This window comes from Neoarius graeffei, chromosome 24, assembly GCF_027579695.1.
Source record: "Neoarius graeffei isolate fNeoGra1 chromosome 24, fNeoGra1.pri, whole genome shotgun sequence".
Lineage (NCBI taxonomy): Eukaryota > Metazoa > Chordata > Actinopteri > Siluriformes > Ariidae > Neoarius > Neoarius graeffei.
Window position 1 is genome coordinate 52,904,444 of NC_083592.1, and position 72,089 is coordinate 52,976,532.

Below are 72,089 nucleotides of genomic sequence, written 5' to 3' on the forward strand. Positions count from 1 at the left end.
AGGATAAAGCGGCTAGAGATAATGAGATAAGATGAGTTCCTTCAGCACACAGTCTACAGGTCACTAATTAGGGCCCGAGCATCAAAGGTGCAAGGGCCTATTGTTTTCCTCAGGATCCCAAGGCCCTATTGTTTTCCTAAGGATTCATATATATATTTTTTTTCTTCAAGACTTGACCATTTTTAAGTGGTTCCCATGAGTGAAAACTCATGAAATTTGGTACACACAAGTCCGGGCCACCGTGACTCAGGGATAGAGGTATGTCTAGGGAACTGCATAGCGCCCCCACATGCCATTGAGACTTTTGCCCGGTATATAGTTTCACCTATCTGTGTCAAATTTGGTAGGTGTATATGGTACCCCAAGATGAACAAAATGGTAATCTCATTATCTCTAGCCGCTTTATCCTGTTCTACAGGGTCACAGGCAAGCTGGAGCCTATCCCAGCTAACTACGGGCGAGAGGCAGGGTACACCCTGGACAAGTCGCCAGGTCATCACAGGGCTGACACATAGACACAGACAACCATTCACATTCACACCTACGGTCAATTTAGAGTCACCAGTTAACCTGACCTGCATGTCTTTGGACTGTGGGGGAAACCGGAGCACCCGGAGGAAACCCACGCGGACACGGGGAGAACATGCAAACTCCGCACAGAAAGACCCTCGCCGGCCACGGGGCTCGAACCCGGACCTTCTTGCTGTGAGGCGACAGCGCTAACCACTACACCACCGTGCCGCCCCCAAAATGGTAATGTACATTGTATTAGCCATACTCAACAGGAAGAGTTATTTTTGGTTTTCTACATTTTGACACATTACATTTTGACATTCTCCTCCTAGGCAGTATGTTAGAGTCATGCCAGATTTGGTATACATGATGTCAAGATATTGCTGATTTTGAATTGCGAAGGGATTTGCAAGATTTTGAAAAGGCAAAACAATAAATGTATATGTTAAGCCATGCAAACAGGAAATGTGTGCCTAAAACCTCATCACTGATGGGGCACACATCAGATACCCAGGCTTTTGTCGCACATTTCAGATGCATGTGCATTATATGATGACCACATGTGATGGGTCACAGAACCGGAGGTGCAAAGGCCTCTCATCACCACTTGCATCTATATTTATTCATTATCTCATCTCATCTCATTATCTCTAGCCGCTTTATCCTGTTCTACAGGGTTGCAGGCAAGCTGGAGCCTATCCCAGCTGACTATGGGCAAGAGACGGGGTACACCCTGGACAAGTCGCCAGGTCATCACAGGGCTGACACATAGAGACAAACAACCATTCACACTTATGGTCAATTTAGAGCCACCAATTAGCCTAACCTGCATGCCTTTCGACTGTGGGGGAAACCGGAGCACCCGGAGGAAACCCACACAGACACGGGGAGAACGTGCAAACTCCGCACAGAAAGGCCCCCCGTCAGCCACTGGGCTTGAACCCAGAACCTGTGAGGTGACAGTGCTAACCACTACACCACCGTGCCGCTATTATTTTTTTTTTTAATTGAAATCTAATCTCATCTCATCTCATTATCTCTAGCCGCTTTATCCTTCTACAGGGTCGCAGGCAAGCTGGAGCCTATCCCAACTGACTACGGGCGAAAGGCGGGGTACACCCTGGACAAGTTGCCAGGTCATCGCAGGGCCGACACATAGACACAGACAACCATTCACACTCACATTCACACCTACGGTCAATTTTTAGAGTCACCAGTTAACCTAACCTGCATGCCTTTCGACTGTGGGGGAAACCGGAGCACCCGGAGGAAACCCACACAGACACGGGGAGAACGTGCAAACTCCGCACAGAAAGGCCCCCCGTCAGCCACTGGGCTTGAACCCAGAACCTGTGAGGTGACAGTGCTAACCACTACACCACCGTGCCGCTATTATTTTTTTTTTAATTGAAATATTTAGCTTAAATCACTAGTTCACGCTGCTATCAATGAGGCACAACAGAATTAATTTAACGTCCTATTTTGTGGCACTGAATAACAGTTATTCAAACTAATCTCTGCATCACAGAGAGACAAAGCATACCACAGGGTCCCATCAGCTTTTAATGCTATCGACTCTGAGGTCACTAATTCAGATTTTATTCCCTGTACACCATGAAAGAGAGACGCATTTAATTTGCTCATTGCTTCATGAAAATCAAAACGGTAAACAAGATGATTTCAGATCATCCGCATTAGTTTGTAATCCGACCCAGCTCTTACAAAACAGCATCCAGTAAACATAAAAACATGCTTGTTTCCAAGGTTTGTGGTTATTGTTTCTTGGGATCAGATCTCACCAAGAGGTGTATCAAACATTTACTTCAGTGTAGCAGTTATCGTTCATCTTTCTCCGAGCCTTGTCTGTAATTGCACTTTCATACCGTATGTGGATAGGACATTAAAATGAGCGAATACTTCATTGCTCCCCGGAGCAGTAGAGAAATAAGCCAGAGCCAAATTTGGATTTAGTCACATCTCTCACAGAAGCGATAATCTCCATAAATGCCAAGATCAGCTCACTTTCTGGTTTACCACCAATTAAGCATCGTCACAGTGACAAGCAAATCGTATTGCAAATGAAGTCGATTTGATTGTCACTCCTTCCATATGCACAGCTGCAAAAGGATGAAATATCAAGTCTACAGGCTCAGTGTGAAGCATGCAACACGAGCTAAACGAAAATACAGAAAAATGTCGCAATTACAGGACTTTTTTGCATATTTTTTTTAGCTCATCTGACTGCAGGCCAGGCCGGATGAGCTTAAGTGCTCACGCATCATTTGTCCATTGTCTGTCATTGTCATCCATCCACAATTTACAAAAATCACTACTCCTCCTTCAGGATTGATCGAATTTTGATCAAACTCATATACAGTGGTCCCCAGGTGGGTGTGCATAAAAGTTGTCAAGATGGTCATGACACCTGTCATGTTTATGATTTTATGGGCATCTAAAATTTTTGGGTGATTTGTCACATTAAACACTACTCTTCATAAACTGCTGGGACGTTTTCACTGAAACTCACCCAAAAGACTCTAAAGACATAGTCCAACAAGAATTGTTCACCAGGTGGCACCATCTGCCATGGATGAGGCTCCACACGGGTCATGTGCAATTTCATGAAAATTGCTACTCCTCCTACAGGAGTGATCAGATTTTGATCAAACTAATATGGAATGTTCCCTAGGTTGGTGTATATAAAAGTTGTCAAGATGGTCATGCCACCTGTCATATTTCGATTTTATGGGCATTTTGAAAATTTTGCATGACTTGTCACACCAAACACTACTGTTCATAAATTGCTGGGACGTTTTCACTGAAACTCACCCAGAAGACTCTAAGGACATATTCCAACAATAATTGTTCACCAGGTGGTGCAACCTGCCATGGATGTAGCTATACAGGGGTTATATGCAATTTCACAAAAATCGCTACTCCTCCTACAGGATTGATCAGATTGCAATCTCACACATAATAGGGGTCAGTATGAGCTACAGCCTCATTGAGGTTTTTTTTTTTTAAATATATTATTACTATATTATTTAGATTTCAGAATTATTATTATTCCAATTTGGTCATTGCCAATTCCCACTTGCTAAGTACCTCTATAGTCTCACATGATAGGTACCAGCCAGGGAAACAGAACCTGTGTAGCCTTCCCTTTTCAAACTGCTGCTCATGCTGCATTACAAGGTGGCATAAAACACTCAGAGGAAAGCTCTTTCAACCCTCTTCTGCATATAGAATATCATAGATTGGCCATGATTAGCTAATCTCCATTTGTTGCTCTGACTAAGTAATGCCATCTCTCCCACCCAGGCAACACGGCTTGTACTTTCCTGGACTCCTAACCATGCTTTGTTGAGAGTTGACCTGATAACCTCCTGACCACAGGGCTAAAGCTTTTCTGAGAGCCACATATTTCAAAGCTGAATGGTAATACCTGCAGATAAATGCAATTACCAACTCAACCATCTCAAAAAAGGTTCTTTGTAGAACTTCTTTAAGAAGAAGAAACCTTTGTCACATGCACACTTCAAGCATAGTGAAATTCATCCTCTGCATTTAACCCATCTGAAGCAGTGAACACACACCCAGAGCAATGGGCAGCCACACTAGAGCACCCGGGGAGCAGTCAGGGGTTCGGTACCTTGCTCAAGGGCACCTCAGCCCAAGGCCGCCCCACGTTAACCTAACTGCATGTCTTTGGACTGTGGGGGAAACCGGAGCACCTGGAGGAAACCCACACAGACACGGGGAGAATATGCAAACTCCACACAGAAAGGCCCTCGCCGGCCACTGGGTTCGAACCCGGAACATTCTTGCTGTGAGGCAACCGTGCTAACCACTACACCAAGAATCCTTTGAACCTTTTTTGGATGGTATGTCATTATTATGAAGCCTTGGTAGCACTTAACTTGTGCTCTGCCTCATATAACTGATGTTAGCATGTCATAAAAATGCCTGACATGAATTGCCAAAATATAAACAAATCATACAATGAAATCATGATCAATGCCAAAATGTTTCATGCCATCTTACATCATGTTAAATTGCCATGTCAGCACTTGATTGCATGGACACCACGCCCTGCAGGCATGGATGCCAAGATGTGGGTTTTCTTGTTTTGACAACAGCTAAACATTGACAACAGATTGACTGCCACATCCATGCCAGAGGCCAACATGATGGCCCTCGATGTCATGTCCAGCCCTGAGGCCAATGCAACAAGCCCTGGTGTCACACCTATGCCAGAGTTTGACATGGTGGCCCCTGATGTCATGCTTATGCATGAGGCCACTGCGATGGCCAGCCTTGCCACACCCTGACCAGAGGACACCCTGACCAGATCTGCAGGGGGTACCTACACTAAATGACATTTTCTTTTTTCGAGCTAAACGTGACAAGAACAGAGCAAGATAACACCCTCTGAGATGTAACCATAACACCTAGCATGACAATCATGTCTATGGATATGTTAAGGGTCTAGAAAGCTAGCTACAGAAAACCATGAGTTGCTGTTTTAGTTATAATGAAGCAAAATAGATATAAAGTCCTTTGTCTTTTCAAATCCATCCATTATCCCGAACCGCTTATCCTGTGCAGGGTCATGGGCAAGCTGGAGCCTATCCCAGCTGACTATGGGTGAGAGGCGGGGTACACCCGGGATAAGTCGCCAGGTCATCACAGGGCTGACACACAGAGACAAACAACCATTCACACCTATGGTCAATTTAGAGTCACCAATTAGCCTAACCTGCATGTCTTTGGACTGTGGGGGAAACCGGAGCACCCAGAGGAAACCCACGTGGACACGGGGAGAACATGCAAACTCCATACAGAAAGGCCCCTGTCAGCCACTGGGCTCGAACCCAGGACCTTCTTGCTGTGAGGTAACAGTGCTAACCACTACACCGCCATACTGCCCTTGTAGTAACTATTGTTTGCAAATTCTTTTTTTCTATTCTGTATAATTGTACTTACCTTGTAGTAAATTTTCTCTCATATTATATATGGTGTGTGAATAAAGTTGAATTGAGCTGTCAAAACAACGTATGACATGTCTATACATTTGTGACAGTGTATGACATCAATGACATGGTTACTGGATGTCTTAAGACACAAGGTCCAGGAAACTGAAGAGAAGTTTTAAAAGGAGACTTTTCCCTTTTTTTTTTTAAAGAAGTTTCAATAAGCAATAAAATGAGACGAAGTTTCATTTTAAAGCCACTGGTTCATTTTTTTCCCTGGTTAAATATGAGAGCTTTGATTGTGCCACTACCTCCAGGACACCCTGTAAAATCAGGTAATAAAATAAAGTCCAGAACAATACTGGACTGTACATCGGTAATAAATACAGAGCTTATAAAAATTACACAGAAGTATATAAACAAATTATTTAAGATGGTCTTCATAAGCAAAGCACTTTTGTGTCATGTAATGGAGATACAAGGCAGATGCAAATGCAGACTGTCCTTTTGTGAAACAAAGGATGAGGAAAACCAACACGTACCAAACTATCACTCTAAGACCAAGAGCAAGACAAAACATGGCATAAGTCTCGACAAAGATACAAACAAAACCAGGAACTTAAATGACACGACTAATGGTGTTCAACAGGTTGCAGGTGTAAGCGATCATGGACACATGACGGTGCAATGGCTGATGGGACATGAAGCTGTAGGAAGTAAATATGAATTGGTTTCACCTCTTGCAGGTTCAGAAGCCAAGAACATCTACTGAAAATGTCTCCAGTATGCTTTACTCTGAAACTTATATCTCTTTGAATAATGTATTTTTCCAAACAATAAAAAAAGTTCCTGTGAATATTGATCTAGACAGGTTTCTGTTATTAATTACCTGTCCTGGATGATTGAAGCTAATTTAGAGCCAAAATTACATTACATGGCATTTAGCAGATGATTTTATCCAGAGCAATGTACAATCAGTGCAAAAGTCAGGTACACGACGTGCTGAACTTCTAGACAAGAAAGTTCTAGTGCCAACTGAACAAGTAATATCAATACTTAACAGCCAAGGAAACAAACCAACCATATAAAATACAACTAAATAGAGAACTCAAAACAGCTAACCCCAGGCTAGATAGTACACAGCCTGGGTTGGTCTAGACCAAAATGCAGTTACACAGTGGGCAGGGAAGCAGGGGTGAGGTGCAGCCTGAAGAGGTGGGGCTTAAGTCTGCACTTGAAGGTGGTCAGAGAGTTGGCAGTTCTGACCTCCATGGTAAGGTCATTCCACTAATGGGGAACCAGGACAGACAGCAGTCTTGAGCAGACTGGGAAGGAGCGTAGAGGAGGAGGGGCCAGGTGACCAGTAGTAGCGGAGTGTAGGGATCTGGCTGGTGTGTAGGTGCGGAACAGACTCTGGAGGTATGCTGGCCCTAACCCCTTGAGAGCCTGGTAAGCTAGCACCAATGTCTTAAATTTGATGTGAGCTGCGATAGGTAGCCAGTGCAGGTCGGCAAGCAGAGGGGTGACATGGGAAGAATGAGGGAGGTTGTTGACCAGGCGAACTGCAGCATTTTTTACTTAATTGAACACCAGGAGCTGGAGACATTCACAGGAATGGTGCTGGACTATATCAAGTTCTGCATTGGGAATGTGACAGTGGATAAAAACATCCGGGTTTTCCCAAACCAGAAACCCTGGATGACCAGCCAGGTCCGCTCACTCCTCAGGGCTCGCGATGCTGCCTTCAGGTCAGGTGACAGAGCTCTGTACAGAGCCGCTCGAGCTGATCTGAAAAGAGGAATAAATAAAGCCAAGGCGGACCATAGGCTGTGTATAGAATACCACCTGTCCAGCAACAACACACAGGAGGTGTGGCAGGGCATACAAGACATCACAAACTTCAGAGACTGTGATGCGTCGACAGGAGTGTGCCGCTGGCAGAGGAGCTAAATTGCTTCTTTGCTCGCTTTGATACATCTCAGCAGCACTCATCTGCTCCAGCCCTGCCCCCACCACCACACAGTTCCTACACCACTCCATTCACTGTACAGGAGCACGATGTCAGACGGGTGCTCCTGGCAGTGAACCCCAAGAAAGCTACCGGCCCAGATGGTGTACCTGGTAAGGTGCTCAGAGCATGCGCCCACCAGCTTGCCCCTACCATCACCAGGATCTTTAACCTCTCCCTGGCTCAGGCAGTCATCCCACCCTGCCTAAAATTTGCAACAATAATCTCAGTGCCAAAGAAGTCTCTTGTCACCAGCCTGAATGATTACCGTCCTGTGGCCCTCACCCCGGTAATCATGAAGTGCTTCAAGAGACTAGTTCTTCAGCACATCAAGGACCACCTCCCCCCAGACTTCGACCCCTACCAGTTCACATATCGTGCGAACAGATCCACAGAGGACGCCATTGCCGTAGCTCTCTACTCTGTGCTGAACCACCTGGAGCAGCAGCAGAGCTACGTCCGCATTGTGGATTACAGTTCAGCTTTTAACACAATAATCCCAGACATCCTTATCAGAAAACTGGACACTCTCAGCCTCCCCCCTCTCACATGTGCCTGGATAAAGGACTTTCTTACCAACCGGCCCCAGACTGTGAGACTTGGCCTTCACTTCTCCTCCACCCGCACACTGAGCACTGGCTCTCCACAGGGCTGTGCGCTGAGCCCTCTCCTGTACTGCCTCTACACCCACGACTGTAGTTTGACCCACAACAACAACAACCTCGTCGTCAAGTTTGCTGACGACACCACAGTGGTTGGACTCATCTCAAAGGGAGACGAGGCAGCCTACAGAGAGGAGGTCCTGAAGTTGGCAGCCTGGTGTTCAGAGAATAACCTCGCTCTGAACACCAAGAAAACCAAAGAGCTCATTGTTGACTTCAGGAAGCACAGCACCGACCTAGCCCCCCTTTACATCAATAACGAGTATGTGGAGAGGGTCCACACCTTTCGGTTTCTCAGCGTCCTCATCTCCGCTGACATCTCCTGGTCAGAGAACATTACAGCAGTCATTAAGAAGGCTCAGCAGCGGCTACACTTCCTGAGAGTCCTCAGAAAGCACAACCTAGACCCCAGCCTGCTGCTGACCTTCTACCGCTCATCCATCGAGAGCCTGCTGACATACTGTATCATAGTATGGTACAGCAGCTGCTCTGCTGTAGACAGAGTGAGGCTCCAGAGAGTAGTAAAGGCAGCACAGAAGATCATCAGCTGCCCTCTCCCCTCCCTGATGGACATTTACACCTCCTGCTGCCTTAGCAGAGCTAAGAATATTATCAAGGACAGCTTCCACCCTGGCTTTGACCTGTTGCCCTCAGGGAGGCGCTACAGGTGCATCAGGACAAAAACAAATAGATTCAAAAACAGCTTCTTTCCAATAGCCATAACCACCCTGAACTTATGCTCTGACTTTATAGTCTAACCCCCCTGTGCAATACTTCATAATGTGGAATACTTTATTTTATAATGTGACTCTCTTCGTGCAATAATTTATAATGTGCAATACTTTATAATATGACTCTCTCTGTGCAATACTTTATAATGTGCAATACCTCACTCCATAATGTGAAACACAACACATACGCCTCAGGACTGTGCACCTTACCCCCCTTACACCCTCACCTTTTTTTTTTTTTTCCATTTTTCTCTACACACTGTTTGCACTGTTATTGGAGTTGCTTTTAATCTCACTGTGCATGGGTATAGTGACAATAAAGGCATTCTATTCTATTCTAGAAAGGCATCTAACACAGCTACTCAGCTATTTTTGAGGCTGGCTTTATTACCCCTGCCAACTTTGTTGGAGGAGGTTATGTTTTCTCTTTGGTTTGTTTGTTTGGTTTGTTGTCTGTTCTAGATGTAACTCAAAAAGTAGCGAACAGATGAATTTTGATTAAATTTGAAGGAATGGTGAGCCATGGACCCAGAAACAATCGATTAGATTTCGATACATGGATATATTCGCAGATCCAGGATTTTTTTTTTTAATCTGTTCCCAATGTAACTCAAAAAGTAGTGAATGGATGTGGATGAAATTTAGTGGACAGCTTTAATATTATTCTTGGTTCAATTTATTTGATTTTGATGTTGATAACATATGGCTCAGCAGAGGAATGCGCTCTATTTTACCGAATATCCTTATTGTTTCATATGTATGAGTTTCCCTTTCAGACCACAAAATTTGTGGAATGGGAAAATAATTTATTATGGTTTACAGTAGTCAATTTACTATCAATTGTGGCAGTATTTACCACTGAAAAAGCATGTATGAACCCATTTTACACTTGGCATGGCGGTAATAGCTACCACTAAAAAGAGGTTATGCCAAAAGCAGAGAACACGTGGTAGAAAGGAGAATTTTCACCACTCTTGAATTGATTTAAAATGCCAAAGGAAGACGGTATGAGGACATATAAATTGCCAGGGCATATTATTTTTATTTTGCCCCGCACCCGTTTGTGACCATATGAGAATTTGCACTGCTATTGGTAGATTATATAGCTTATTATTAAATGAAATGAACAGGCTGAGTCTGTATTTACTAATTTGAACATTGTTACTGTAGGATATCACCTGCAGAACTGACCACTCCCATTGGCGCTTTTTTTTTAATAGCAGTCTCACATTAATTTGCCCTCGTTAGTAAATCTGGGGCGGCACGGTGGTGTAGTGGTTTACACTGTCACCTCACAGCAAGAAGGTTCTGGGTTCAAGTCCAGTGGCTGACGGCAGCCTTTCTGTGTGGAGTTTGCATGTTCTCCCCATGTCTGCATGGGTTTCCTCCAGGTGCTCCGGTTTCCCCCACAGTCCAAAGACATGCAGGTTAGGCTAATTGGTGGCTCTAAATTGTTCATAGGTGTGAATGGTTGTGTGTCTCTATGTGTCAGCCCTGCAATGATGTGGTGACTTGTCCAGGGTGTACCCCGCCTCCCGCCCATAGTCAGCTGGGATAGGCTCCAGCTTGCCCACAACCCTGCACAGGATAAGTGGTTATGGAAGATGGATGGATGGATGGATGGATAGTAAATCTGGCCCTTAATTTCCAACTTCATCCCCCTAGTAGTCAGCAACTTTCTGTGTCATGGAAAATCTTGGAAATCTGCCATGTTGATACTGTATTTCTGAGCAGTAAAAATGTAGGTGGAGTAAAAAGGCCATTGGGGGTGTGTCTATAAGATACACAAAAGTGCAGTACAAACCCATCCAAGTCATCCAGTTTATTCAGGTACTTTTCCCCAGGTGTACATGTTTCATTTACAGTAGCTGTCAAGAAGATAGAATGTGGTGACAAATCCGTTTGATAGCAATTGAGATCCATTAAGGCAGATAACAATAATATTTTTATTATTCTGAACAAGGCCATATATATACTTTTTTTTAGACTAGTCAATACACCAGCATGTAATAAGGCTTTTCATTTAATATAATGTGAGCCATGAATATCCAAACACATTTTACGCCTTAAAATTGATTCACCAATCAGACGGGAATCTGTTGGTTGTTTTTTTTTTCCTAATACAAAACTGGCTCTTTATGTTTTAATTTTATTTTCTCCTTATTGAATTCATAAGTCATTTTTAGTTCTCTCCCCACATGAGTCATTTTATATAATTTGAAGCACAATGCACATGAACATACAACTAAAATATCTCAGCCTGAGACAGCAGAGAGCCACGAAGTCACAAAAAACAGATACTGTTTTGTAAAGTTGCTCAGACGAAAGTTTATTAAATCAGGGTTGCTCTTATTGACTGTAATAGGGATGATATACCGGTATGTGTAACATATACAGTGCTGCAATAAATGAGTCTATATCAAGTGTTAATTGTTGACAGAAAAAGGATACAGTGCTTAATATTTATTATTATTATTACATACAGGACACTTATTCCACTGAATAAAAACATGTGTTCTATTTCCTTCTAGTGGGTTCCATTAATTTGATTTGATAGCATATCGCTTATCCCATGTGTATTATTTCACTCTACCCAGTGGAGAATGAGCGTTTAATATTGTTACAATATTGCACGTCGTCAAGACGACATGACGTCACATGTCTGGATGTAAAACTTCTGCGCTACCGAGCGACTGTGACAATTTGTAAACAAACATGGCCGTGAGGTTTGCTTTATTAAAAACAGAAGATTTTGAGAAAATTTTGGCTGCCAGGTCGGTCCGTTGTGTGTAGTTGTCAATGTTGATTTTAAAAGTAACAAAGTAAATTACACAAGGAAATGAATACTTAAGTCGGAGTGAAAAATACTGTGGCGAGTGTGCATGGAAGAAGAGTCTGGAGACAGAAATCTTAGTTTCTCGGTCGTTAGCCTGTGCTAGTAGCTCTTGGTAGCACTGGCTTGACTGCGCTAGCATTGGCCTTTGCTAATACTAGTGATGAACGCTACACCAGCTGGAAGGTAACTGGACTGCTCGCTAACAGCACCAAGTTGCAGGTAAGCTAGCGTTAGCCTTCGAGAATGCTGATATGAAGAGTGTGTATGTACAATAATATTGGCTGTCTTTTTTTCATGGTCTATCAGATATATTCCATTCAGCTACTCATCTTCGACTCGTTCAGTATCATGCTAGCTGAGTGGAATATATCCGATATACCATTCAGCGGCAGCCAATATTATTTAAGCATTCAACTTAAATAAATTATGGAGAAATGTATTAGATAATCAATTCAATTAAAACAGTTTTTGGCACAAGACAAACTTTGGAATGTGGTGGAATATTTCTCAAGGATTATAACCCTGATGGACACTCCATTGCAGCCAGGTTTATATTCTAATATGTCATCAATTCTGTAGTAACAACTCATTCACAGAGATTTGTACATTGGATGGTCCATATAATCTATGCTTAAGAATAAAGAGATTAAAACATGCTCTGACTTCAAAAGGAAAAATGTATTATGGTGAGATTTTCTGTAAAGAGGCGTTTCTTGAAAATTTGTGGAAGAAGTCTCCAGTGTTAGCACTTTAACAGTCAGGATAGAAAGTTGTGCTCTTTGTTGTTTCTCAGTAACGTGACCTGCTGTATTTTTAAAAAAAATAAATTCATTTCAAGAGAGACAAAAAAAGAGAGGCTGGCGTGTCATTGAATTGACAAAAAATTGTAATCACTGGGAAATAATTGTGGTGTAAGATAAATAAAATACAATAGGACATGCTGTTATTGGAAAATAATCAACTGCTAGGATATGTCTTACTATATCTTACAACTTTTTTCAGAGGACAGAGATACAAATCACTCCATCATGGGGGCTGTTTCACAATCAGGGTACACTTTTCCGGTCCACAGCAGTCCAAAAATCAAACCTCTGATTTTTGTGTTTCTCTGCTGCCAAAAATTACATATATGGCCCTTTTCCACTACCCTTTTTCAGCTCACTTCAGCTCACTTCAGCCCGACACGGCTCGCGTTTCGACTACCTTAGAGCAGCACGACTACCTTAGAGCAGCAGACAGCCCTGCTTAGCACCCAAAACTCGCACGGTTTTGGAGTGGGGCTGAAGCGAGCCAAACCGAGCTGAGTGAGGCTGGGGGCGTGAGCAGACACTCCCCTGTGCACTGATTGGTGAGGAGGAGTATCCTCACATGCCCACACACGCCCCGCGAGCACGCTGGGATCTGTAAACACCGCAAACCCGGAAGAAGAAGAATTACGAATTACGAGAATGTCTGAAGCCTTATGCGCCTCGCCTCATCTATACGCTCTTGCCAGTATCTGTTGGCGTTGTCGGTGACAACAAGCCACAGCACCAAGACCAGCAACACTAACGACTCCATGTCCTCCATGTTTATTGTTTACTATCCGGGTCGTGAGACTACCGCTTAAAAGATCACTGATGTCACTGTTTGCGCCGCTTAACGACATCACGTGACGTCCACCCACTTTCGCTAACTCCACCCAATGTGTCCACCCACTTCCAGCCAGCACGGTTCAGCGCGGTTGTAGTCGAAATGCAACTCCAACAGCCCCGCTCAGCTCGACTCAGCCCAACTCAGCACGGCACGGCTCAGCCCGACTCAGCCGCATTTGTAGTGGAAAAGCGGCATTAGAGATGGAAATGAACTGCAGAATTTCAGAGCTACAGGTCGTATACTGGGTGTGTTACTTGTAGTGAGAAGAGGCGTATACATAGTGTATTTCTAAAACTGACCATCTTTCTTATAGTCCACAAGAGGAAGGAATACAAAGTGAAAAACTGTTGAAATGGATGTGACATATGTTCAGTACAAATTTTCCAGTCCTGTGATGTTTGTACACAGTGGTGACTATAATAACAAAAACCTCGCCCGGCAGTACTTATTTTATACCTATATGGGATAGGCTCCAGCTTGCCTGCGACCCCATAGAACAGGATAAAGTGGCTACAGATAATGAGATGAGGTGAGATGAGATGTTCTCATCTCATTATCTTTAGCCGCTTTATCCTTACCTATATGTTGATAATGGTAATATTTCTCAATCGTCAGCTGTCAGGTTATAGTCCTATGAAAATCCATGACCTTGAGTTTGACCTTTCAAGGTCACTCAAGGTCAGAGGTCATGGTGCCAAATGAAAGCCCATATGGCACTTCCTACAAGTTGATAATGGTAAATATCTGTCTACCATCAGGGCGGCACGGTGGTGTAGTGGTTAGCACTGTCACCTCACAGCAAGGTGGTCCTGGGTTCAAGCCCAGCAGCTGGCGAGGGCCTTTCTGTGTGGAGTTTGCATGTTCTCCCAGTGTCCACATGGGTTTCCTCCGGGTGCTCCGGTTTCCCCCAAAGGCATGCAGATTAGGCTAATTGGTGGCTCTAAATTGAGCGTAGGTGTGAATGTGAGCGTGAATGGTTGTCTGTGTCTATGTGTCAGCCCTGCAATGACCTGGCGACTTGCCCAGGATGTACCCCGCCTCTCGCCCGGAGTCAGCTGGAATAGGCTCCAGCTTGCCTGCGACCCTGTAGAACAGGATAAGTGGCTACAGATAATGGATGGATGGATGTCTACCATCAACCATTTCCAAGTTACAGCCCTCTGAAAATCTGTGACCTTCAGTTTGACCTTTCAAGGTCATGATGCCAAATGAAAGGCCATATGGGAGTTCCTCTATGCTCGTATTAGTAAACATTTGTCTATCGGCAACCGTTTTTGAGTTATAATGGAAAAATGTTATTTTGACCAACAGGTTGACCTTTCTGGTGACCTTGACCTTCACTCTGACCCGATTACCCCCAAAATTTAATCAGGTAATCTATCGACCATTGCCAACCTACCTTGAAAATTTAAAGTCAATCAGTGCAACCATCTAGACACTAGATTGTTAACAGGCGGACACACAAACAAACAAACGGCACTGATTACAATACCTCACCCTGCTTACTCTGTCACGGGCGAGGTAACAAGTGAAGTGGGGATGATCCTTGTGGTTTTCCAGAAAGGGCACTTTTTTTAACGGACTCACATTTCAACCACATGTGAAGCTCTGCTGCAAATCAAATGTGGCTCAAATCTGTTTCAAATCCTGTTTTTTACTGTGCAACAACAAAAGTAGAGTATTCTGCTTCAAAAGAGACAAATATTTTCTTTAAAAAATCCTTTACCAATGTCTCATCATATGGTGAGGGTTTTTTGACGGACAAAGGAGCCTGTCAAAGGAACTTAGTTTAAAAAAAAAAGAAAATTCAACTTAAATATCTTTCTGTTGTGAATGAAAGTACTGTATACGTCCCGAAGTAAAACCTAGTTAGTGCTAAAAAATACAATTCTGAATTTAACCAGTAAAAAAGTGTCTAAATGTAATAATGAAAGTAGAATTAAATGAAATGACCACAAGGTCAAAACTGACCCGCATTTGACTCTTAAACATATTTATAAGAACTTATAAGAGACGTAAGTGCTGTAGGTCGGGCTGCAGGTGTGTCCTTGTAAACTAAGGCAGAAGAAACTCCAGTGTATATAAACTGTACCTAACTGTAGAAGTTAGTTTGCATTATTCAAAAAGACCACCATGATTGTGAAACAGCCCCTGGACGCTCCATAGGGTATGGCTACAAAACAAAGATCTGGAGATAAATGTCACTTTATTTATTTTTTCATGTTCTGTTTAACACACATTAAAAAAGCAACCTAAAAATGATTTCCAAATAAAATATTTACAATTACGACATAGAAACGTGAAACATTTTAAATTGAACATTTGAAAAAACAAACACTCTTCATTTTCATCTTCAATTTTCTCATTCAAAAATTCCAGTGATATTTTTATTCAGCTGTGTCAGAATAAATCCATTTAACAGTTACAGTATTCCACGAAGGGCGGCATGGTGTAGTGGTTAGCGCTGTCGCCTCACAGCAAGCAGGTCCGGGTTCGAGCCCCGTGGCCGGCGAGGGCCTTTCTGTGCGGAGTTTGCATGTTCTCCCCGTGTCCGCGTGGGTTTCCTCCGGGTGCTCCGGTTTCCCCCACAGTCCAAAGACATGCAGGTTAGGTTAACTGGTGACTCTAAATTGACCGTAGGTGTGAATGTGAGTGTGAATGGTTGTCTGTGTCTATGTGTCAGCCCTGTGATGACCTGGCGACTTGTCCAGGGTGTACCCCGCCTTTCGCCCGTAGTCAGCTGGGATAGGCTCCAGCTTGCCTGCGACCCTGTAGAACAGGATAAAGCGGCTAGAGATAATGAGATGAGTATTCCATGAAATTGAGTCGTACATGAGCTGATAGGCACGTAGCACTGAGTTGGCTATAAACCATGTACGACGAGATTGAATGGAATAACTGTTTTGGATTTTGAGAAACACAGCATTTTTATTTTTTGAAAATTCGATAAATAAAAACTTTATACAAAATGTCCAACAAAATCATTTCCGCTAAGAATGTAAACAAACCGGCGAAATGACAGGAGCAATTTGTGAAAAATGTGATAATAATAATAATTCTTGAAAAATAAAAAAAAGAAGTTCTTACCCTGCGATAACCTGGTGACTTGTCCAGGGTGTACCCCGCCTCTCGCCCGCCCATAGTCAGCTGGGACAGGCTCCAGCTTGCCTTCGACCCTGTAGAGCAGGATAAGCGGCTACAGATAATGGATGGATAGGTTCTTACCATCAAATATTTTTATTCCATATTTTGTTGCTTTGTAAAAAATTTTTTAGGATTTTGTTTTCGAGTAGAGTTTTTATTTCATCCTCGGTTGGTTCAGCAACACGCTCCGCCATTTTGTTTTTCTCTACTCACAGTATATGAGCTGATATCCTAGTAGTAGAGTAGCCAATCAGAGTGCGCAATTGCTCATATTCAGTGAATGTGGATAGAATAAAAGAAATTGTATGAACCCTAAATCCATTTCTAACTCTAACCTACTGTAAACCGCCGTAATTTTTGAGTCATGAATCGTGCAAGTTGCGAAGGTATAAACATGATTATGTAACCTTTTTTTTATCTGTCATGTCCTGATATGTCTTCCTCTTAATTTGTCTTCCTTCAAGAGCTGAAAATGGCTGTGTGTGTATAATTTATAATGTTTACTTAAAAATTGATGATGACTTAGTGATGAAAGTATTCTCTTGAGTGATGAATTTATTTTTTCACTTGTTTTGTTGTTACATAAAGCTAAAAAATGAAAGTAAATGTTGAAAATGTCTTCCAGGAGCGTAGATTTGAAAGAGCTTCCTTTCAACACCATCACATCAGAGATTCTCTGCTCTACCCTTTACTGACACACTGAGAATCCTGCATGTCGTGTGTGCGACTCAGCAGGAGAAGAAATAGTGAGATTGTTCCCAGTGAATCCACAGACTCACATTCTGTTCTGTGGTGGAAGAAATAAGAAATGTCTTTCTCATGCATTCATTAAAGAGAGTTGGATCAAAGACAGCCATGAGAATGAATGAATAAGTAAAGGTGGTGCTGCATTCTCCCAGCTCCATCTCTTCTTTTCTACTTGTTTCATTTTCTTGCTTCTTCATCGTGCCGTGATACATAGTGTGGCACATTCCAGATCGGTGAAGAGGTTAAGAGCACAGGGTCGGTTGGCCGGTCTCTCTCTCTCTCCGTGCCATGAGCAGTGCTCATGCTGTCAGTGTTTCCCCAGACTCTGGTTCCTGTTCACATGCCTGTGTTTCCTCTTTGTCTCTGAGGGTGGAGTGAAGCCTCTTACCCTTTTATTATTCCACTGGTTTCTCACACCAGTTCAACCTCAGTGCATCCTCTCTCCCTCTCCCTCTATATCTCTCTTGCTCTTCCCTGTCTCTCTCTCTCTCATCCTGATCTCTCTCTCTCATCTCTCTCTCTCCCTCTATATCTCTCTTGCTCTTCCCAGTCTCTCTCTCTGTCTCCCATATACTGTATAACTCTCTCCCTCTCCCCATATCTCTCTTGCTCCTCCCTGTCTCTCTCTCATCCTGATCTCTCTCTCTCATATCTATCTCTCTCTTCCCCACCTGTATCTCTCTCTCTCTCCCACCTGTATCTCTGTCTTCCCCATTTCTCTCTCTCTCACTCTTCCCCATATCTCTCTCTCCCCATCTCTCTTGCTCTTCCCTGTCTCTCATCCTGATCTCTCTCTCTCATATCTCTCTCCCTCTATATCTCTCTTGCTCTTCCCAGTCTCTCTCTCTCTCTCATCCTGATCTCTCTCTGTCTCCCATATACTGTATATATCTCTCCCTCTCCCACATATCTCTCTTGCTCTTCCCTGTCTCTCTCTCATCCTGATCTCTTTCTCATATCTATGTCTCTCTTCCCCACCTGTATCTCTGTCTTCCCCATCTCTCTCTCCCCATATCTACCGTATCTCTCTCACTCTTCCCCATATCTCTCTTGCTCTTCCCTGTCTCTCTCTCATCCTGATCTCTCTCTCTCATATCTCTCTCTCTCTCTCTCATCCTGATCTCTCTCTGTCTCCCATATACTGTATATCTCTCTCCCTCTCCCACATATCTCTCTTACTCTTCCCTGTCTCTCATCCTGATATCTCTCTCTCTCTCGTATCTATCTCTCTCACTCTTCTTCCCTATATCCATCTCTGTCTTCCCTGTCTCTCTCTCTCTCTCTCTCTCTCTATCTCTCACCCATAGAATATTCTGTAGAGTCCCCTTATGTCAGCAGTGGCTATCCTCAGCCTGGTGATCTCTGATTTTCTCACCATTTGAAATTCTTTCCCTTTGTTTTATTCAAATGCATGTTGCTTTTATCAGTACAATCTGAGCTTTTTAATCTTTTCTGAAAATATTTTCTGAATCTAATTATCTATGTAGCTGTTGAAAAAAACAACGAACAAACAATAAACACATGCATTTACTGATGAAACAGTATTTTTATTGATCATTTTTGCCCCAAATTCTTTTTCTGTATTTATACCGTAGGATTAAATCTACAACCTTTAAGTTGTTGTTGTTTTGAGTTTAAAGATTCTCTCTCGAAGCCTGCAGAAGGTTTCACTTTCACATCCAAGCAGAAGGTGCATTAGGTAAGCGTAGTGATTTTTCCACCAAGATTAGGTCTCTGGTTAGGTGGGTTTGACATTTAAATGATTCATGATTGGACCATATGTTCTAGCTTTCGTGCCCCATGTGAATCAATGAGCTGTCGACACCCATGACCCTGTCGCCAATTCACTGGCCGTTCTTTGGATCCTTGGACCACTTTTGGTAGGTGCTAACCACTGCATACAGGGAACACCCCACAAGATGTGCCATTTTGGAGATGCTCAGACCCAGTCATCTCACCATCACAATTTGGCCCTTGTCAAAGTCGGTCAGATCCTTACGCTTGCCAATTTTTCCTGCTTCCAACACATCAACTTCAAGAACTGACTGTTCTCTTGCTGCCTAATATATCCCACCCCTTAACAGGTGTCACTGTAATTAGATAATCAATGTTATTCACTTCATCTGTCAGTGGTGTTAATTTTATGGCGATCAGTGTATTTAGAACAATATGAAAAATTATTCAGAAAAGTACACCCCATCCACTACCTCTACTTAAAAACACAGATTTACAAATCAAAGGTTTTTGTTTCTATGACCAATGGGTGATAAATAATTGATTTATAATAAAAGTCTTATCATTTTCTGAGGGTTAAAGAATAAGGAGAACTTTGAAAGCCAGTCTGACTCCTGAGGATTGGGATTGACCAACCTTCCAGACAAGACTATAGTTTATAGTTTACTCTCTCTCTCAGGATATTTTTATGTCTAAATGGTAACGTGTAAAGTTACCATTTGAAAAAGCATCATAAAATGTTTTATAACTTCTCAAAACAACATTCCCGCAAGTCAGAAGACTTCCACTAGTGTGCTGTTAGAGCTGTTTCTCCATCTGCATTTCTTAAGAAGATAATAATCCAAAGTAACTGCATAGAGAGGCTCGCAGGACTTAGTTTATGTTTTATTATTGACGTATTTTACAGAGCCACAAGTAGAGTCAATATAATCTCTCTCTTCATTTCTCTATATCTTACTGTGCAAACTCACTGGGACAACACGAGTCCTTTCATCTACTGCACCAGGAGTTTTTATTTCCCTCAGTGTTGTGAGAGAGAAATCATTTTCCTATGTGCATACGTAAAAAAAAACAACTTCAGTCATGTTGGAATGAAGAGATCAAGACATAAATCCTTTCTGCTAGCATAGCTGAATTAGTGACACTCATCTGTAGGTTGGTCTCATCTCATCTCATTATCTCTAGCTGCTTTATCCTGTTCTACAGGGTCGCAGGCAAGCTGGAGCCTATCCCAGCTGACTACGGGCGAAAGGCGGGGTACACCCTGGACAAGTCGCCAGGTCATCACAGGGCTGACACATAGACACAGACAACCATTCACACTCACATTCACACCTACGGTCAATTTAGAGTCACCAGTTAACCTAACCTGCATGTCTTTGGACTGTGGGGGAAACCGGAGCACCCGGAGGAAACCCACGCGGACACGGGGAGAACATGCAAACTCCGCACAGAAAGGCCCTCACCGGCCACGGGGCTCGAACCCGGACCTTCTTGCTGTGAGGCGACAGCGCTAACCACTACACCACCGTGCCACCCCTGTAGGTTGGTGTTTTACATTTTCATTTCATTAACAATTACTGAATACATCAATAAGAAAAAAGGTGAAGGTGAGTGTTAGGGCTTATACACACACACACACACATTATAATATATATATTATAATGTGTGTGTGTGTTTGTATATATATATATATATATATATATATATATATATATATATATATATATATATATATATACACACACACACACACACATTTTATATATATATATATATATATATATATATATATATATATATATACACACACACATACACACACACACATATATGTGTGTGTGTGTGTGTGTATATATATATATATATATATATATATATATATATATACACACACACACAGACTATATATATTCATATTCTAGCCACATTCACTGGATCCAAGCAATCGCATGCTCTGATTGGCTACTCTACTACTTGGCTATCAGCTCCTATACCATGAGTAGAGAAAAACAAAATGGCAGAGCACATCAAGTCAGATATATCACTTTGATATCAAGTATTTAAAAGAAACAGAAATAACTAAAAGAATATAGTTACAACCCCCCATATTTCCTGTTCCACACTCTAGCCCAGTCAGTGGTGCTATTGCAACTTTAAGTTGGTTTGCCAACCGCCAACAAACCCAAAAGAAGAAAAACAAAATGGCGGAGCATGTTGCTAAACCAACCAAGGATGAAATAAAAACACTACTCGAAAACAAAACCCCCCAAAAATACAAAAAAGCAACAAAATATGAAATAAAAGTATTTGATAGAACATATCTTTTTTATTTTTTAAGAATTATTATTACAGTATTTTTCACAAATTGCTCCTGTCATTTCGCCGGTTTGTTTACATTCTAATCAAAAATGATTTTGTCAGACGTTTTGTATAAAGTTTTTTATTTACTGAATTTGCAAAAAAATAAAAATGCTCTGTTTCTCAAAATCCAGTGAATGTAGATAGAATAAAACCATTATTCCACTCAATCTTGTCATATATGCCTTATAGCCAACTCAGTGTTACGCGCCTCATCGGCTATCAGCTCATGTATGGCTCGATTTTATGGAATAATTGTTAATTTGGACTATTTTCTGCATTGTAGAACAATACTGAAGACATCAAAACTATAAAATAACATATGGAACATATATGAACTTATGCAGTCAACAAAGAAGTGTTAAATACTTTTAATTAATAAAAATAAAGAAAAACCATCAAATTAGAAGGTGTGTTATTAGAAAGCGTTTGGATGAGACAGATATAAGAGAGAGTCTTCATCCACCTTTCTGACAGTGGAGCAATGCTATAAAAGGTCAACATTTTCTGTTTTTCTGTCTTGTGGTAGCTGTTTTTCCTGCTTTCTAACTTTGACTTCTGATGCTCAAGGGTTGAGCTGCACCTTAAAAACTGTCCTTTGTTTGTCATCTTCTCTGGTGCGGTAGTCAGGGAGAAAATTACAGTGCAGCAAGGAAAGGCTTGAAGAGCAAAATAGAAATTCGGACTGGAGTCTGGATTTGAAATATTTCTATTTGTGACAGTACCAGTCAAAAGAAACCTACTCATACATACACATATACATATATATATATATATATATATATATATATATATATATATATATATATATTTTTTTTTTTTTTTTTTTTTTTTTTTTTATAAATGAAAGGGCATTTCATGTGTTTTAAAATCTGGATAGACTGTAATAATAATAAAAAAGAAAAAGTTTGGACAGGGAAACCACAGACTGCAAAAGTTGTATAATGTAAAAAAAAAATTGGTTAATTAGCAGCAGGTTCTTCATCGTGCCGTACATGACTGGGTGTAAAAAGAGCATCCCAGAGAGGTGGAGTCTCTCAGAAGTAAAGGGGAGGGGTTCACCGCTCTGTGAAAGACTGCATGGTCAAACAGTGCAACAATTTAAGAATAACGTTCCTCAATGTAAAATTGCAAAGAATTTATGGATCACATCATCTCCGGTCCATAATATCATTAAAAGATTCAGAGAATCTGGAGAAATCTCTGTATGCAAGAGACAAGGCTGAAAACTGACACTGGATGCCTGTGATCTTCAGAACCTCAGGAGACACTGCATTAAAAGCAGACACATGTCTGTAGTGGAAATCACTGTTTGGGTTCAGGAACACTTCAGAAAACCATCGTCTGTGAAAGCACTTCATTACTACATCCAAAAATGCAAGTTAAAACCAGATATAAACAATATCCAGAAACACTGCCACCTTCTCTGGGCCCGAGCTTTTTTACGATGGACCGAGGTGAAGTGGAAAATTGTCCTGAGGTCTGACAAATCAAAAGTAGAAATTATTTTTAGAAATCATGGACACCACGTCCTCCAGGCTAAAGAGGAGAGGGACCATCCGGCTTGTTATCAGTGCACAGTTCAAAACCCAGCATCTGTGATGGTATGAGGGTGCATTAGTGCACATGACATGGGTAGCTTGTACATCTGGGAAGGCACCATTAATGCTGAATGATATATACACGTTTCAGAGCAATATGCTGCCATCCAGACAAAATCTTTTTCAGGGAAGGCCTTCCTTCTTTCAGCAAGACAATGCAAAACCACATTCTATTACAACTGTATGGCTTCATAGTAAAAGAGCCTGGGCGCTAAACTGGCCTGCCTGCAGTCCAGACCTGTCTCCTATTGAAAAGTTTTGGCACAATATTAAGCATAAACTACAGCAAAGGACACTCTGAACTGTTGAGCAAGAGAAATTGTATATCAGGCAAGAATGGGACAACATTTCACTTTCAAAACTACAGCAATTGGTCTCCTCAGTTCCCAAATGTTTACAAAGTGTTGCTAAAAGTAGAGGTAATGCAATGTGGTGATGAACATGACCCTGTCCAAACTTTTTTGAAATGTTTTCCTGGCATCAAATTCAAAATGAATATATACTGTGTATATTTAAAAAAAAACTTTCTCAGTTTCAACCTTTGATATATTGTACTATGTTCAATGAAATACTGTATAGGGTTTCCATAATTTCCAAATCACTGCAGTTTTAGTCATGTTTTACACAGCATCCCAACTTTTTTGGAATTGTGGTTGTATTTAATTTTGACTTGGATTTTATTGACAACAGAAAATATACATTTTATCATGACATCTGGTGGTTACATCAAACAATGGTGCAGGGAATGATTACTGCTCCTCACTCAAACTGATATTGAGCTTAAATTCATGGTTGTAATTGCACAGAAATGAGACTCTTTTCCCCAAACTCCACCTGGGATTTGCAACTCTTGTGTATCTTCTGAATTTAGAAGACTTGTATCTGTAGTTATGTTTGGAGTCTGAATATGGATGTGAGCAATCATAGTAATAAATCCACACTTCACCACCTGACCCCACTCCTTTAGTGGACAGATATCTGTTTTAAATTCTACCTTCCTGTTATTTATTCCTGCATAACATTACATTTATTTTTTGTTTCAAATCAATGCTAAGCAGTTGGATTGAACTGAATAAATTGGATGTTCACCCAACATGCTCCATACAATTCATGTGCACAGAGCCGTGTAATACATATGCATGTAGATAATTAGCATGAAAGTATCAGTCACATTGATCATTTCACTGTAAAGAGCAAATTAAACAGACATATTCACTGAAGTTTAGTTTTGGACATTGCATGTGTTCTGTAGCTCAGATGCACCAAATGGTATCTTTAAAATGTGCATATTCTTAAGACTCTCCTGCAAATTTGATAAGGAACTGTGGCCCTGAAGGTCATTCTCGCTGGAGCTAATTACTCCATAGCCATTAGGCAAGCCTTCATGTTCAGTGCTGAAATAGGATTTTAATTGGCTTGACTTTAATTGTCAGACTTTAATAGAGTCCAATCAAGAGACAGAAAGTAGTGGGTAAGAAGTCTTGATTCTTTGGCAGCTTAAAGCTTTAGGGTGTTTGGCAGAACCACAGGGCAGATTGTCACATTCAATCTGCTGGTGCCAGTAGAAAAGAGAGAGAGAGAGAGAGACTAGCACTGAAATTTCTGATGAAAATAAATACATAAACAGGGTGTCAGGATTGAAAATGTAAACAAATTAGCATCCATTGTTTTTCCTACAATTGTATTTAAAAAAATTCCTCTCTCTTACTGATTAAAATGAATGGCAGTTATCCCCTTTGCAATTAACTTTCAATTATCTACAAATGCTACAGCTAAAAACCTACAGCAGCATTCACATTCATCCACATTCCCAATTACCCACATTCACATTTCCAATCATCTCAATCAATATTCCCAATCATCCACATCACCAATTGTGGTCATCCATTCCCAATTTACAAATCAATATCCATAATCTGAATCATCCACATTCCTAATTACATTACAGGCATTTCGCAGATGCTCTTATCCAAAGTGACATACAACATACCCAGAGCAGCCCAAGGAGCAGTTGGCTTGCTCAAGGGCACTTCAGCTTTTCCTGCTGGTCCAGGAAATCGAACCGGCAACCTTTTGGTCCCAAAGCTGTTTCTCTAACCATTAGGCCATGGCTTCCTAGTCATCCACATGCACAATCCCAATCAGCCACATTCCCAATCATCCACATTTCCAAACACCCACATACACAATCCCAATCATCCACATTCATATTCCCAAACACCCACATTCCTTATCATCCAAATCCACAATCCCAGTCAGCCACACTGGAGGTCATCCACATTCACCTTTTCAATCATCTGCATTCCAAACCATCCACATTCCCAAACATCCACATTCATAATCCCAATCATCCAAATCCACATTCCCAGTCATCCACATTCCTAATCATCCAAATCCATAATCTCAATCATCCACATCGCCAGTCATCCACATTCACCTTTTCAATTATCTGCATTCCCAATCATCCACATTCTCATTCCCAAACACCTAATCATCCAAATCCACATTTTCATCATCTACATTCCCAATCATCCACATCCTCATCCACCCACATCCCCAATGATTAGACTTCCAATCTTCCACATTCCTATGAAGTCATTCTGATTGCAAAGCTAGTATCAGACCACTGTAGAATAAAAGTCACAGCTTAAATGGTGAGAAATACACAGATCTGTTTAAATGGATTTCAGATGATGCTAATCTCACCCAGGGTTGCTAGCTGGTTTCATAACCTTTATTTGCAAGTATCATGCTCCAAGTCTTTTTTTTTTTGATTGATGTCATTCATTCTCTTATGAATGTCAATAAGGCTGCTTTGCTAACTGACAGTTGGACTGACTCATCATCAGTGATCATACTGGTCTCCTCCAAATGAGTATCAGCTCATGTCACATGTCACAGTCCAGTCACCGAACTTGCCTATTTATAACTGACATGAATATGACGTGTAAGAACATTAGGGTACATAAATACCTTTTATTGAGAGATTAATCATCATGTCCTGAGCCTAAAATATCTCGCTAGGTGACTAAACAGCTGAAAAGAGCTATTTATTTGATTTGATTTATTTCTAAATAGCCAGTGCTGAGTGACTGAAGCATTGCATAATGCAGTTAGTGTAGGCAGAGACAGCTGGCTGTGATATTAAATGGGAGTCTAAAATGTAATATCTATTATTAGTTTGAATACGTAAGTGTTGGGCAGTGCATTATATCACGAGATGCAGCACTGGTCTTTTTTCTTTTCTTTCCTTCTTTCTTTTTTTAAAACAAATTCATGATTAGGAAACTATAAAATCCATGCACATGTCCCTTGGCTGTTTGAGTTTTTAATGGAATTGAGTTTTTATTCATAAATGCATAAATGCATAACGTAACATGCAGGCCAGGACATAGACTGAACTCGAACTTGTGCTTGATCTCACAGGAAATGTTTTACAAATGTAAACAAGAAAGGGTCATGTGGTTAGATTTCCATGAAATTCATACAAATGAAGTTGGAAGAAAATTTATGAACAATAACCTTATCAGTAACACTAACCCTGAGCTTAAATCTTTGATACAGGCATGCATTTTTGTTACAAATTGTTTAGACAGAGATCAGCATATATATTCTATCCAAAGGGCAGCACGGCACTCTAGTGGTTAGCACTGTCACCTCACAGCAAGAAGGTTCTGGGTTTGAGCCCAGAACATGTACAACATACCCAGAGCCACCTGGGGAGCAGTTGCGGATTAGGTGCCTTGCTCAAGAGCACTTCAGCCATTCCTGCTGGTCCAGGGAATCGAACCAGCTACGGTGCCTTGAAAAAGTATTCATACCCCTTGAACTTTTTCACATTTTTCCACCTTACAACCACAAACTTAAAAGTTTTTTATTGAGATTTTATGTGATAGACCAACACAGAGTAGCACATAATTGTGAAGTGAAACGAAAATGATAAATGGGCTTCAAAATGTTAAACATATTTGCCCACTGTTCCTTGTAAAAGTGCTCCAAATCTGTCAGATTGCAAGGGCATCTCTTGTGCGCAGCCCTCTTCAGGTCACCCCATAGATTTTCAATTGGATTTAGGTCTGGGCTCTGGCTGGGCCGTTCCAAAACTTTAATTTTCTTCTGGTGAAGCCATTCTTTTGTTGATTTCAATGTATGTTTGGGGTCATTGTTGTGCTGAAAGATGAAATTCCTCTTCATTTTCAGCTTTCTAGCAGACACCTGAAGGTTTTGGGCCAAAATTAACTGGTATTTAGAACTGTTCATAATTACCTCCACCTTGACTAAAGCCCCTGTTCCAACTGAAAAAAACAACAACCCCAAAACATGATGCTGCTACCACCATGATTCACCATAGGTATGGTGTTCTTTTGGTGATGTGCAGTGTTGTTTTTGCACCAAACGTACTTTTTGGAATTGTGGCCAAAAGGTTCACCCTTGGTTTCATCAGACCATAACACCTTTTCCCACATGTTTTTGGGAGAGTTGATGTTTTTTTTTTTTTTTGCAAAATTTAGCCAGGCCTGGATGTTTTTCTTTGTAAGAAAAGGCTTCAGTCTTGCGACCCTACCTCATAGTCCAGACTTCCCGGAAAATACGGGAGATTGTTGTCACATGTAGTACACAACCAGTACTTGCCAGAAATTCCTGCAGCTCCTTCAGTGTTGCTGTAGGCCTCTTGGCAGCCTCCCTGACCAGTTTTCATCTTGCCTTTTCATCAATTTTGGAGGGACGTCCAGTTCTCGGTAATGTCACTGTTGTCCCATATTTTCTCCACTTCTTGATGACTGTCTTCACTGTGCCCCATGGTATATCTAATGCCATGGAAATTTTGTTTTGTACCCTTCTCCTGACTGATACCTTTCAATAATGAGATCCCTTTGATGCTTTGTAAGCTCTTTGTGAACAATGGCTTTTGCTGGAGGATACAACTGAGTAAATGTCAGGAAAATCCTCCTCGGACAACTGAACCGTATTTGGGGTTAATCAGAGTCATTTTAATTGACGGCAGGTGTGAACCCAAAAAGACTGAATGTTGTAATTAAATCAAAAGGTGCTTCAACAAAGTATTAGTTTAAGAGTGTGCACACTTATGCAACCAGCTTATTGTACATTTTATTTCTTCCCCCCGAACAGATTTGTTTGTTTTTCAATTAAATTGTACAGGTTATAGGTCACAGTAAAAGGTGGGAAAAGTCTTGAAATTATTTATCGTGGTCTCATTTTTTTTTCTTTTTACATCAGAAAAAATTTTAACAGGGTGTGTATACTTTTTATATCCACTGTAAGTTGGTTTTGTCCCAATAAGCGCTAAGGAATGCTGGCTTTGATAAGTAACCGTTAATCAGCTCGTTAATATATATTTGTGAATCATTATTACAGTTTTGTCCTTTGTAATGGTCATATCACAGATGGGATGCAAGATAAAAATGAGTCTTCTGTTTAATCACAATCTAATTTAATAGGTGTTATGAGCATCCTGATGCTCCAGATGAGTGTCTCTGCAGTTTCTGCTGATGAATAACACCATTTACACTCTAAAATAAAGGTAGATTAGTTTGGAATGAAAGAAGATAGGTCAATCTTTTAGGTTTATTTGTGAACATCAGAAGTTCACCAGTGATGTTTGAATATCATATATCATATCATATATCATATCATAGTTGCCTTGTGTACTGAATCCCTGAGCCTCGTGAGATGGCTTGGCATCCAGGGAATAATGACTGACTTGATTAAGTTATAATATTCAAAGAGTTTTGTTTACAAGCATGTTTTTTCTCAGAAGCACAGCAGCTACACATGGGTGGGCAGGGTGTGCCAGTACTGCATGTTTAATATGTTACCAGTGTGATTTGAGGATTGAAATAACGTTTTTCATTTACAGAGCATGTGCAAAGCTTGCTCCAGGTTGTTGACTCATAAATGCAAAATTCAATATTTCCTCACATCCCCACACTGAGTGTTCATCAGACGTGAGGAATGAGAAATAATGAAAGTTACAATATACATGGAATGGGATTAATGAGCCAGCTATTTATTATTATTATTATTCAAAAGGCGGCACGGTGGTGTAGTGGTTAGCGCTGTCGCCTCACAGCAAGAAGGTCCTGGGTTCGAGCCCCGGGGCCGGCGAGGGCCTTTCTGTGTGGAGTTTGCATGTTCTCCCCGTGTCCGCGTGGGTTTCCTCCGGGTGCTCCGGTTTCCCCCACAGTCCAAAGACATGCAGGTTAGGTTAACTGGTGACTCTAAATTGAGCGTAGGTGTGAATGTGAGTGTGAATGGTTGTCTGTGTCTATGTGTCAGCCCTGTGATGACCTGGCGACTTGTCCAGGGTGTACCCCGCCTTTCGCCCGTAGTCAGCTGGGATAGGCTCCACCTTGCCTGCGACCCTGTAGAAGGATAAAGCGGCTAGAGATAATGGATGGATGGATTATTCAAAAGAGTAATCATTTTAATTGGATTTTGAGCAAGTTGGCCATGCTGGGTATCAAAGCAAGTCTGACATCAAAAATGATGCATGCTGTTCTGACTGCTTTACTAATGTCAGCCAGATGATTTTTTTTTAAATATTTTTGATGTCAGTAGATGTTTCATGGATTTAGTGAGAAAGCATCAGGAATAGGGTGCAGGGTCTACATGAAAAAACAGCCCGAAAACCAATCAAGTCCAGACAGCCCAATACCAAAACCTCACCATATGATAATTGTTTGACTACGTCTAATATTAAGTTGAGTACAGAAACAGAAGAAACAAGCATCGTGTTTCTGAAGTTACAGTAGGCAGACTCGAGTCCAACTCATGCCCTAACTTTAAGGACTCATGACTTGACTTGGACTTGAGCACTGATGACTTGGACTTGTACATTAACTGCATTCAGACTCATAAATTGGAGACGAGGACTCAGATTTTTTCTTTATTTTTTATAACATGCCATAATAATTTGGCATAAGATATTTATATCTACAGCCCTGTGATGACCTGGCGACTTGTCCAGGGTGTACCCTGCCTTTCGCCCGTAGTCAGCTGGGATAGGCTCCAGCTTGCCTGCGACCCTGTAGAACAGGATAAAGCGGCTACAGATAATGAGATGAGATATTTATATCTACATCAATTTTTATATTAATTTAATGCAAGAGATGCACGTTCACCTCTTCATACGTCATGTTCAGGAACAAACTAACATTAATGGCGCTAAAATGCCTGGAGAGAACGGCGCTAGGCTTGTCCACTTTGCTTATACAGACTTCTCGTGCAGTGGGAAAAAATGCACTGCTACTGTATGTGTTCCATATGTAGAAGAACTATCGAGGAGATGATGGGGTCAACCTCGAACTTCAATCATCATTTGGCAAGATTACATCCAGAGAAGGAAGTGACATGCTATGTTCATTGCTCTGTTGATAGTGGGCGGGGCTTGCTGAGCGATGAACTAGCTAGTGTTAACCCTCTCTCATGTTATTTGCCCTGTTGATAGTGGGCGGGGCTTGCTGAGTGATGAACAAGCTTTTTTATCTGTAGCCTATTAACTAAAATGGGGCAGTCAAGCAGTAACGTTAGTCCAACACAGTAGCAGAGACAGTTTCATGTAAAGGCAGCCACAGCCACCGTCAAATGGTGCAGTTGGAGTCTTGTTCTCGGACTCGACTCGGATCAATAGTGGACTTGACTCGACTCGAAATTTTCTCTAATAATTTGGACTTGATTCAGACTTGAACACTGAGAACTCAAGACTGGACTTGGACTCGAGTTTTAGTGACTCGACTACAACACTGACAATAATCTTCCAAGAAGATTATTAGACTTTAATATTATACATAATTCAGGGTGTCCTAGCATCATAGGAGAAAAAATAAGAGAAAAAACAAAAGCTTTTCCTTTTTTCTCCTTCTTTTTTCCACATAACTTGCTCAATATATTCTCATTTACTTCATTTTCCTATGAGTAGAATTATTTTAATTAAATTTTCCTTGCTCAAATACATCAGTCTGAAAAAATGGACAAAATACTGTATGGCCAAAAGTATATACACAACTGACCATAACCCATATATGTAGTTATTCCCACAAAGTTAGAAGCACACAGTTGTACAGAATGTCTTTGTATGCTGTGGCCTTAAGATTTCCATTCACTAGAACTAAAAGACCCAAATCTGTCCCAGCATGACAAAGCCCCTGTGCACAAAGCAAGCTCCATGAAGACATGTCTTGCCAAGGTTGCAGTGGAAGAACTCCAGTGTCCTGCACAGAGCCCTGACTGAACTCAACCCCACTGAACACCTTTGGGATGAAGTGCACCTCAGGCCTCCTCACTTACCCAACATCAGCGCCTGATCTCACTAATTCTCTTATAGCTAAATGAACAGAAATCCCCACAGCCACACTTCAAAATCTAGTGAAAAGCCTTCCCAGAAGAGTGGAGCTTATTATAACAGGAAAGGGGGTGGGGCAACTTCATATTAATGCCATGCCTTTGGAATGGGATGCTGAATGATATATACACGTTTCAGAGCAATATCCTGCCATCCAGAAAAAATCTTTTTCAGGGAAGGCCTTCCTTCTTTCAGCAAGGCAATGCCAAACTGCTTTCTGCACATATTAAAACTGCATGGCTCCATAATAAAAGAGTCCAGGTGCTAAACTGGCCTGCCTGCAGTCCAGACCTGTCTTCCATTTAAAACATTTGGTGCATTCTGAAGCAATACAGTGGGAAACATGCCTCGTCCCAACTTTTCTGAAGCATGTTGCTGACATCAAATTCAAAATGAGCATATATTTTTAAAAAAACAATAAAATTTCTCACTTTCAACATTTGATATGTTGTCTTCGTACTATTGTCAATGAAATATAGGGTTTCTATGATTTGGAAAAGAATCGCATTCTGTTTTATTTACAGTTTACACAGTGTTCCAACTTTTTTGGAATTGGGGTTGTAATTATCTTGTTTTCTTCTCAGGTTTCCTCCCACCAACTAAAACAATACCAGTAAATGGACTTACTATGCTAATGTCTGAAGTGATCGGCTCCGGATCCACCTCCACCCTGACCAGGATAAAGCTTTTACTGAACAAAAATAAACAAATATCTTTCGGTTAATTTCTCTAGCGAATTAATTAACATTAAATTAAAAATAATTTTGTAAACTTTTTACATTCTGTTCTAAACGTAATATTTCTGAATTCAAGCAGAACTCCTTTTGGTACATCTTTCCTTCCAAAATTCCTCAGGCTGTAGGGTAGCCGCATGTATGTTTTATAAGAGAAACTGTGACTGTGCATCTTGTTAAGATGTCGACTGGAGCATTTCAGGAGAAACTCTGGTTTTATAGATTAGATCACTGCTTGTTTGGTCTGATTGAATCCTATTTGACTCAGGCACCAGTGGGCAATTTATTTTGCTTAAATTTAAACCTTATCAACTGGTGGCTTATGGATTTTATGGAAAACAGTTTGGTGAGTGTAGTCAAGTGCTCTGGCCTTACACACACACACACACACACTCATACTTTTCAGAGATGAGTTTTGAAAAACATATGAGAGAAATATTTACACTAAGTTCCAATTCATCACATTTTAAAATTTATTATTATTATTTACAACCCCGATTCCAAAAAAGTTGGGACAAAGTACAAATTGAAAATAAAAACAGAATGCAATGATGTGGAAGTTTCAAAATTCCATATTTTATTCAGAATAGAACATAGATGACATATCAAATGTTTAAACTGAGAAAATGTATCATTTAAAGAGAAAAATTAGGTGATTTTAAATTTCATGACAACAACACATCTCAAAAAAGTTGGGACAAGGCCATGTTTACCACTGTGAGACATCCCCTTTTCTCTTTACAACAGTCTGTAAACGTCTGGGGACTGAGGAGACAAGTTGCTCAAGTTTAGGGATAGGAATGTTAACCCATTCTTGTCTAATGTAGGATTCTAGTTGCTCAACTGTCTTAGGTCTTTTTTGTCGTATCTTCCGTTTTATGATGCGCCAAATGTTTTGTATGGGTGAAAGATCTGGACTGCAGGCTGGCCAGTTCAGTACCCGGACCCTTCTTCTACGCAGCCATGATGCTGTAATTGATGCAGTATGTGGTTTGGCATTGTCATGTTGGAAAATGCAAGGTCTTCCCTGAAAGAGACGTCATCTGGATGGGAGCATATGTTGCTCTAGAACCTGGATATACCTTTCAGCATTGATGGTGTCTTTCCAGATGTGTAAGCTGCCCATGCCACACGCACTAATGCAACCCCATACCATCAGAAATGCAGGCTTCTGAACTGAGCGCTGATAACAACTTGGGTCATCCTTCTCCTCTTTAGTCCGAATGACACGGCGTCCCTGATTTCCATAAAGAACTTCAAATTTTGATTTGTCTGACCACAGAACAGTTTTCCACTTTGCCACAGTCCATTTTAAATGAGCCTTGGCCCAGAGAAGACGTCTGCGCTTCTGGATCATGTTTAGATACGGCTTCTTCTTTGAACTATAGAGTTTTAGCTGGCAACGGCGGATGGCACAGTGAATTGTGTTCACAGATAATGTTCTCTGGAAATATTCCTGAGCCCATTTTGTGATTTCCAATACAGAAGCATGCCTGTATGTGATGCAGTGCCGTCTAAGGGCCCGAAGATCACGGGCACCCAGTATGGTTTTCCGGCCTTGACCCTTACGCACAGAGATTCTTCCAGATTCTCTGAATCTTTTGATGATATTATGCACTGTAGATGATGATATGTTCAAACTCTTTGTAATTTTACACTGTCGAACTCCTTTCTGATATTGCTCCACTATTTGTCGGCGCAGAATTAGGGGGATTGGTGATCCTCTTCCCATCTTTACTTCTGAGAGCCGCTGACACTCCAAGATGCTCTTTTTATACCCAGTCATGTTAATGACCTATTGCCAATTGACCTAATGAGTTGCAATTTGGTCCTCCAGCTATTCCTTTTTTGTACCTTTAACTTTTCCAGCCTCTTATTGCCCCTGTCCCAACTTTTTTGAGATGTGTTGCTGTCATGAAATTTCAAATGAGCCAATATTTGGCAAGAAATTTCAAAATGTCTCACTTTCGACATTTGATATGTTGTCTATGTTCTATTGTGAATACAATATCAGTTTTTGAGATTTGTAAATTATTGCATTCCGTTTTTATTTACAATTTGTACTTTGTCCCAACTTTTTTGGAATCGGGGTTGTATTGTTCCTCACTGAACAAACATTAAATGTAGCATTAATAAACCAAGGGTAATATTTACAAAGTAAGTTAACACATGTATTAATTGACAGTTCTATATTTTAACTAAACACATGCTTATTGAATCCATGATTAAAATGGATTTTAATCTAATTTTTTGTGGCAGCCATGGCCTGAAGCAGCCTTGGGCCCAAATGGTCACCAGTTCGATTCCCGGGACCGGAGTGAGGAAAGGTACACTACCGTTCAAAAGTTCGGGGTCAGTTTGAAATGTCCTTATTTTTGAAAGAAAAGCACTGTTCTTTTCAATGAAGATCACTTTAAACTAATCAGAAATCCACTCTATACATTGCTAATGTGGTAAATGACTATTCTAGCTGCAAATGTCTGTTTTTTGGTGCAATATCTCCATAGGTGTATAGAGGCCCATTTCCAGCAACTCTCACTCCAGTGTTCTAATGGTACAATGTGTTTGCTCATTGCCTCAGAAGGCTAATGGATGATTAGAAAACCCTTGTACAATCATGTTAGCACAGCTGAAAACAGTTGAGCTCTTTAGAGAAGCTATAAAACTGACCTTCCTTTGAGCAGATTGAGTTTCTGGAGCATCACATTTGTGGGGTCGATTAAATGCTCAAAATGGCCAGAAAAAATGTCTTGACTATATTTTTTATTCATTTTACAACTTATGGTGGTAAATAAAAGTGTGACTTTTCATGGAAAACACAAAATTGTCTGGGTGACCCCAAACTTTAGAACGGTAGTGTAAGTAAATGTGAGGGGAGTTGAGTAAATGAACAGCACTTTCCTCTCTCTCTCTCTCTCTCTGTATCATGGCTGAAGTGCCCTTGAGCAAGGCACGTCGCCCCCAACTGCTCCCTGGGTGCTGTAGCATGGCTGCCCACTGCTCTGGGTATGTGTGTGTGCACTCATTGCTCACTTTTGTGTTCACTGCTTCAGATGGGTTAAATGCAGAGGAGGACTTTCACTGTGCTTGAGTGTCCATGTGAGAAATAAAGGCTTCTTCAAGAAATGTCATATTTAGCAAAATAAATTTAACCTTAATGCAACTTTAGTATAAAACATTACCCGTCATTTTAAGGGCCCGATCCCACAACACCGATAGCTATAATTTTACCTCTAACTATAACTCTGACTGTCCCTCTGCCTGAATTTAGTTCCAGTCTGGAGCAGAAACACCACAACTATAATATCGCTTGGTCCTGACACTCAGGGAAATAAACGCATGCAACTATGGAATAGTCATGAAAGTTTTTTCCAAGTAGTAGCACATTATTCCAGGTCGTACTGTACAGCTTGGATTTCAAAACAACCCATGCACACTGTGGTAACTCACGGGAGACTTTTTTGCTGAACAAGGGTGAAGTTTATTTTGTTACTGACGAACACAGTGCAGTCTCTATCACATCATCTCTAATGGTGCCCAGCGCTTGTTTTTTCTCTTCTTCTTGAGTCACATTCCCAACAGGTAACTCTTCTACTCATTGCCCCCCCCAGTGGACATGTATATATTGCTCTCAGTTTCCACAGTTATTACATCCCTCTCCCCTTTAGCAATTTTATACAGCTCACAGGAACCCTATAACTATCTTTAACTCCGGTTAAGTGCCAACCAACACTATTAACTTTCACTTAGTTCAACTGAAAATCTTTAAGGTAACTGGGCAACTTAGTTTCCCTTTTTGACTTTCTCCTTACTGGAGTTGCATTTGTTACAGTTCTTTGTTCAGTCTCTGAGCTCTCTACAGCTTCAACAGCTGCTGGATCCTCCAACTTGTCACTACTGAGTAGCACTTCCTCAGCTTCCAGCCATGCGTCATTTTTTTTCGTCGACCTGACTTGACTGAATAGAGCCAGCTGGTTGGTTGCTGTTGCATTTTCCTGGTCTCTGGTGGTGAGTGTGAATCTGGTCCACATGTCTCCTCACTACTCTCCCATCACCCAGCATCACTTTGTATGACACTGGTCCAGTCACCAACTCAATAATTCCCGGGATCCACTTGGGTCCTAGACTGAAGTTCTGGGTCAGCACTGAGTCTCCTGTGTTGAACCAGCGTCCTTTTGCCTTCTTGTTGTGATCTTTTATCTGTCTTTCTTGGTTTCCCTTCACTCTCCTGCTTAGATCTGGGTGGATTGAATCCAGGGTGCAACGTAGCTTCCTCCCGAGAAGCAGCTCTGCTGGGGATAGACCTGTTGTAGTGTGAGGAGTTACTCTGTAGCTAAATAACACTCTGGCTACCTTAGCTGTCAGTGTGCCTTCTGGGCATTTTTTCATCATTCTCTTGAATGTTTGTACCCCTCTCTCTGCTAACCCATTACTGGCAGCATAGTAGGGTGCAGAGGTCACATGACGGATACCATTTTTGTTCAAGAAGTCTTTGAACTCGGTGTTGGTGAAACAAGTGCCATTATCAGACACCAACAACTCAGGCAGTCCATGGTTACTGAAACTTGTATGCAGGCACTCGATTGTGGTGGCTGAAGTGGCAGAGTTCACTGGATACACGTCCATCCACTTTGAATGTGCATCAATGAGCACAAAAAACATTTTTTCCATAAACGGTCCGGCATAATCCACATGGATACGGCTCCACGGTTTGTCAGGCCAATCCCAGGGGTGTAATGGAGCTGGTGCAGGAATGTTGCGATGCTCTTGACATGTTGTACAGCCCCTTACAGTATCCTCCACCTCTTTGTCCAACTTTGGCCACCATACATAACTCCTAGCCAGTGCCTTCATTCTGGACACTCCAGGGTGGCACTGATGAAGCTGCCTCATAACATTTTCTTGACCTGGATTTGGCACAATCACTCTCGAGCCCCATAACACACACCCATTCTGGATACTGAGTTCATGTTTCCTCACCTCATAGGGGGCAAACTCCTCCCCTTTCAGTTTTGATGACCAGCCATTTCGTACCATCTCCCACACCCTTGAGAGTATTGGATCTTTGTCTGTCCATGCTTTCACTTGATCAGCTGTCACCAGCGTGATGTCAGAACTCTCCAGCATGAGAACTCTCTCTTCCCGTCTCTCCCCTTCCCCTTTTTCTGGTAAAGGAAGGCAGCTCAGGGCATCCGCATTGCAGTGATACTTCCCTTCCTTATACACTATCGTGTATTCGTAGGCTCTCAAGGTTACTGCCCACCTTTGGATTCTGGGTGAGGCCATCTGTGGTACGGCTCGCATCTCACTGAAAAGTGACAACAAGGCTTGTGGTCTGTCACTATAGTGAATTTTCGTCCATAAATATACTTGTGAAAACGTTTTATTCCAAGCATCACTGCTAGTCCTTCCTTATCCAGTTGTGAATAGTTCTTCTCAGCTGCATTTAATGTTCGTGAGGTGAATCCAATGGGCCTCTCAGCTCCATCTGGCATCCAATGTGACAGCACGGCACCTACTCCATACGGTGATGCATCACATGACAGCACAATGTCCTTCTCTGGGTCGTAATGCACAAGCACTTCAGCAGACTGCATCATTTCTTTTGATTTTTCAAAAGCAACTTGCTGTGCCTCTCCCCACTGCCACCTTGTGTCTTTTTGGAGTAGTTTGTGCACTGGAGCGAGAACAGTTGACAGATTGGGCAGGAACTTGTTGTAATAGTTTAACAGTCCAAGGTATGCCTTCAACTCTGTCACATTTGAAGGTGTGGGTGCCTCTTGGATTGCTTGCACCTTCTCATGGACTGGGTGCAGTCCTGTTGCATCCACCTTATGACCCAGAAACATCACTTCCTCATTCATGAATAAGCATTTGGCTCTTTTAAGTCGGAGACCAGCTTCCTGTAGCCGTTTCAGCACCATGGCCAGAGTCTGCAGGTGCTCTTGGTCATCTTTCCCTGTGAGGAGAATGTCATCGAGGAAGATGGTGACACGAGGGATGCCCTGCAGCAGTCCCTCCATGGTCCGTTGGAATATCGCTGGGCTTGATGAAATGCCAAAAGGTAGCACTCTGTATGTGAACAATCCTTTATGAGTATTTATGGTCACATACTTCTTTGCTTCCTCATCCAGGGGAATCTGGTGATAGGCATGACTCAGATCTAACTTTGTGAACTTCTTTCCACCTGACAGCGTAGCAAACAAGTCCTCAATTCTGGGAATTGGGTACTGTTCCAGTTTGGAGATCTGATTTACAGTCAGTTTGTAATCTCCGCACAGTCTTACTGTGTCATCAGGTTTTAACACAGGGACCACAGGCGCGGCCCACTCAGCATTTTTTACTGGTTCAATAATCTCCTGGGAAAGGAGATGGTTGAGTTCAGCCTCAACTCTTCCTCTCATGGCATATGGGACAGGCCTGGCTTTAAAAAACCTGGGGGCTGCTTCCTTGTCCACATATATTTTCGCTGGGGGGCCTTTAAATCTCCCGAGTTCATCATTGAAAACCTCCCCATACTCCCCCAGTGCCTCCTCCAAGGTCTCTTTTTTTACATGATGGATTTGAGTTTCTGGTCTCCCCTGTACCTCTTCTAAGGTTTCTTTCTGGATGTGATGGACCTGGGGTGCTGATCTCCACTGTAAACCTAGCCTCCTAATCCAGTACCTACCTACCAGACTGGGGCCTGAACCTGCTACAACTACCACAGGCAAGTCTTGCACTCGCCCTTTGTGCTGCACCTTAACCACAGCTGCTCCCAAGACTTTTACTCTAAGCCCTGTATATGTTCTGAGTCTCACCCAACATGGGCGTAGCTTTTGTGCCTCTTTTCCCCCTAAAGTTTTGAACACCGAGTGGTTCATTACTGTTACCCCACAACCTGAGTCCATCTCAAACCGAGTGTCTGTCTCATTAACTGTCAGTGTCTCTATGAATGGCTCTTCTGCTGGTACATCAAGTTCATCAATTTTGTACAGTGTGAACATGACTTCCTCTGTATCAATGCCATCTTTGTCATCCTCCCCCTGACTGATATAATTTGCTCCCTGAGTTCTCCCCTGCTTTCCCGTCTGTACACCACCCCCTCTAGTCTTTGCATTACTAGCTGGGCCTTTGGACCTACACACTTTCTGAATGTGGCCAACTTTACCACATTTGTGACAGGTTTCTTTAATAAACCTACAGTCCCCAGCCCTGTGCCGCTCACCTCCACACCTGTAGCAAGCCTTATATTGATGCTGCTGCCAACTAGGGGTCTGTTTTGTTGACATTTTGTGCACTGCCTGAGGTGTCCTCATGGGTGATGGCGCAAACTCCAAAGATTGTAAGTCTTTTACATCTTTGCTGGCTGTCTCAATGGCCTGGGCCAGCTTCAGTGCCTTTTCGAAGCTCAAATCCGGCTCTGACAACAGTCGGCGCTGTATGCGGTCATCTCCGATGCCACAGACCAGTCTGTCACGTATCATTTCTGATAACTTGTCTCCATAGTTGCAGTCTTGTGCTAATTTCCTCAGAACAGCAACATATTCCATAACTGTTTCTCCATGCTTTCTGCTTCTGGAATTAAACTTGAAACGCTGCACAATCTTGCTGGGTTTGGGGTTGAAATGGTCCTTTAATAACGTGACAAGTTCATTAAACGTCTTGTCTCCTGGCTTGGCGGGACTGACTAAGTTCCTCATGAGGCTATAAGTCTGACTGCCCACTCAACTGAGCAAAATAGCTTTCTGTCGACCTGCATCGTCAATCTCATTAGCTTAAAAAAAATGGTGGAGTACCTCACAGTATTCCTCCCACGTCTGGGTTTGGCTATCAAAAGGAGCAGTACTTCCCACCATAGCCGCCATGCTCTTTATTTATTTATTTATTTATTTATTTATTACAAAGTCCGGTTTGTTTTGCTAACTTAGCAACTTAGCAGAGAGTCTTACTCATTCGTCTGCATTCACACGAGGCATCCACCGTAACTTTATCCTCGTCGCCATTTATGTGGTAACTCACGGGAGACTTTTTTGCTGAACAAGGGTGAAGTTTATTTTATTACTGACGAACACAGTGCAGTCTCTATCACATCATCTCTAATGGTGCCCAGCGCTTATTTTTTGTCTTCTTCTTGAGTCACATTCCCAACAGGTAACTCTTCTACTCATTGCCCCCCCCCAGTGGACATATATATATTACTCTCAGTTTCCACAGTTATTACACACACACTCCGGTCATTGATATAATATGGATAGGTCACAGACTATGGAAATATAATAAAAAAGAAAACAAAATACAGAGTGGTTCTGGATTTTAATACAGATGCATCACGGATGCTAATAACTTACGGATTGGTCACGGATGTTTCAGTATATTACAGACTGGTTACTGATTTCATACGGATGATGCATCACGGATAAAAAAATTAACAAGTCTAAAACAAATGTTTGGACTGCCAAAGTACATAATTAAAATATATTACCTGCATTTATATGTTTACTTTATTAATTTACTATTGATATTTCACAGAAAATAATCACATATCCGTGAATAAAAGAGCCGTGCTTTGTATTATATGTTTTATTTTCCGTGAATCCGTATTCCGTGACTTCATGATGCAACAAGGATGTACAAAGATGCCTGGGGAAAAATAGCACATGCTCAGACAACGTCACATGTAAACAATGACCTGATTGGTCAGATGTTTTATCGGATCAGATCCAGGCCTGGAAAAATGGCTCCAGAAGCAATCTCACTGATACAGATAAACCCAGGCCTGGGCTATAGGTATCGTTATTGGTCTGGTGTGAGCACCAACCATATAAACTGCAGGGGACCGATTTATTTATAGTTATAGTTATCAGTATTGTGGCCGGGCCTTAAATGACTGTTTTCAGCTTTCCAATAGTTCAACCGGAGATCTAAAAATCTTCAGCTTTCACTCAAATCTTCACTCAGACCAAGTTGTGAGTCATGTTCCAAAAATGAGTTTTCAAACATCTATAAGACAAAATCTCCCAGCTGTTTTCACATCCTCTGGCTGTTGGCCGTTATGTATAACACGCTGTGGCAGCAGGGGCATGGTCAAGCGCTGGTCTGTGACAGGAGGGCAGAGTCAGGGAAGGTAAGTGGCAGAATCACGACACCTGAGAGCAATTAACCTGGTTGTGTGTCTTCCCAGTGACTGCACCCTACTTAAGGAGGGAGAGCGAGAGCAGAGGAGCTCATCCCTGAACCAGACGCCAGTTGTGTGTGTGTTGTTTGGTGTTGGAATTGTTCACTGAAAAGTGTGGCAATAAAGCCTATTTTGAACCTGATCTCTGTCCTGCCATCCTCTGTGCTCCACCCCCGCATACAGAAGTGTTACAGTGGTGCTGAAACCCGGGACCTGGAGCACAGCAGCCTAACAGCCCCATGGAGTCCTCCCCATTCGCTGAACTGGTCCACGCCCTCACCACGACCCAGCAAAGCCAGCACCAGGCGCTACTCACCCTCCGAAAGGAGCAAGAACAGTGGTTCGAGGCCCTGGTGTTGGCCCAACAAGAAGATCGACAGGTGTTCCGGCACCTCCTTGCGTCGGCGGAGTCCACCAATGCTCCCTCTGCGGGCCCGTCCCCCCTCACCCTAACAAAGATGGGCCCGCAGGATGACCCCGAGGCATTCATCACGCTCTTCGAGCAAGTTGCGGAGACCTCGGGGTGGCCAATGGAGCAGCGCGCGGCGCGCCTCCTCCCCCTGCTAACGGGAGAGGCACAGCTGGCCATGCTACAGCTCCCCGCCGACCGCCGGCTGGCCTACGCAGACCTTCGCCGGGCCGTCCTCCAGCGTGTGGGGCGCACCCCTGATCAGCAGCGTCAGCGCTTCCATGCGTTGCGCTTGGAGGAAGTCGGCCGGCCGTTCGTGTTTGGCCAGCAACTCCGGGACGCCTGCTGGCGGTGGCTGAGGGCCAGCAACCGCGACGCCAAGGAGATCGTCGATCAGGTGGTGCTGGAGCAGTTCGTCACGCGCTTGCCAGCAGGAACCGCGGAGTGGGTCCAGTGCCACCGGCCGGCGTTGCTGGATCAGGCCATCGAGCTGGCGGAGGACTATTTGGCGGCTGTTCCAGCGGCAGGACAGCAGACAGCCTCTTCTCTTCTCTCCTCTTCTCTCTCTCTCTCCCCCTCCTCCTGTGTCCTGTCCTCGCCCCATTCCCCCACCGCGGCGGCGGGGGCCGGCACCACCCCAGCCAGCCCGCCGCACCCATGGTGCCCTCCCGTTTCTCCCTTCTGTGTCTGTCTCTCCCCCCCCTCAGGTGAGTGAGCCCCAGATCACCAGTGCAGAGGGAAAGCCTGGGCCGGTTTGCTGGCACTGCGGGGAACCGGGCCACCTCCAACGGCAGTGCACGGCAATAGAGGTGGGCACGGTGGTTTGGATACCCGACGCGCCAGAAGCTGCCCTCGATCGGGCCGGAGCATATCACATACCGGTGAGTATCCAAGGGGCTACATATCAGGCGTTGGTGGATTCGGGTTGTAATCAGACCTCAATTCGCCAAAGCCTGGTTCAAAACAAGGCATTGGGGGGAGCACAGGGGGTGAAGGTGTTGTGTGTGCATGGGGATGTTCACAGCTACCTTTTGGTGTCGGTCCACATTTTTTTCAGAGGGGAAAAATCTATAGTGAAGGCGGCGGTTAATCCTCGCCTTACCCACTCTTTAATTTTGGGGACTGATTGACCGGGATTTCGGGGTTTGATGACATGCCTAGTAAGGAGTGGGTCCTGCCATTTGACAGGGGGAGGTCCCGGTGTCGCTTTGGCAGGAGCAGCTGTCACAGAGCCGTCTACGTCATCTCCGCGTCAGAGTGAGGAGCCGCTGGCTCCTCCTCTCTCTATTGGGGAATCCCTCGCAGATTTCCCATTAGAACAATCGTGAGACGAGACTCTGCAACATGCGTTTGACCAAGTGAGAGTAATCGATGGTCAAACGCTCCAGCCGAACGACACCCCGTCCTTCCCTTACTTCGCGATTATGAAGGATAGATTATACCGAGTGACGCAGGACACTCAAACTAAAGAGCGAGTCACGCAGCTTTTGATTCCAAAGAGCCGCCGGGAATTGGTATTCCAGGTGGCTCATTTTAATCCCATGGCTGGACACTTAGGGCAGGATAAAACACTAGCCCGAATAATGGCCCGATTCTATTGGCCAGGGATTCGCGGTGATGTTCGTAGGTGGTGTACGGCATGCCGCGAATGCCAGTTAGTAAATCCAGCGGCCATTCCAAAAGCACCTTTGTGCCCTCTTCCGTTGATCGAGACCCCGTTTGAGAGAATTGGGATGGATCTCGTCGGGCCATTAGATCGGTCAGCACGAGGGTACCGCTTTATATTAGTTCTGGTGGACTATGCAACGCGATACCCGGAAGCAGTGCCTCTGCGCAATATCTCAGCACGCAGTATTGCAGAGGCACTCTTCTGCGTCATCTCCCAAGTTGGAATCCTGAAAGCGATTCTGACTGATCAAGGCACTACATTTATGTCACGAACACTACGTGAACTGTATGGGTTATTGGGGATTAAGCCGATCCGCACCAGTGTGTATCACCCACAAACGGACAGTTTAGTGGAATGGTTCAACCGCACCCTCAAAAATATCATTAAAAAATTCGTAAGTGAGGACGCACGTAATTGGGATAAGTGGCTCGAACCCTTGTTGTTCTCAGTGCGAGAGGTTCCCCAAGCCTCCAAGGGGTTCTCCCCATTCGAATTATTGTATGGGTGTAAACCGCGCGGCATCTTAGACGTGCTGCGGGAAAATTGGGAGGAGGGACCTTCACAAAGCAAGAATGAAATTCAATACGTTATGGACCTGCGCGCAAAACTCCAAACGCTCACCCACCTAACCCAGGAGAATTTGCGGCAGGCCCAGGAACGGCAAGCCCGCCTGTACAACAAGGGTACGTGCCTTAGGGAGTTCACCCAGGGAGAAAAAGTACTCGTACTGTTGCCCACTTCGAACTCCAAATTGATCGCCAAGTGGCAAGGTCCCTTTGAGGTCACACGGCGAGTCGGGGACATCAACTACGAGGTGAGGCGAACAGACAGGGGTCGGGCACTACAAATTTACCACCTCAATCTCCTTAAACTCTGAAAGGAGGAGGTCCCCGTGGCGTTGGTGTCGGTGGTTCAGGAGAAGGCGGAGCTGGGGCCGGAGGTTCAAAAAGGGGCATTGACATCACGTACCCCTCCGGTCCCCTGTGGAGACCACCTCTCCCCGACCCAGCTCACGGAGGTCGCCCAGTTGCAGGCCGAGTTTTCGGATGTGTTCTCGCCCCTGCCCAGTCGCACTAACCTCATAGAGCACCACATAGAGATGCCCCCAGGGGTAGTAGTGCGTAGCCGCCCTTACAGACTACCCAAGCACAAAAAAAAGGTGGTTCGGGAAGAACTTGAGACCATGCTCGAAATGGGCATCGTTGAGGAGTCCCACAGTGACTGGAGCAGCCCGGTGGTCTTAGTACCCAAGGCCGACGGGTCGGTCCAGTTCTGTGTGGACTACAGAAAAGTCAACACGGTGTCTAAATTCGACGCGTACCCAATGCCTCGTATTGATGAGTTGCTCGATTGACTCGGCACTGCTCGCTTTTATTCGACGTTGGATTTGACAAAGGGATATTGGCAGATCCCCTTGACTCCACTATCCCAAGAAAAAACGGCCTTTTCCACACCGTTTGGTTTACACCAATTCGTCACCCTTCCGTTTGGGCTGTTTGGGGCACCCGCTACGTTTCAGCGGCTGATGGACAGAGTCCTCCGCCCTCACGCCACTTATGCGGCCGCATATTTAGATGACATCATCATCTATAGTAATGACTGGCAGCGGCACCTCGAACATCTGAGGGCCGTCCTTAGGTCGCTGAGGCGAGCGGGGCTCACAGCCAACCCAAAGAAGTGTGTGATTGGGCGGGTGGAAGTACGGTATCTGGGCTTCCACTTGGGCAACGGGCAGGTGCGTCCCCAAATTAATAAGACAGCAGCAATTGCGGCCTACCTGAGGCCCAAGACCAAAAAGGGGGTGAGACAGTTCCTGGGGCTGGCTGGCTATTACCGTAGGTTTATACCTAATTATTCGGACGTCACCAGCCCGCTGACTGATCTCACTAAAAAGGGGGCACCAGATCCAGTCCAGTGGACGGAGCAATGCCAGCGGGCTTTTTCTGAGGAAAAGGCTGCACTGTGTGGGGGGCCACTTTTACACTCCCCTGACTTTTCTCTCCCCTTTATGTTGCAGACCGATGCGTCGGACAGAGGGCTGGGGGCGGTTTTGTCCCAGGAGGTGGAGGGGGAGGACCGCCCCGTCCTGTACATCAGCAGGAAGCTGTTGGTGCGTGAGGGGCGCTACAGCACCATAGAGAAAGAATGTCTGGCCATCAAGTGGGCGGTCCTCACCCTCTGGTACTACCTGCTGGGGCACCCTTTCACCCTCTGTTCAGACCACGCGCCCCTCCAGTGGCTCCACCGCATGAAGGATGCCAACGCGCGGATCACCTGTTGGTATCTGGCACTCCAACCCTTTAATTTCAAGGTGGTCCACAGGCCAGGGGCGCAGATGGTTGTGGCGGACTTCCTCTCCCGGGGGGAGTCGGCTGCAGGCCGGACAGCCGCCCGGCCTGAGTCGGGCGGTGGGGGTATGTGGCAGCGGGGGCGTGGTCAAGCGCCGGTCTGTGACAGGAGGGCGGAGTCAGGGAAGGTAAGTGGCAGAATCACTACACCTGAGAGCAATTAACCTGTTTGTGTGTCTTCCCAGTGACCGTGCCCTACTTAAGGAGGGAGAGCGAGAGCAGAGGAGCTCATCCCTGAACCAGATGCCAGTTGTGTGTGTTGTTTGGTGTTGGAATTGTTCAATGAAAAGTGTGGCAATAAAGCCTGTTTTGAACCTGATCTCTGTCCTGCCGTCCTCTGTGCTCCACCCCCGCATACAGAAGTGTTACACATGCATAATGGAATTTTATGCCACAGAACTGCTTTGACCTGGATAGATTTCTACAGCAAAATCCTTGACTATTATTTTCCCTTGAAATCTATAAAAACACAAGAGGAAACATCCAATGTCCATCTTGACTCAAAGAGGATCAGGCTTTGCCTCTGCATAATAAAAAATAAATAAATAAAACCTCACAGGTCTTTTATTATGAGTGCAACCGGATGTTTGTGGGGGGGGGGGGAATAGATAGATAGAAACCACTGAAGCAGAACATATACAAGATTTATTAAATCTACACAGCTTGGGAAAATGGAGTGCCTTCCTGGCATAACCTCAATTTTATATGTATGTATCAATAAAGGAATGAAAGGATCGAGGATTGTTTCTATATGAAAGTCTTTTTGTTATTTTTAGTGCAAGATGTAAACCTGTTGTATTCATGTCTATTCATTGACAAAAATAAGAACCACAAATACAAAATTCTCATCTCATCTCATTATCTGTAGCCGCTTTATCCTGTTCTACAGGGTCGCAGGCAAGCTGGAGCCTATCCCAGCTGACTACGGGCGAAAGGCGGGGTACACCCTGGACAAGTCACCAGGTCATCACAGGGCTGACACATAGACACAGACAACCATTCACACTCACATTCACACCTACGGTCAATTTAGAGTCACCAGTTAATCTAACCTGCATGTCTTTGGACTGTGGGGGAAACCGGAGCACCTGGAGGAAACCCACGCGGACACGGGGAGAACATGCAAACTCCGCACAGAAAGGCCCTCGCCGGCCACGGGGCTCAAACCCGGACCGTCTTGCTGTGAGGCGACAGCGCTAATCATTACACCACCGTGCCACCGAATACAAAATTGAACATTTTAATTCAATAAATGTGGGTAAGAATAAAATCCTTGGATAAAAATCTATTAAAATATGCCTGGCTTTGACCTAAGAAGTCAGGTGATGAATGTAAAAGGGTAAAACCTCAAGCTGTATTTCACATAATCCACGTACAACAAGATTGAGTGGAATAACTGTTTAATTCTATCCACATTCACTGGATTTTGAAAAACAGAGCATTTTTATTTATTTTTTGTAAATTCAATAAATAAAAACTTTATACAGAACATCCGACAAAATCATTTCCACTTAGACTGTAAACAAACCGGTGAAATGACGAGCAATTTTTGAAAAAATGCTATAATAATAATAATTCTTGAAAAATAATAATAAAAAAGTTCTTACCATCAAATTCTTTTATTCCATATTTTGTTGCTTTTTTATTTTTTTTGAGGTTTTGTTTCCGAGTAGAATTTTTATTTCTTCCTCAGTTGGTTCAGCAACACGCGCCGCCATTTTGTTTTTTCTCTACTCATGATACATGAGCTGATAGCCTGGTAGTAGAGTAGAGAAGACGTCTCATTTTTTTTAAACAGGATTATCCTCGACTTGTTCTTCCTCGCATTTTCAGAGCGAGGATAAAAGAAAGTTGAAGAAATGGGAAGGCAAAATTTAAGAGATAGGAATTTATGTGGCTAATATGCTTCAGGGATAATTGTCGGATTTGAATTAAAAAACAAACGCACAGCAAGAAGTGAAAATTATGAACACACAGCTAGTGTGTCTATTAAAGCAAGACGGCCTTTCGATTTCATAAAATCGGTGAAATTTAGTTCCCTCTGAAATGTGGTCATTGTGATATATGTTTATTTCTGTAATCTCTCAAAAAATATCAGGCCATTCTGTGGCTGGGAAGTTATTTAATTTGAGGGGATTAAAGTAAATAATATGCATGCAATTGCTCACTTCGTGCAGTCAAGCAGACAGAGGAAGTCCATGTGTGTGCGCATGTGCAGGTTTACCTTAGACCGTGCACTGACAGTTCCATTATTCTGTCGCTAAATGAACAGCTGATCACACCGACGTGCTCACTGACCGCCGATATTTATTTATTAGTTTGGTCCTGTTTGGTCCTGTTTCCTTTCCTTTGCAACATAATGTCTTTTCTTCTTGCTTTCCGTTACTGTAGTCGGTCTTTCACGTTTCATTCATATACTCACATCCTACATTTTTCTCTCCTGTTTCAAATTTGTATCCCACAATGCCTTGCGTGAACGGGGAAAGCCCACCACGTGATGCATGACGTAGTATCTTGAACTGGGTCATGGTGAAGCAGGAAAAAATAGCAGAGAATTTAGGGCCACGTGGAGATAAATTCATTAATTGTTCTGTTTAAAAACTTAATAAAATTGGAAGTCTGTGATTTGAATTCAGTAGCTTTCAGTCCACTAAACAAAAATAATTAGGTGTTGGGGAAAATTCTTTATATGATCTACACTTGAAAAATCTGCTTTTGATATGTGAATGACTTGAATTAATGATGAATTACTGAACCAGTGAATGAGTGAATTAATTAATTAATGTTTCCTCTTGGTATATAATTTTTTTAAATTCATTTGCAAGAGCTGTTATCAGCTTTCCCCTCACACTCCACCATCACACGTAAAGAGCTTCTGGCTGCTGCTTGAGTCCTCTGGGACATCATTAAGATCACATGCTTAGTGTGACAGAGGATCATCTCCCTGCTGAGTCTACTCCGGCCTGTGCTGCTAGAAAAGTGAAAATCTGAATTCAATGCACGACATGTCAATCAGTTGCTAACCACTGCGAGCCCAACCCATGGTAAAGATTCAGCAGGAGTTGTCCAGGACATGTCCTTTTACTCCACAGGGGCAATTGATTTTCTCACAGTGGTCCTGCTGGCTGCCTGTAAGGGATTTGCAGGTTGCCTTATATGATAAAACTGGGTTTTAATGTTGAAATGGGCTTTTGGTCCTGACCGTTTGTTCACACCCAAAGTACTTCTGAGGCTGTAGGCTCCATATCCATCCATCCATCCATTCATTATCTCTAGCCGCTTATCCTGTTCTACAGGATCGCAGGCAAGCTGGATCCTATCCCAGCTGACAATGGGCGAGAGGCGGGGTACACCCTGGGCAAGTTGCCAGGTCATCGCAGGGCCGACACATCGACACAACCATTCACACTCACATTCACACCTACGGTCAATTTAGAGTCACCAGTTAACCTAACCTGCATGCCTTTGGACTGTGGGGGAAACTGGAGCACCCGGAGGAAACCCACGCGGACACGGGGAGAACATGCAAACTCCACACAGAAAGGCCCTCGCCGGCCACTGGACTCAAACCCAGGACCGTCTTGCTGTGAGGCGACAGCGCTAACCACTACACCACCATGTAGGTTCCATATCTAGTTGATTATTCATGCAATTATCCAATTGGTCAATCGTACAGCAGCAGGACAACACACAAAATCATGCAGATAAACTGTTGATCACTTGGGATCTCATTCCACAGAATGGTGTGAAAAACACAGAAAGCATCCAGCAAGAGGCAGATCGCTGGAGGAAGGTGGAAATGTCTTGTTGATGACCGAGGTCAAAGGAGACTAACCAGTAACTCAATAAGCAGGCTACAGTCACTCACATAAGCACTATTTACAACCATGGTGAGCAGAAAAGCATCTCAAAAAGCACAACATGTCAAAGCTTGAAGCAGATGAGCAACAATCGGGTTCCACTACTGTCAGCCAAGAACGGGAATCTGAGGATAGTCGGTACATGATTATAGAAATGGGAAAGTTCATGATTAGAACACTTAATCTTCCTCCATAATAATAATAATAATAGTCTCATCTCATTATCTCTAGCCGCTTTATCCTTCTACAGGGTCGCAGGCAAGCTGGAGCCTATCCCAGCTGACTATGGGCGAAAGGCGGGGTACACCCTGGACAAGTCGCCAGGTCATCACAGGGCTGACACATAGACACAGACAACCATTCACACTCACATTCACACCTACGCTCAATTTAGAGTCACCAGTTAACCTAACCTGCATGTCTTTGGACTGTGGGGGAAACCGGAGCACCCGGAGGAAACCCACGCGGACACGGGGAGAACATGCAAACTCCGCACAGAAAGGCCCTCGCCGGCCCCGGGGCTCGAACCCAGGACCTTCTTGCTGTGAGGCGACAGCGCTAACCACTACACCACCGTGCCGCCCCTAATAATAATAATAATAATAATAATAAGTTTAATATCAGAGTTTCCACAAATATAGTTCTTCACCTGATATAAAAGCTAAATATACGTTTATTTGTATAGCGCATTTCATACACACAGGCAATTCAGTGTGCTTCACAAAAAATAAAAGCATAAGAACAGTAACAAAGAATTAAAGTAAAAGTGAAATCATTAAAATCAAAATTAAAAGAAATTATGTTAAAGGAAATTAATTACACTTTAGGTAAAAATTAATCAAGTGAAAGCATCTGAAAACAGCTTCGTCTTGAGCCTGGATTTAAAACTAACAACAGTAGGAGCATTTTTGATCTCATCTGGAAGTTGGTTCCAAAGCTTAGCAGCATAGCAACTAAAGGCTGCTTCACCACACTTCGTTTTGACAGCTGGTATTACTAGCAAGTTTTTCTCCTGTGATCTTAGAGACCTAGTTGGTGTATATAATTGAAACATATCCAGTAGGTAGCTGGGTCCCATCCCATTTAATGTTTTAAATAGAAGAAGTAATGCCTTAAAGTCAATTCTATAGCTCACTGGGAGCCAGTGCAGAGACCTTAGGATTGGAGTGATATGAACTACCCTTTTTGTTCTTGTAAGAACCCTTGCTGCTGCATTTTGGATTAGTTGAAGCTCTTTGATGGTCTTTTTTGGAAGACCTGTAAAAAGGCTATTGCAGTAATCAACCCTACTGGAGATGAAAGCATGAATACGTTTTTCTAGATCATGCTTTGACATGAGACCCCTGAGTTTAGAAATGTTTTTTAGGTGATAGAATGCAGACTTTTTTACCACTTTCATATGACTGTTGAAGTTAAGTTCGCTGTCAATAAGGACACCAAGGTTTTTGACAGTATCCTTTGCTTTAAGCCCCTTAGTTTCAAGAATAGTGGCAATCCTAAGCCTTTCCTCCTTTTTGCCAAATATAATTACTTCAGTTTTATCTGCGTTCAGCTGAAGAAAATTGTGAGACATCCATTTGTTAATTTGGTCAATGCATCTATGAAGAGACTCAAGAGGGGCATAGTCATTCGGTGACATAGCTAAGTGAAAAAACCTAAGCTTGGACCTACTATTAAATATAAATTTATACCCTAAACTGTTCAGTTCAATCCCACATAACGATTTATTTTGTTTTTTTAACCTCATTAATAAAAAATAAATAAATACAAATAAATTTAAAAAATTAAAAACCGGCAGGCATATCTCGGTATCTGCAATATTAAAACTTTTTTTTTTTTGGATAGGGGGTGCACCCCCCCCCCCCTTAAATCCACACCAGCATATTAAAAATCCTAAATACTAACTCTAATTGTTAAACTTATAATACTAAATATAGAAAAGATAAGAAAATTTCCTAGCCTGAAATAGACAAAAAAAACCTTTACTTATAATACTAAATATTGGGGATATATGAAAAATAAGTCAAATTTGAAACTTGAAGGAATTAAATGATATGATTATCCAACTGATAAACAAAAAGCGTAAATGTAACAGTGATAGTATAATGAGGCAAAAAGAGAAAAAAATGGCAGTATTTGTGGGCTGTCATATTAGTGCAGTTAAATGCTGATTTAAAAAACAAAAATAAAATACAAATACAATTCTAGCTTTTTCAGGGGTTTTTTTTAGGCTACACTTTTAAAATGAACAAGTAAATCAGTGCAGTAAAGGTGCAAAATAACCAATAGGTGTATAACATTACAGTATTTAGATGATGCAGCGGATTGTGAGACTGTGCAAAATGGAAGCTTACATCCGTAAAACAGCTCCCTTCTTATAGGATGCTATGCACTAGCCGAATTAACAGCTTAAAGATCTCATCTCATCTCATTATCTCTAGCCGCTTTATCCTTCTACAGGGTTGCAGGCAAGCTGGAGCCTATCCCAGCTGACTACGGGCGAAAGGCGGGGTACACCCTGGACAAGTCGCCAGGTCATCACAGGGCTGACACATAGACACAGACAACCATTCACACTCACACCTACAGTCAATTTAGAGTCACCAGTTAACCTAACCTGCATGTCTTTGGACTGTGGGGGAAACCGGAGCACCCGGAGGAAACCCACGCGGACACAGGGAGAACATGCAAACTCCGCACAGAAAGGCCCTCGCCGGCCCCGGGGCTCGAACCCAGGACCTTCTTGCTGTGAGGCGACAGCGCTAACCACTACACCACTGTGCCGCCCCCAGCTTAAAGATATTCTTAAAATATCCTAAAAGTTTACAAAGTGCAAAATTTCAGTGTTTTTACTTTAATTCTATTCACATTCGCTGGATATGAGCAATTGCACACTCTGATTGGCTACTACTAGGATATCACCTCATATACCATGAGTACAGAAAAACAAAATGGCAGCACATATCAAGTCAGATATATCCCTTTATCAAGTATTTAAAAGAAACAGAAATAGCTAAAAGAATATACACCCCCCCACCCCACCCCAAGATCTCCTGTTCTACACTCCAGCCCAGTCAGTGGCAGTAATGCACCTTTAAGTTGGTGTTAGGGTTTTTTTCCTAGTCCCCTCATGTCACCCAGACGTCTGGGGGTGAGTCGCAGAAAAAAGAAAGGAACCCCAATCCAGTTCGCAATCTTTATTCGCAAGTCCCCCAATACAACGAGAGAATACAGGGATTTTATATGTGTCTTATCTGTGTGGATGAAATGACATCACTGTTTGATATCTGTCTATGTGTGTGTGTGTGTGTCTGTGTGTGTGTGTGTGTGTGTTACCCTAGGCTGACACTTGCACAACTTTTGGCCACGATTTTGTCGTGGCAAGTCGTGCCATTTTGGGGCATGAACTTGGAGGCTCCCGCACTGTTCACGACTAGTTCATGACGAGTTCACGAATGCGTGCCCGTCCACATTCACGAACTGGCACAACGAGTTCACGCATAGTTTGCGCATAGTTTACGCACTTCCCGCATTGGCACGACGAGTTTGCGCAATTCGGACGGTGTCGTGCCGACTTGGGCACGCCTGTGTCATGCACAACCTCATCCTCATCAGATACCCACACGCAATTTCAGAAGTGGACCGCGAAGATCTGGACACACATGATCTGATCCCTGGTGGATGGAGGACTGACCAACACTTGCAGGGGCTGCTGCCTCTAACCGGCCATCATACCCAGAAGGATGCAAAGGATCAGCGAGACTACCTGTCACATTACTACATGTCCCCTGCTGGTGCTGTCCCTTGGCAAGAAAGAATGGTAGTAGCTTCATGAGCTGCATCCACAGTTGTTCCATTTTTGAAATAAAAGAAACGAAACTCCCCCCCCCAAAAAAAGTCATGAAGGAATAGAAAATAAAAAACATTAAAGGAAAAAGCAAGAAAAAAAATTGCGAATGGCGAGAAGTGTCCGGGAAGCCCTATATATACCCCCGCACCGACGCGAGCGCCACTGTCGCGCAGTAGTCGTGAACTCGTCATGAACTGCTCGTGAACTCGTCGTGAACTGCTCGTGCCATGCGCAAACTGTTCGTGAAGTGTGTAAACTAGTCGTGAACTGCTCGTGCCATCAATGCGTGACCGTGTCAGTGGGAAGGCACGGCCACGCTGCGACACGCACCAATTCGTGAACATGTCGTGAACTCGACGTGAGCTGTTCGTGAACTATTCGTGGCAGTTCGTGACAGTCGTGGCATGGCGCGCACTTCCACGCACTGGCACACATCCTCCCGCATCGTCCCGACAAGTTCACGATGAGATCATGAACAGTTTGCGCATAGTTCACGACCCGGTCGCGAAATTTTGTCGTGACCAAAATTTTGAACATTTCAAAATTCTCGTCCCGACATGGCACGCAGTCACGACGGGTTTACGCACATTTCACGCCAGTTTACGACTAGTTTGCGCACTGGCACGACTCGAGTCATGCCAATGCGTGCCACGGAATCGTGCAAGTGTCAGCCTAGCCTTATGTGGGTGCATCGTAGGATGTCAGACTATGACAACAGTGACTAGGTCAGTAAACCTTGGACTGAGCAAAACACATCTTAATAAGCAATATATTTCATATTAGCAGATGTTCTAACAGATATCAACATTTATGCACAACCTTAGGTCAGAGATAGAATGTTCCAAAAGATATCAGTATTACGTCTCGAGCAATGTGTCTAGCTTAGACAGAAGGTCACACAGTAACTTGGTCAAGTTACACAGAATTCAATGCCTTCTAGCTGAAATAGTAAAATAGAACAGAACAGAACAATATTAAAAATAAATCCTTACAATTTTGTCACAAAATAAATTACTGCCTTCTTGGTCAAGAATAAATACTTACAATTATTTATCCTTACAAAGGAATAAAACCTTACAATTGGTTTGCCAAAAAACCTTAAAGAAGAAGAAGAGGAACAAAATGGCAGAGTGTCTTGTTGAACCAACCAAGGATGAAATAAAAACTCTACCCTAAAACAAAACCCCAAAAAATACAAAAACAAAACATGGAATAAAAGTATTTGATGGTAAGAATGTATCTTTTTTTTCAAGAATTATTATCGCATGTTTCACAAATTGCTACTGTCATTTCGCTGGTTTAGGGCGGCACAGTGGTGTAGTGGTTAGCGCTGTTGCCTCACAGCAAGGAGGTCCGGGTTCGAGCCCCGTGGCCGGCAAGGGCCTTTCTGTGTGGAGTTTGCATGTTCTCCCCATGTCCGCGTGGGTTTCCTCCGGGTGCTCCGGTTTCCCCCACAGTCCAAAGACATGCAGGTTAGGTTAACTGGTGACTCTAAATTGAGCGTAGGTGTGAATGTGAGTGTGAATGGTTGTCTGTGTCTATGTGTCAGCCCTGTGATGACCTGGCGACTTGTCCAGGGTGTACCCCACCTTTCGCCCGTAGTCAGCTGGGATAGGCTCCAGCTTGCCTGCGACCCTGTAGAACAGGATAAAGCGGCTACAGATAATGAGATGAGATTTCGCTGGTTTATTTACATTCGAAGCGGAAATGTTTGTCAGATGTTTTGCATAAAGTTTTTATTTATCAAATTTGCAAAAAATAAAAATGCTCTGTTTCTCAGCTCATGTATGACTCGATTTCGTGGAACAACTGTGAAACAACTTTCAGAATTCTTATAATATAACTAAGTGACTTTCCATGATTTCTTAAAGATAATGAAATGCTGTTAAAAATTATATTTTAAGATGTCACGTAAAGTTCCTAAATTTAACATTTAAATGTACTTTAAGTCACTATTACTTTTAAGAATACCAATCTTAAAGTTACTAGTATATTTAATAAATTTGAAAAGTTCAGTAAAGGTACTTAAATTTACTCCTAAATTTAAGAGTTGGTCTTAAAGGTAACGTAAATAAATGACTAAATTTAAGGTTGAGATTAAATGCAATTCAATTCACATTTTCACCTAGTAACATCTGCGGCAGTGTCCAGGACATTTTCCGCCATGTTAAAGTCCTCATCATTCAAAAATGAGTCACGGCACTAGATTAGAACACAACAGACTTCACTATGCCTTTATTAAACTTCATTTAGCTTCAGAAGGCAACATAGCTAACTACAGGTGGCATTCCTACTGGGGTGGGATTTGCAAAAAGATCCCACACACACTTCTATACTTTTATATAAAGTAAATGTAAGAAGGAATAACATACTTTAATTAATCCATAAATAAATTAGCATTTGACGGCATGATGGTGTAGTGGCCTCACAGCAAGAAGGTTCTGAGTTCAAGCCCAGTGGACGATGGGGGCCTTTCTATGTGGAGTTTGCATGTTCTCCCCGTGTCTGTGTGGGTTTCCTCCGGGTGCTCCAGTTTCTCCCACAGTCCAAAGACATGCAGGTTAGGCTACATAGCTAACTACAGGTGGCTCCAAATTGACTGTAGGTGTGAATGTGAGTGTGAATGGTTGTGTGTCAGCCCTGTGATGATCTGGTGACTTGTCCAGGGTGTACCCCGCCTCTCACCCATAGTCAGCTGGGATAGGCTCCAGCTTGCCCTTGGCCCTGCACAGGATAAGTGGCTATGGATAATGGATGGATGGATAAATTAGCATTAATATCAAATTGTGGGTTCCCCACTCAGGCTTCTGCTAGCCAATGTGTCTATGTGCTCAACTGAGAATCCTTTTCAACAAGAAGGTCAAATGTCAGAATATTTTCAGAGGTATGGTCGATAATGCCTAATAAAGTAGAGGCCTTTGAATTTATGGATGTCCCAAATCATTGTCATGCCTCTTTAAAGTTTACCATTGAAACTGAGAAAGATGGCATGCTTCTCTTTCTCAGCTTACAACTTCTCAATAAGCCCTGTCACATTGAAACTAATGCCGCTTTTCCACTACCAATGCGGCTGAGTCGGGCTGAGCCGTGCCGTGCTGAGTCGAGCTGAGTGGGGCTGTTGGAGTTGCATTTCGACTACAACCGTGCTGAACCGTGCTGGCTGGAAGTGGGTGGACACATTGGGTGGAGTTAGCGAAAGTGGGTGGACGTCAGGTGATGTCGTTAGGCGGCGCAAACAGTGACATCAGTGACCTTTTAAGCGGTAGTCTCACAACCCGGAGAGTAAACAATAAACATGGAGGACATGGAGTCATTAGTGTTGCTGGTCTTGGTGTCACCGACAACACCAACAGATACTGGCAAGAGCGTATAGATGAGGCGAGGTGCATAAGGCTTCATAATTCTCGTAATTCGTAATTCTTCTTCTTCCGGGTTTACGGTGTTTACAGATCCCAGCGTGCTCGCGGGGCGTGTGTGGGCATGTGAGGACACTCCTCCTCAGCAATCAGTGCACAGGGGAGTGTCTGCTCACGCCCCTAGCCTCACTCAGCTCGGTTTGGCTCGCTTCAGTCCCACTCCAAAACCGTGCGAGTTTTGGGGGCTGAGCAGGGCTGAAGCGAGCTGAGTCGTGCTGTTCTTAGATAGTCGAAATGCGAGCCATGTCGGGCTGAAGTGAGCTGAAGTGAGCTGAAAAAGGGTAGTGGAAAAGGGCCATTAGGCGTACGTCAAGCTAACAAACATCGGCCTCCTTCTACACTACAAAAATCCCATTGATGACTGCTATAAACGAGGCTTATTTATAACAATGCTGGACAGAGCCTACTGATTATCATCTTCATGGTCCTATTTTAATGATGAATGTGACTGTTTAAAGAAAGTGTTCCAATGCCTGAAGTACCCATAAACCTTAACTGACAATACCGTCAAAGGATTTGTCAATTTTAAACTTTGTAAACATCCTGGTACAATGGAAGTTAAAGAACCAGACAACAACATCAGAATTCCCATACCATTCAAGGACCAGTGTTCGGCTGACGTCGTCAGAAGGAGGTTACAGGACCTGGGTAACAAGATAAATATTAGAATCCAACCCGTATCCGTGAGCCGAAAACTCAACAATGATCTGCAAGAGGAAAAACCACTGATTATAAATAAGCAACAGGTGATATATAGTTTCAAATGTGACTCTTGTGATGAGTTATATAGGTTACACCTGTAGACACTTGCATGAGTGTATCAAAGAGCATAAAGGTGTGTCTTCAGGCATCAGTAAACACTATTGCTGGGTTTCAGTCACATGACTTTTCTTAGCGGTTTTACCGGCAGTGAAATAGCTGGTGGTCTAAACAGCTACCGTAGTGCAAACAACTAGCAATAACTTATCAGAGTACACTCGTAATCTTGAAGCCACTGCTGGCTTTAGATATATTCAGAAGATCGCTATGTGCAATGGAATCGACCCCGACAGTCTGGGAAAGAAGGATTTGTCATACGATCTGGAAAACTACCCTTCAGTCGAGTTCCCCGACATCTCGAACTATCTGGTGTTGCAGACGTCCTTCTACACCGCAAAACAGATGAAAACGTGGAAGAGTATGGAGGCTTACAACTTTTTTGTATGTGGCTGGGTAAAGGACCTCGGTATCAAGTAGCTGCCGAATGAACCCTGTATTGTTTTTGCCCATGGAAGTATGGTTTTTTTAAAGCTTTTCGTTCATGTCTTTACAACGAAGTGCTTCAAGCTGAAGTATAAACAAACAGTTCACTTGATTCTCACTTGTGTTGGCTCTTATCTCCCAGTTAAATCATTCACAAAGATCATCAGAAACCCCTTTAAAGACCTGGATCTTAGTTAAACAAGACGGAAAAGTGATCACGGCACATTGTAACTGTATGGCTGGGTAAGAATTTTGTCACGACCTTCATGCATATGGACTTTGTGAGGAGGAAACAAAGAAACAGCTGGGGACTTTAGCGCTTCGTGACTAAAAAAAAAAAAAGTACCATAAAATAATGATACATACACTACCCTTCAAAGGTTTGGGGTCACCCAGACAATTTTGTGTTTTCCATGAAAAGTCATACTTTTATTTCCCACCATAAGTTGTAAAATGAATAGAAAATATAGTCAAGACATTTTTCTGGCCATTTTGAGCATTTAATCGACCCCACAAATGTGATGCTCCAGAAACTCAATCTGCTCAAAGGAAGGTCAGTTTTATAGCTTCTCTAAAGAGCTCAACTGTTTTCAGCTGTGCTAACATGATTGTACAAGGGTTTTCTAATCATCCATTAGCCTTCTGAGGCAATGAGCAAACACATTGTACCATTAGAACACTGGAGTGAGAGTTGCTGGAAATGGGCCTCTATACACCTATGGAGATATTGCACCAAAAACCAGACATTTGCAGCTAGAATAGTCATTTACCACATTAGCAATGTATAGAGTGGATTTCTGATTAGTTTAAAGTGATCTTCATTGAAAAGAACAGTGCTTTTCTTTCAAAAATAAGGACATTTCAAAGTGACCCCAAACTTTTGAACAGTAGTGTAGCAAGAAAAGTACTTGGAAAACACTAAGGACAGAGCTGAGAGGGAAATACAAACCTTTCACCAAGTGATCACTGCAAACTCGAGCACGCTTCGACTCGGCTCCCTTCGATTTCAGTGAGGGGTTCAAAAGCCACCTTTCTCAACGTCTTTTTGTGAAATCCTGTGTTCGTTCACCCTTTTTTAGTCGTTCACGGGGGGAAGAAACTTGTCAGTTTCATGGTTTGATTGATTCGAACAACCTAAAATAACGCAAGTGTAAGGCATTTTTCATGCGAGCAATGCACCTTCTCCGTACAAACGCTTTGTCAACTGAGCTTTGGTAGACCACCAGCTAAAGTTCTGAATAACTAATGAGGCGGATGTGACGTCACGTGAAACTTAGCGATAGGATGGTAGAAAGTATTGCACCTAAAGACATGAACAAAAACTTTGTCGTCTTAAAGTGTCAGAGTAAATTTTACCGCTTATTGTATGAAATGCTCTACATTAGAGAAAGAAGACCAACTGTCATCGTGCAGTCGGACTCCTTACAGACCAAACCTTTTGTTTAGCATTATGCTAATCTAATTTTATATGTTTTGACATTAACTTAGGTAAAGAACACTTGTTTGATAATGGTGTCTGAGCAGCACTAAAACGTCATGCTCTTTTCCTTAATTTTTAGTTTTTTTCCTTTTTGCCATGAAAAATACCATCAATGAAGTGGAACAAAATTAAAAGAATCAAGAGGGCAGAACACTGAACTGTCCCTTTAATGGTGGCAAATTGCTCTTTGTCTATTATAAAAGCTTATCTCGATGTTGCTAGATTCCCTGTTTAATAGCAGTTATCGGACTGATGAGGTGTTTTAATACACATGCAGACAACCCCCTCCAGACCTGTGGGTTAATTAACCCGGACAGCTCTAATAAACCAGCTCATTACAGCAATTAGCTGCCACTGTACAGGCCACTTCCCATAAATGATGGCAGCTCCGTCATCGATCGCCTCCTGCTTGGGTCCCCATTTTGTAATAAGGTCAGATGGAAAGTGCAGCAAGGCCAGAATACTTTTGTGGGAATAAAAATGAGGTCTTAATTTGCATAACACCATGATTAGACACTGTGTTTTGCTGTTATTACAATTATTTGGATGAAGGTTGCTATGGAATAGAATTCCATCTTCATTTAATTAATGGTCATTTGAAAACACTAAAGGGTATAAGATCATAGCTTAAAAATAGCCTTAACGAGGCTGTAGCTCATACAGCCCACTGTTGTTGTGTGTGAGTTTGAAATCCTATCAGTCCTGTGGGAGGAGTAGCGATTTTTGTGAAATTGCATAAGACCCCTGTGTAGGTGGCGCCACCTGGTGAACAGTTCTTGTTGGAATGTGTCTTTAGAGTCTTCTGGGTGAGTTTCTGTGAAAGCATCCTAGCAGTTTACGAAGAGTAGTGTTTGGTGTGATGAGTCACCCAAAATTTTCAAACGCCCACAAAATGTTACATATGACAGGTGACGCCACCACCTTGACAACTTTCATACATACCAACCTGGAGAACATTGTATGTGAGTTTGATCAAAATCTGATCACTCCTGTCACAGTAGTAGCGATTTTTGTGAAATTGCACATGACCCCTGTGTAGCTGCATCCATGGTAGGTGGTGCCACCTGGTGAACAATTCTTGTTAGAATGTCTTTAGAGTCTTCTGGGTGAGTTTCAGTGAAAACGCCCCAGCAGTTTATGAAGAGTAGCATTTAATGTGATGAGTTGCCCAAAATTTTCAGACACCCATAAAATTGTAAATATGACAGGTGGTGCCACCATCTTAACAATTTTTATGTACACCCACCTGGGGAAGGTTGTATGTGAGTTTGATCAAAATCCAATCACTCCTGTAGGAGGAGTAGCGATTTTCATGAAATTGCTCATGACCCCTGTGTAGTCGCATCCATGGTACACTGCAAAAAATTGAAAACTGAATTTGAGGAGAAAATTACTTAATCCTAGTGAAATTATCTTGCTGCATGGACATATACCGTATTTTTACTTGATAAGACATCTTAGAATAAGTTGGTTGCAATCTAGAATGAGGTTTAATAATCTCAGAATTGGTGTCTTCTATTCTTCTAATAGGAAATTCTAGATTGTTTCAACTATTTTCAAGATATTTTCACTTGCTATCATTTTTTTGCCCATAAAATTGTAAATATGACAGGTGGCACCACCATCTTGACAACTTTTATACAGACCAACCTGGGGAACATTCCATATGAGTTTGATCAAAATCGGATCACTCCTGTAGCAGGAGTAGTGATTTTCGTGAAATTGCATATGACCCCTGTGTAGCCGCATCCATGGTAGGTGGCGCCACCTGGTGAACAACTCTTGTTGGAATATGTCTTCAGAGTCTTCTGGGTGAGTTTCAGTGAAAACATCCAAGCAGTTTACAAAGACTAGTGTTTAATGTGACGAGTCACCCAAAAATTTCAGATACCCATAAAATTGTAAAGATGACAGGTGGCGCCACCATCTTGACAACTTTTATGCACACCCACCTGGGGAAGATTACCATATGTGTGAGTTTGATCGAAATCTTATCAATCCTGTAGGACAGGGGTGTCCAAACTGATCCATAAAGGGCCGTGTGGCTGCAGGTTTTCATTCCAGCCATGCAGCAGCACACCTGACTTGGCTCATTCAATCAACTGAACTGTCTTCACACAGTCAAATACTTGCAGCCACACCCACCCTTGATTAAAGGGTGGGTGTGTCAGTTGATTGAATAAGCCAAATCAGGTGTGCTGCTGCATGGCTGGAATGAAAACCTGCAGCCACACGGCCCTTTATGGATCAGTTTGGACACCCCTGCTGTAGGAGTAGCAGCAATTTTGGTAAATTGTGGATGGACGACGGACGGACGGACGATGCATGATTGCATAAGCTCATCCGGCCAGATGAAATAAAATCACAGCAGTTAATACACTGTTAAATTTAGGAAATTGATTGGCTTTAGTTTGCAACTTGCTGTGGAAAAAGTGGAATAAAACACTTCGGAATGTGCTGCTCCTGTGGCAGGAACATTACCTTAGGCCACACCATATTGTCATGCTTCATGAGCGCAGCACAGGAGCACAATTCTTTGGTCTCAACGACACATCCTGGTTCAGCCTGATTCAGCAGCCTTCACTCAGAGCTCTCTTAAGAGAGCCTGACTGGGCAGCCTGCACCCAAGAGCTCCCTCCAGAGGCTGACAGGGTTCAGGACCTGAGCCAGTGTCCCAGTCCAAGGTTAAAGCCAAGCCCATACCCACGTTCATGTTCAGTTCACAGCCATACTAAAGACTGATGTAGCAGTTCCCAGCACCCTGCCCATGCTCTCTTCCACTTTTTTTCCCCTTTTCTAGATACACTGGTACATATGGATCCCTGTAAAATCTCCACCCACCAGGGACGGTTGAACAATGGTATGGGTTTTGATCCTTGCTGAAATTGTGCTGCATGTTTGAATTGTCAAAAGGTTAACACTTTGTGACCATAAAAAAAGATACAAAATAATAATAATAAAAAAACAAACCTCGAACAGGCAGTTCTAATAATATTACCTACCTTCTTGCATGTATCGTATGTGGCATCAAATATGTTGGAAAACATGGATTTAGAATTAACGTGCATAAAAGTGCTATTCACTGAGCTGATGCTAAATCAGATCTTCTAGATCTATTACGGATTTGGCTTTTGGTAATATGGTCATGCAGATCTACCTGAAAACACTATACCCTTGTGGCTTAAGTAAAGAATTTGTTATGACCTGTTTCCTGGGATTCAGTCTTATTGTCTTTTTAGACCGGTGTGTCCCGTCCATCCATTATCCGTAAGCACTTATCCTGTGCAGGGTCGCAGACGAGCTGGAGCCTATCCCAGCTGACTATGGTCAAGAGGCGGGGTACACCCTGGAGAAGTCATCAGGTCATCGCAGGGCTGACAGAGACAAACACCTATGGGTTTGTCCACATTCACTTTAATTCATTCAATTTAGAGCCACCAATTATCCTAACCTGCATGTCTTTGGACTGTGGGGGAAACTGGAGCACCCAGAGGAAACCCACGCAGACACGGTGAGAACATGCAAACTCCACACAGAAAGGCCCTCGTCGGCCGCTGGGCTCGAACCCAGAACCACAATGCCACCATACTGCCCCCCCCCCGGTGTGTCCCATACTGTGCAAAATACTAAGACACGTACGGTAAAGAACTGTCGTCAACCAAAAATGGCTTCAAAATAATAAAATGAAATGTTTCAATATAAAAAAATACTATAAACAGTCATCAGTAAGCCATAATAAATTAAACAAAGTCAATATTTGGTGTGAGACGACCCTTTGCTTTAAAAAAACAAACAAAAAAACAGTAGTCTCAAGTACAATGAGTGCAGTTTTATGTGGAAATGAGCTGTAGGTTTTACTGAGCATCTTACAGAACCAGCCACAGTTCTTCTGGACACTTCGTCACACTTGCCTCTTCATTTTACACCAAAACCCAGCAGCCTTCATTCTGTTTTCTTTTTTTAATCTGAAAAGTGCTCTCTAATGGAATATGCTGCTCAGACATATTACAGACATTTGTTTTTCTGGAACATTTCATTTTGTGCTGGAAAAAAAAAAAGAACATTTGGAACCTTAAAATGTTTTTGTAATGTTTTGGCTCGATAATGTAGCAGTCATAAAATAGAAATCTATAACAAAGTTTGCATAAAAAATAGGGGGGCTAAGACTTTTGCACAGTAAAGTACATTAATACGTTTATGATATTGTGTGTGCGGCACGGTGGTGTAGTGGTTAGCGCTGTCGCCTCACAGCAACACGGTCTGGGTTTGAGACCTGTGGCCGGCGAGGACCTTTCTGTGTGGAGTTTGCATGTTCTCCCCGTGTCCGCGTGGGTTTCCTCCGGGTGCTCCGGTTTCCCCCACAGTCCAAAGACATGCAGGTTAGGTTAACTGGTGACTCTAAATTGAGCGTAGGTGTGAATGTGAGTGTGAATGGTTGTCTGTGTCTATGTGTCAGCCCTGTGATGACCTGGCGACTTGTCCAGGGTGTACCCCGCCTTTCGCCCGTAGTCAGCTGGGATAGGCTCCAGCTTGCCTGCGACCCTGTAGAACAGAGTGTTTTGGTAAACTGGGATGTATGGATGCTGTCAGTCCCCACTCGCTTGCTCACTCGAGTTTGTTGACGGTGCAGTGGCTGGCTGCTTTATGTCCCGGGGCTCCCTCATGCCTGTGTTACCTTCTGGCTCTCTCCTTTTAGTTATGCTGTCATAGTTAGTTGCCGGAGTCCCTGCTTGTACTCGGTGCAATATGTATACTGTTCCTACTTATTCAGGTGACATTGGGCATACCTAACCACCTGTGTTTTCTTTCTCTCCCCCCCCCACCCCAAATCTGTCCCTCTGAGTTACATGGAGTCAACAGGAAATCTTTTGGTGGAGACGGTGGGGACCTCGACTGGCTATCGTAGCCTGCAGGGAATCGGCCGTCAGACATTCTGTCGCATGTCCCAGACCCGGTGAAATGTAACTGAATTGTCTTGGCCAGGCCTAAGGGTCCCATCTGCATCTCATCATTGCTGAGGAGTGTGCTCCCATCACCCAATCAAGCATCCAGCCAGAGCAGGTCATGATATATTTTTTACCATATTAACATGCCATTGTGCATCATGCCTGATGTAAAGACTCTCGTCTCTGCGAGCCTACCACACAGATTTAATACTTGTCATTTTTAGGGCATACCTAACAACGTGTTTTCTTTCTCTCTCTCTCTCTCTCTCCCCCCCTCCCCCCCCCCCCCCCATCTGTCCCTCTGAGTTACATGTTGATCCTGGGATTGAGATGCTGGCCTCTTCTGCCCCTCGGACCTGCTTGATCCATCCTGGTGCCCTGTGTCTGGTCGGAGTTTTATCGCCCCACTCCTGTGAAGGACGGCCCCATGAGGACAGTTGAGGGTTATACCTGTTAAAACTGTTAATATTATAGTCAGGCTGTCTGTTGTTGCCCAAATGAGGATGGGTTCCCTTTTGAGTCTGGTTCCTCTCGAGGTTTCTTCCTCATGTCGTCTGAGGGAGTTTTTCCTTGCCACCGTCGCCACAGGCTTGCTCATTGGGGATAGATTAGGGATAAAATTAGCTCATGTTTTAAGTCGTTCAAATTCTGTAAAGCTGCTTTGCGACAATGTTTATTGTTAAAAGCGCTGTACAAATAAACTTGATTTGATTTGATTTGATTTAGAACAGGATAAAGCAGCTAGAGATAATGAGATGAGATGATATTGTGTTAGTGGTATGGAATTAGGTTATCCTAATGTAACTGTAATGACCTGATCTGTTGGCATTTGGTTTCATGGATGCGCAATCAAGCCCCAGCTCAACTATTCAGTGCACCTCGAGAACAACTCACATATACACTCACCGGCCACTTTAATAGGAACTCGTTCTTGGTTCTAAGATTCTTGTTTTTGGCTGGTAGGAGTGGAACCCAATGTGGTCTTCTGTTCCTCCTACTTTGGTTCCTTATCTCTCTTCGCTGGAGGTCTCAGCACTCTGTAACACCTTACACACTCACTGTTCATCTCATCTTCTGAGCTAACACACACACACCAAAATATGAACACATAAGGACACATATTTGCAACAGGAACCATCTGCAGCTCAACACCTCAAAGACCAAGGAGCTGGTTATTGACTTTGGGAGGTCCAGACCAAGGTCACGACCAGTTCTGATCAAGGGAGTTGAGGTGGAGGCTGTGGATTCCTACAAGTACTTCGGGCTGTGGCTGGACAGCAAGCTGGACTGGACTTGCAACACCAACCACCTGTACAGGAAGGGACAGAGCAGGCTGTCCTTCCTGAGGAGGCTGCAGTCCTTTAACTTCTGCAGGAAACTCCTGTGGATGTTCTATCAGTCCGTGGTCGCCAGTGTCCTGTTTTACACCGTAGTGTGCTGGGGGGCAGCACATCCAAGAAGGACACATCCAGGCTGGACAAACTGATCAGGCGGGCCGGCTCCGTGGTCGGCATGAAGCTGGACTCTCTGGTGATGGTGGCAGAGAAGAGGACTCTGGACAAAATACTGAACATCATGGACGATGCCAGTCACCCTCTGCACACGGTCATCAGCAACCAGAGGAGCCTGTTCAGTGACAGAATGCTCCTTCCCAAGTGCAGGACTAACAGACTTAAAAACTCCTTTGTCCCTCACGCCATCAGACTGTACAACTCCTCTCTGGGGGGGAGGAGGGGTAACAGGAGGACAGAGGACGGGAAGGAGCAGTAGCCTAGCCTGACAAAAAGCAATACTGGACAATGTGCAATACTACTTCTGTTGGTCTTTTTTTTTCTCTCTTCCCCATATCTTATTCTTATTTATATTTGTATGTAAATACCTAATTTAATTTAATTTATCTAGAAGTTTTCTCTACTTCTATTCTCTGTTTATCCTGTAATGATGCTACTGGAATTTTTAATTTCCCTGAGGGAACCCGCCCAAAGGGATCAATAAAGTTATATCTAATCTAATCTAATCTAATCTAATATTTCAGATTGGCTGAGACGGAATGATCACACACTCTGCAGCTCCTACCTGAGTATTTGGTTTTCTGGTCGTTGTGTGCTTTTCACACTGGCTCTTTCTTCACATGATCCATTCTGTACACACCTTTCCTGTGCTGTGATGAAATATACAGAAAAATATTTGCATTGTCGGGTATCATATGCCATACATTCTCAGAAAATAACGTACATTATAGAGCTTTAGAGCTACAATGGCTTGTCATTGAGACAGAACCCTCTAAAGTACTTATTTATACTCTTTATATCCTCCTTGGGAACATATACACTCACCGGCCACTTTAATAGGAACTTGTTCATGGTTCTAAGATTCCTGTTCTTGGCTGCAGGAGTGGAACCCAATGTGTTATTCTGTTTTCTGTTGCATGCGGAGATGCTTTTCTGCTCACCATGGTTAAGGTAAGATAGCCTTTTGTTTCCCCCACAAGGGGAAATTTACATTGTCACAGCAGCAAAATATCTCATCTCATCTCATTATCTCTAGCCACTTTATCCTGTTCTACAGGGTCGCAGGCAAGCTGGAGCCTATCCCAGCTGACTACGGGCGAAAGGCGGGGTACACCCTGGACAAGTCGCCAGGTCATCACAGGGCTGACACATAGACACGGACAACCATTCACACTCACATTCACACCTACGGTCAATTTAGAGTCACCAGTTAACCTAACCTGCATGTCTTTGGACTGTGGGGGAAACCGGAGCACCCGGAGGAAACCCACGCGGACACGGGGAGAACATGCAAACTCCGCACAGAAAGGCCCTCACCGGCCACGGGGCTCGAACCCGGACCTTCTTGCTGTGAGGTGACAGCGCTAACCACTACACCACCGTGCCGCCGCAGCAAAATATAGAAAGAGAAAAAGATAAGGCAGTGAAGGAGTAGTGCAAAAGTACTAAGTATACAAAAAGGGTATATATAAAAATAAAAACTACAAATTTAAAGATAATTAACAAATTTGCATAAATTAACAGGTTTGCAGATATACAGTTAACTTAGTGTATTACATAGGTGGTATTGCACGTGTAAGTATTGCACAGGTAGTATTGCCCGTATTGCACAGGTAGTATTACACAAGTAAGTAGATATATTGCACAAGAGCCATTTTAACAGTGTGTAGCTAGCAGTTCACTGCAAAGTACTGATGCTGATAGTCAGTGCACGCAGTATACATTCAGAGGGGTCTCTATGGATGTAGAAGTGATCTGGGCAGTATTGTTCATCATTGTGAGGAGTGTCTGGTGCTGTGCTTGGTGAGGTGCCGGTTGTACAGTCTCACAGCAGTCGGGTGGAAGGAGCTGCTATAACTCTCCTTAACACACCACAGATGGAGGAGCTGGTCACTGAAGGAGCTTCCCAGTGCTGCTACTGACTCCTGTAGTGGATGGGAGGTTTTTGCCATTAAGGATGACAACTTGGCCAACATCCTCCTCTCCCCCACTACATCCACTGAGTCCAGTGCACAGCCCAGGACAGATCCTGCCTTCCTAATCAGCTTAAGCTTTTTCCTCTCTGCTGTTGTGATACTGCTTCCCCAACAGACAACTCGATAGACTATGGCTGATGCCACCACAGAGTCATAAAAAGAGTTCAGAAGTTGACCCTGAACTCCAAAGGCCCTGAGCCTCCTCAGCAGGTGGAGTCTGCTCTGGCCTTTCTTGTACAGGGTGTATGTGTGATCAGTCCAGTCCAGTTTATTGTTCAGATGAACACCCAGGTACAACCCCGATTCCAAAAAAGTTGGGACAAAGTACAAATTGTAAATAAAAACAGAATGCAATAATTTACAAATCTCAAAAACTGATATTGTATTCACAATAGAACATAGACAACATATCAAATGTCAAAAGCGAGACATTTTGAAATTTCATGCCATTATTGGCTCATGGGGCGGCACGGTGGTGTAGTGGTTAGCGCTGTCGCCTCACAGCAAGAAAGCCCGGGTTCGAGCCCCGTGGCCGGCGAGGGCCTTTCTGTGCGGAGTTTGCATGTTCTCCCCGTGTCCGCGTGGGTTTCCTCCGGGTGCTCCGGTTTCCCCCACAGTCCAAAGACATGCAGGTTAGGTTAACTGGTGACTCTAAATTGACCATAGGTGTGAATGTGAGTGTGAATGGTTGTCTGTGTCTATGTGTCAGCCCTGTGATGACCTGGCGACTTGTCCAGGGTGTACCCCGCCTTTCGCCCGTAGTCAGCTGGGATAGGCTCCAGCTTGCTTGCGACCCTGTAGAACAGGATAAAGCGGCTAGAGATAATGAGATGAGATGAGATATTGGCCCATTTGAAATTTCATGACAGCAACACATCTCAAAAAAGTTGGGACAGGGGCAATAAGAGGCTGGAAAAGTTAAAGGTACAAAAAAGGAACAGCTGGAGGACCAAATTGCAACTCATTAGGTCAATTGGCAATAGGTCATTAACATGACTGGGTATAAAAAGAGTATCTTGGAGTGGCAGCAGCTCTCAGAAGTAAAGATGGGAAGAGGATCACCAATCCCCCTAATTCTGCGCCGACAAATAGTGGAGCAATATCAGAAAGGAGTTCGACAGTGTAAAATTGCAAAGAGTTTGAACATGTCATCATCTACAGTGCATAATATCATCAAAAGATTCAGAGAATCTGGAAGAATCTCTGTGCGTAAGGGTCAAGGCCGGAAAACCATACTGGGTGCCTGTGATCTTCGGGCCCTTAGACGGCACTGCATCACATACAGGCATGCTTCTGGATTGGAAATCACAAAATGGGCTCAGGAATATTTCCAGAGAACATTATCTGTGAACACAATTCACCGTGCCATCCGCCGTTGCCAGCTAAAACTCTATAGTTCAAAGAAGAAGCTGTATCTAAACATGATCCAGAAGCGCAGATGTCTTCTCTGGGCCAAGGCTCATTTAAAATGGACTGTAGCAAAGTGTAAAACTGTTCTGTGGTCAGACGAATCAAAATTTGAAGTTCTTTATGGAAATCAGGGACGCCGTGTCATTCGGACTAAAGAGGAGAAGGACGACCCAAGTTCTTATCAGCGCTCAGTTCAGAAGCCTGCATCTCTGATGGTATGGGGTTGCATTAGTGCGTGTGGCATGGGCAGCTTACACATCTGGAAAGACACCATCAATGCTGAAAGGTATATCCAGGTTCTAGAGCAACATATGCTCCCATCCAGACGACGTCTCTTTCAGGGAAGACCTTGCATTTTCCAACATGACAATGCCAAACCACATACTGCATCAATTACAGCATCATGGCTGCGTAGAAGAAGGGTCCGGGTACTGAACTGGCCAGCCTGCAGTCCAGATCTTTCACCCATAGAAAACATTTGGCGCATCATAAAATGGAAGATACGACAAAAAAGACCTAAGACAGTTGAGCAACTAGAATCCTACATTAGACAAGAATGGGTTAACATTCCTATCCCTAAACTTGAGCAACTTGTCTCCTCAGTCCCCAGACGTTTACAGACTGTTGTAAAGAGAAAAGGGGATGTCTCACAGTGGTAAACATGGCCTTGTCCCAACTTTTTTGAGATGTGTTGTTGTCATGAAATTTAAAATCACCTAATTTTTCTCTTTAAATGATACATTTTCTCAGTTTAAACATTTGATATGCCATCTATGTTCTATTCTAAATAAAATATGGAATTTTGAAACTTCCACATCATTGCATTCTGTTTTTATTTACAATTTGTACTTTATCCCAACTTTTTTGGAATCGGGGTTGTACTTGTAGCTCCTAACGATCTCAATGTCCTTTCCATGAACGTTCACTGGGGTAGGTGAAGAGAACCTCGTCCTGCGGAAATCCACCACCAGTTCCTTGGTTTTACTTGTATTGATCTGGAGGGAGTTCCATTGGCACCAGTCCACAAAGTTCCTTGTCAGTTCTCTGTACTCCTTTCATCGCCATCTGAGATATAGCCCACAATAGCAGAGTCATCAGAGAACTCCTGTAGATGACAGGTAATTGTATCGTATCTAAAATCCGCAGTGTAAAGTGTGAATAGAAATGGTTGTAAAGAGTGATTATTTGAGTTACTATATATTTCCTGGCAAAAAAGCTCAAACAATATCTGGCCATTTTCCTCTGATCTCTCTTATCAACAAGGTGTTTGTTTCCACCCACAGAACTGTCCCTCACTCAACTCAGTGTTTTTTGTTTTTCGCACCATTCTGTGTAAACTCTAGAGACTGTTGTTGTTGTGTGTGAAAACCTCAGGAGATCAGCAGTTTCTGAAATCTTCAAACCAAAACATCTGGCTCAACCCAATACCCATGCCACAGTGAAAGAAAGAAAGTCACACTTTCTTTGAGATCACGATTTTTCCCATTCTAGTGTGACCCATCATGCATTGCTCTTTTTGCACTGACGGAAGTCATACATTGACTGAAAAGTTGGCACTGTTATGCATTTTTGCAATTTTTTTTTTTACTCTCTGTATTGCCCTGTAATGGAAATAGAAATATTTAAAATCCAGCTTTTTGTCTAAATTTCGAGTCTTTCCTTGCTGCATCGTCATTGTCTTTTATTCTAGTATTTTATTACGGAATGGTTTACCATCAAATGTCAAAAGGTGCTAGGAGTAAATCTCAGTTCAAATTTCTAGTTAAAATGTTTTTATTTGAAAGTCGACACAGACAAGAATCCTGTCATTTTGTATTTTACTGAACGTAATTTTCCACTTTTAATATATCTCTCTGGCGGCACGGTGGTGTAGTGGTTAGCGCTGTCGCCTCACAGCAAGAAGGTCCGGGTTCGAGCCCCGTGGCCGGCGAGGGCCTTTCTGTGCGGAGTTTGCATGTTCTCCCCGTGTCCACGTGGGTTTCCTCCGGGTGCTCCGGTTTCCCCCACAGTCCAAAGACATGCAGGTTAGGTTAACTGGTGACTCTAAATTGACCGTAGGTGTGAATGTGAGCGTGAATGGTGTCAGCCCTGTGATGACCTGGCGACTTGTCCAGGGTGTACCCCGCCTTTCGCCCGTAGTCAGCTGGGATAGGCTCCAGCTTGCCTGCGACCCTGTAGAACAGGATAAAGCGGCTGGAGATAATGAGATGAGATTTTAATATTGAATAAACAAATTTAAAGTCACTCTCATTGTACTATTGATTGAATTCAACAACAGCCCTAGATATCCATTCATTCTCACTGATAGTACAGGTTTAAACATGCGGAAATTGTTCTCTGTGGTAAGGAACATGCACTACACATCCAACAAACAGAGATTAGAGGGGAAATGCTGGTGCATTCCTTCAAAGGGATGTTAGAAAGGACAGACAGAAACCTCCTATATAACTGATTAGCTGTTCCTATTTCTTTTGACATAATCAGGGCATGTTCTTTGACTCGATTTATGAACGTCAAGGCTTTCTCACGTGCAGCTCCGATGTATATGTGCCATCGATGACAGCTACATTTTTTAGCTAAAAATAATTCCTTCTTGTGGTATTTAGAGCCCCATCATACTACAGCAGCAGTGAAATACACAACGTCAGGGGTTCTTAAACTTCAGCTAGGGACCTTTTTTAACTGTAAACTAAATTCCTCATGATTCTCTCAATGTGCAGAAAAATATTTTGTCTACTCTTTAGTGCCATGAAACATTTTACTCCTGAATTTTC